General features: G+C 36.8%; 3 protein-coding genes and 1 non-coding gene across 4 annotated transcripts; 1 reads left to right on the top strand and 3 right to left on the bottom strand.

Annotated features, from left to right (window-relative positions):
- Positions 1-4,513: 4,513 nt before the first annotated feature.
- On the bottom strand, positions 4,514-7,032 carry LOC130957345 (uncharacterized). Its single transcript, XM_057884210.1, has 4 exons — positions 6,438-7,032; positions 5,207-6,199; positions 4,758-5,113; positions 4,514-4,687 (listed from the first exon to the last, which is right to left on the bottom strand). Exons 1-4 carry the CDS (start codon positions 7,030-7,032, stop codon positions 4,514-4,516), a joined length of 2,118 nt encoding a protein of 705 aa, XP_057740193.1.
- An 898-nt stretch (positions 7,033-7,930) lies between these two features.
- LOC130956069 (40S ribosomal protein S12-like) lies at positions 7,931-10,132 on the top strand. The gene is made up of 5 exons (XM_057883094.1): positions 7,931-8,118; positions 8,370-8,413; positions 9,434-9,725; positions 9,804-9,869; positions 9,953-10,132. The coding sequence occupies exons 2-5, from the start codon at positions 8,406-8,408 to the stop codon at positions 10,010-10,012; spliced, it is 426 nt and encodes a 141-aa protein (XP_057739077.1). The 5' UTR covers positions 7,931-8,118; positions 8,370-8,405; the 3' UTR covers positions 10,013-10,132.
- A 14,393-nt stretch (positions 10,133-24,525) lies between these two features.
- LOC130958431 (small nucleolar RNA R71) lies at positions 24,526-24,629 on the bottom strand. Its single transcript, XR_009077553.1, has one exon. It is a non-coding gene; the product is annotated as a small nucleolar RNA R71 (small nucleolar RNA).
- Positions 24,630-35,130: 10,501 nt separating this feature from the next.
- LOC130954443 (protein RESPONSE TO LOW SULFUR 2-like) lies at positions 35,131-35,913 on the bottom strand. Its single transcript, XM_057881179.1, has one exon. The coding sequence runs from the start codon at positions 35,749-35,751 to the stop codon at positions 35,371-35,373; it is 381 nt and encodes a 126-aa protein (XP_057737162.1). The 5' UTR covers positions 35,752-35,913; the 3' UTR covers positions 35,131-35,370.
- Between the last annotated feature and the right edge of the window lie 26,246 nt (positions 35,914-62,159).

The following is a 62,159-nucleotide window of genomic DNA, read 5'->3' as shown; positions in this document are numbered from 1 at the left end:
AATGAGTAGTTTCGAAGCGTTGGAGGCTGAGTGTTTGCATCAATTCGGAGTTGCACCGCGTAAGTCGGAGTGTAGAGGCAGCTGCATTAAACTGACTTGGCTGCGGGACCTTAAAGAAAATTTACCCTTGACTGATGAAATTGGTATACAGAGGTATGTCAAATGCCACATTATGTTGCTTATCGGGACGATCTTGTTTGGGGATAAATCAGGCGCAGGTGTGCACTGGAAGTTTCTTCCATTGCTACGTGAATTTGGTAGTATTATACAATACAGTTGGGGATCTGCATGCCTAGCACACCTCTATAGGGCATTATGCCGGGCATCTCGAGTTGACTGTAAAGGCATAGATGGCCCACTAACACTTCTTCTCGGTTGGGCTTGGATCCGGCTGCCATATCTATCGCCGGTTCCTAGGGAGCCCCGCAGTTTTCCGCTTGCAAACAGGTAATATAATGATTAAATGTACCACTTTATTTATATTTATAACTCAATTGTCAACATTAAATGTATCGTATAAGGTGGCGGAACTGGGAGCGCGGTGACCGACGATATAGATATATGAAGCTAGCTTACTTTAGGAAGGCCTTTGATCAACTTCAGGAAGGCGAGGTGAGTTTTCATTAAAGTAGTATTAGTTTCCTGTTTAGGGCCTGTGTAAATCTTATGAACCATTGTTAATGTGACTGTTATGTGGGTTGTAGTCATGAATTTCCTTTATTTTTTTTTTCAGTTTGTCTGGGTTGCGTATGCTGTGGATCGCATGGATCCTAACATAATTCCTGCTGAAATCTATATGCACTCGGTTGTGTGGAGCGCTACAGTGCCTTTGGTGTCATTTGAATGTATTGAGTGGTATGCTACCGATAGGTATAGGCGACAATTCGGACTCGTTCAGGGAGTGCCTCAGGAGGTGCGGAATCTGGAGAAGGCGCATGGAGAAGTCCTCACTGGTCCTAAGAATTTTAACTGGGCCACGGCACCTACTCATTACAGTTGGGTGATGCATTGGACCAACAGGTATCATCACGTTCTTTCCGAGCTTCCCATTCCTTCACAGCCTCAGTTGGAAACTTACATGCATTGGTACCGAGGAGAATATGGGAACCGCTTGTATTTGTCAAATCTTGTGGGTGAAGAGAATGATGAAGGTAATCAGGATTTGGATGGGGGTAATCATGATATGGATGAGGGTAGTCAGCATATGGATGATGACAATGATGAACAGGAGCCACATTCGCCTGAGATACCACCTACGAATCCGCTTCCACAAGAACAACCTCAGTTCTCAGGCCAGTATGTACCGCAGACACATTTCAACCCATCATTTACACATCCTCAACAACATTGGGGTATGTCACAGTTTGATCCAGGCGAAGGCGGTTCTTTTAGCCAGTTGCTTGGGCTTATGGCTGGAGAAGCAGGACAGTCTCAATTTGGCCATCAAAATGAGTTAATGCCAGGGAGGCATTCGTTGGATGCGAGGTATCCAGGCCATTCCTCATCGGTTGCATCTGGAGGATTCGTATCTATTGACTCTAGTAGGAGTGACGGTGGACGCGGAGTTTTTAATAGTCAAAATCCGTACGTTGTTTCCATGGGACTCATTGAAGAAAATGATAACACACTCCAGCAGGAGACCGATGCGTATCTAGTGGACAACCCGGATGACGAGGATGATGATGAGGATGATGAAATAGAGGAGTTCGATGAGGACGAAGAGTCCCGTAATGATGGTATTTATATTGAGTACTTTGCTTTACATGATACATTAGTTATTTATTGTGTGGTCATAAATGGTATATTTGTTTGTCTATTCTTGGATAATATGTGGTATCTTTGTTGACTTGAGAACCTAATGTACTATATTTAATTGTGTATATAAATTTGTGAACAGGTCAGGCCCGCACTCCGGATGACCAAGCCAAAGGTTACAACCTTAGGATTGATCCTCCACGTCGTAGCGCTAATCGCTACACTCCATCTGTTTTCAAAAAGGCGGCCAAGAAATGCAAGAAGTTGGTGAAGGATGTAAAGTGGTCAATTAGAAAGTAGTTGTGGTGTAATGTATTTATTTAAGTTTTAATCATGTCGACTTTGTTTAGAATAATTTGTATGTTTTGGACATTAGGTACTAATGTATTTATTTAAGTTTTAATCATGTCGACTTTGTTTAGAATAATTTGTATGTTTTTGGACATTAGGTACTAATGACTTAGAGGATGCTAAGATATCTATTGTACCTTTAGAGTATTCATGAATTTATTATGAAATATATTTTATGTGGACTGTCTCATGATGTTTCCTATGAATTTATTTATATTTTAACGTATCTACAGGTGTTATATATTTGGTGTTGCTAAAACCGGATCGAACCGACCTGTTGAACCAGAAAACCGGATAACACGACCATATACCGGTCCGGTCCAACATTTGAACCGCATAAGTAGTAGATATTAATAAATAATACATATTAATAAATACTTGTACTAGATATAAATATAATACATATTAATTACTTAACAAAATATTATAAGTTAAAAATAATTACTAATTTAACATAAAAGCAAGATAAAAACGTCATGCAATGTTACATAAATACGAGTTTCCAAGTGATATTATACAATGTTAGATATATCAGGTCAATTTAAATGACATTGACAACTTATGCCATACTATATAATGCTACACATATCATATCATCTGAGACTGTGAACCTATTGAGCATCTCCGCCGGCATTTGCACCAGATGACTGACGGCATCTGCTACGACTATGTCCCTCAGCTCCACATAGCGTATGATGAGCGGATAATTTGTATGCTTTTTGGCATTGTTTTTAGTATGTTTTTAGTAGTTTTAGTTTAGTTTTTATTATATTTTTATTAGTTTTTAATTAAAATTCACTTTTCTGGACTTTACTATGAGTTTGTGTGTTTTTCTGTGATTTCAGGTATTTTCTGGCTGAAATTGAGGGACCTGAGCAAAAATCTGATTCAGAGACTGAAAAGGACTGCAGATGCTGTTGGATTCTGACCTCCCTGCACTCGAAGTGGATTTTCTGGAGCTACAGAAGCCCAATTGGCGCGCTCTCAACGGCGTTGGAAAGTAGACATCCTGGGCTTTCCAGCAATATATAATAGTCCATACTTTGCCCAAGATTTGATGGCTCAAACCGGCGTTCAAAGTCACCTTCAGAATTCCCAGCGTTAAACGCCGGAACTGGCATCTAATTGGGAGTTAAACGCCCAAACTGGCATAAAAGCTGGAGTTAAACGCCAAGAAGAGTCTCTACACGAAAAATGCTTCATTGCTCAGCCCAAGCACACACCAAGTGGACCCGGAAGTGGATTTTTATGTCATTTACTCATCTATGTACTAGTTTTCTATAAGTAGGACCTTTTACTATTGTATTAGGAAGATCTTGGTAGCTATCTGGGGACATCTAGTTCTTAGATCATTTGGGGGCTGGCCATTCGGCCATGCCTAGACCTTATGCTTATGTATTTTCAACGGTGGAGTTTCTACACACCATAGATTAAGGTGTGGAGCTCTGCTGTACCTCGAGTATTAATGCAATTACTATTGTTCTTCCATTCAAATCCGCTTGTTCTTTTACCAAGATATCACTTGTTCTTCAACCTGATGAAGGTGATGATTGACGCCCATCACCATTCTCACCCATGAACAAGGTGACTGACAACCATTCTTGTTCTACAAGCATCTGAGGCTTAGTGAGTATCTCTTGGATTCTTCGGAATCTTCGTGGTATAGGCAGGACCTGATGGCGGCATTCAAGAGAATCCGGAAGGTCTAACCTTGTCTGTGGTATTCTGAGTAGGATTCAATGATTGAATGACTGTGACGTGCTTCAAACCTGTAACCTACTGGGCGTTAGTGACAGACGCAAAAGAGTTATTCTATTCCGGTAGGGGAGGGAACCAAACCGGTGATTGGCAGCACTGTGACAGAGTGTGTGCATTAGCTTTCACTGCGCGGATGGGAGGTAGCTGCTGACAACAGTGAAACCCTACACGAGCTTGCCATGGAAAGGAGTAAGAAAGGATTGGATGAAGACATTAGGAAAGCAGAGAGACGGAAGGGAAGGCATCTTCATACACTTGTCTGAAGCTCTTACACCAATGATATACATAAGTATCCCTATCTTTATTTTTTATGTTATTTTCGTTCATCACCATTATACATTTGAGTCTGCCTGACTGAGATTTACAAGATGACCATAGCTTGCTTCATACCACCAATCTCCGTGGGATCGACCCTTACTCGCGTAAGGTTTATTACTTGGACGACCCAGTGCACTTGCTGGTTAGTTGTGCGAAGTTGTAGTGATCACAATTTCGTGCACCAGCGTACATCGCCTAGGACGACGTAACATTCGCGTGTCCATCTCATTTAAGAAGCGAGTCATCTTGGGACGACCTTTCGTGACGCGTCTAAGGTACGGATTCGGTACGAACCGGGGTCCATTGTAAGCTGGCCATGTTGTAGGATTACCTAGTGGCCTAAACCTTGCTCGGTACACCCGCCGAATTTGGTCCATCTTATACACATCATGGACATATAGTTTCCAATCCAGTCGTTGGTTGGCACAATATGCGAACACATGTCTGCAAGGGATCCGATCCACCTGGAACTCACCGCAGTCACATCGAAGTCCTCGTAGATCGACTGCAAACTCCAGTCCACTTGGCATCTCACGCACCTCAAAGACCTCATTCAGGCGGTCAAAGCAACTGACCTGAATGTTTCCCGATACAAGCTGGTTTGCGTGCAACTTCGAGGTCACGACATCAGAGAACACATGGCCAGCACTAATCCGCGCTTCTGCCTCTGCTCTTTTTCGGGTGAACAACTCGTTTAGCCTGTAGAATGTTGCCTTCACAAGAGCAGTTATAGGCAGATTGCGTGCACCCTTCAACACTGAATTGATGCATTCCACAAGATTCGTCGTCATGTGACCCCATCGGTATCCACCATCAAATGCCAATGCATACTGTTCGCGAGGAATTCGGTTTAACCAGTCTGTATACGCTTCGCCCCGTTCCCGTAATCGCTGGTAACGCAGTTCGTACTCCCGCACCGTCCTTGAATATCCTGGAGGAAAGAAAAAAAAATAAAGAGATGTCGAAAGAAATCGCGTGATGGTTAAATCTATTAATAACATAACTAAATTTAGTAAATGGTTACCAATGTTGACGACCAATTTTTGGAGGAACGGTGCCTTGAATTTCCGCAGAAAGTTTGACTCAATATGCCTGATGCAAAACATATGAAAAGCTCTAGGAGGTGACCAAGCTCCGTTACTGCGCTCCACTGCTGCATTGATGGATTCATGTCGGTCGGATATTAGACCGATACCATCCCGAGTGACAACATGTTGACGAAGGTTACTTAGGAAAAAGTGCCATGCATCAGAAGTCTCTCCCTCCACAATAGCAAACGCAATTGGGACAATATTGTTGTTGCCATCTTGTGAAACTGCCACTAGCAGACACCCCTTATACTTTCCATACAAGTGAGTCCCATCCACCTGGACAACTGGTTTACAATGTCTGAATGCCCTAATACAGGGGTAATAACTCCAAAATACTCGATGCAGTACTCGAATATCACCCACCAAGTCATCGCCTTGATAAGCAGGCATAGTCTCAAAATGGACAACAGCTGACGGCTCCTTATGACACATGGCCTCAAACCATATAGGCAACGCTTCATACGATGCTTCCCAACCTCCAAATATTTTTTCTACTGCCCTTTGCTTAGCCAGCCATGCTTTCCGATAACTAATGGTGTAGTTAAACTTCGATTGCACTTCTGCTATAACCGACTTTACCTTTAAGGAGGGGTCCGCCTCAACCAATGGCTTTATCGCTTCTGCAATTGTGAGAGAATCCAGTTTCGAATGATCTTGTGAAATGGTGGCTCGGGTACATGTGTGACTACCATTATACCTCCTTATAACCCAACAGTACTTCCTGTTGATCATGCTAACCCTGATAAGCCAATCACACCCTGATCCGTATTGCGTACACTTGGCATAAAATGTCAACGGCTCAGACTCATACACCCGGTAGTCTACACTTCGTCGTATGGTATACTCTTTTATCGCCTTAATAACAGCTTCCCTCGAACTGAACTCCATACCAACGGCAAACTCACCATCTGCGACAATAGGAATCTCTGCATTTGACAACCACCATAGGAAAAATCAAATAAAGAGACATATATTACAAATCTGACAATACCTTATTATGTCACTCTAATTAAAACAAGAACAACAGCAATTCATGTAAAAAATAGACCAGACAGGCCGGTTCGACCGTCACACGACATGAACCGGAACCTAACCGGTCCGGTTCACTGGATTTGAACCGTTAACTGCGAATGATATTTACAAACTCATGTAAATTTTACGTACCTGCAGTCATATATCCCGGAAACTCCGGAACATGCATGGCTTCCAAATCCAAAACTCGCATGAATGATGGCTCCTCAAACGGCTCATCGTTTGCGAGTGCATTTGCCACCTCTGTTACATCTGGCGCCGTAGCTCCGTCACCTTGATCTTCAACTCCATCTCCATCTGAACCAACAAACTGGTAGTTACTTTCGAACTCTTCTTCACTGTCACTATTATAATCTTCTCGTAGAATATTTCGGTTGGCCTCAGATTGTTCAAACTCAACATACAACTCTATGAACGAGATCTGAGCCCGGTTTTCAATATACATCGAAAACATCTCTTGCATGCTCGCTTCGTCCGTCACATATCTGGTTTGAAACTGGACGAATCCACCAAATACCTGTATGGGATATCTGTATAGAATACATAATATCTTTTTTGCTCTCTCAGAATCAATCTTTTCACAAATCACCCCTTTCAGCTCTTCAAATGAGATGATAAAAGGAATAACAACATCTAAGGGTTTTTCACATATAAATTTTACTCCTTTCGAAGTTTGTAGTAAAATCTGACCAAAATAATACACCTTTAGTAACACTCTATCACTCATTTCTCTCAAACATATAAAAAGAAAAGAACATAGATTTGGCTACTAGATTTCAAGTTCGAATCAGCAGATACTAAAGAAACGAGAAGGAAGAAACAGAAGAAGAATATGCAGCCGTTCAAGTTGGGGAAGAAGACGCGAGTGAGCTACCTCCTTACTTCGCGCTTTTATATGGACAGCTTTATCGAACTCGCACCCATCGACTAGGTTAACATACATGACTCAAAAAAAGAATAACAACTCAAATCGCACCGTGCGATTTCGTCTTGAAGTTCCTCGAATAAATTTCATCCGCACTCAAAACGGAGGGTCCGAGTTCTTACCAATATCCAAGCCATGGAACTCGGACCATGCGACTTGTTGTGCCGTTCCGTATTGAGAAACAAACCAAACTTTAAACGGATGGTGCGATTACAGTAGCATAAAATTTCATTTCTCCTAATCATACAAATCGCACGGTGCGATTTCATGTGCTGATTAGTTTTCAAAGAAATCGCACTCTCCGATTTCTCCACGCTCATACTGTCAGAAAACTATCCCACATATGCGTGTATTCCCCCATGCTTCCATATCTAAGAAAAGCTCCCATGTAGGTTCCATTTCGATAAAATTTAGCCCTCTTTTGACGCGAAATTCTCTTGACGGATGGATAGATCATGAATGTAACCAATGAAAATTTATTTTTCATGTGTATATTTGGATCGTTAAATCTTTTGTGGATAATTTTATCTCTCATGTGATTTTCACGAGAACTTTTATCTATTCTTCCTATATTTATTTCTTACCGTTACATTATCGTCATCGTTTTTAAGTTGACTATTTTTCTTTTTTAATTTATATATAAAAATATTATAATAGTACGCTTTTTTCTCAAATTCCACAATTTTTTTTTTTTTAAACAGAAAACTCAATTCCTCAACTATTCTAGCCGCCTTTAAACATTAAAAATTAAGGAAAAAAATATTTGGGTGTGGCCCGTTTGTCCAAAAAGAAATTGCTCCCCCTCAAAGAATAACAACGTTTAGGGTTTTTGCGTTTTTCTCTGTGGCTCACTGGAAACTCGTTCAGCACCTATTCATCGTCCTCCAGGTATTCCTTCCCTCTCCCTGTTGCCAATTCGTTCGTGTTCTGTTATTTCATCGTTTATTTCTTCAAATATATTGTCTCATTGTAACGTAGCTTTTTCTCATTTGTCAAGTCCTAAATGAGTAGCTGGTACTATCGTATGTTTGTACTGTCAATGTTTATTCTGCGGAAATTACGAAAATATTTGCTGTAAAGCTTCGAAGCACAAGATCTGATTTTTCGGTATATTATTGTTGTTTTGTTTCCCTGTACAGTGAAGAAGAGATTGCTCTTTTTTCCTATCAACAAGGATGGCTGGGTATGTTCCATTTTATTTATCTCATGTCTTATTTATTCAGTTTTCTTTCCCGTATGGTTCTTAATGCGGTGCTGTTGTTCATATTATGCTTTGCATACTGCTTGCAATCTAATTGACTTGAAAACTCAACACGATAAACTAATTTTTAGTATTGGATCAGAATTTTTTTTTGGGGTCAATATATGGAAAATTTGGGACATAATGGAGTAGCATTTTTTTCTTCAAATTGACACTCTTGACGGGGAATATAGGTTTTTTTTTTCCCTCTGTTCATAATCATGAATAAATAGTTCTGTCAATTTAACTTCATCCCTTGTGGAATTGGCTTTAAAAGTAAAGTCCCACATGATTTGATTAGTCTTTTGCATTGTATTTTTTTAATTCTCTATGTGCTAAGTTAGCTATTTTAGGTTGTTGTAGTTATCATGATTCTTCTATTTGTATGTTGAGTAGCTTAAAGGCCACCGCTGACAAACCATTTCTTTTATTTGATTAAGCTACTATTTTGGTCTCCAAAAGATTCAATTTTTGACAAAATGGTCTTTAAAAGAAAAATAACATTTTGATTCTCCAAAAATATCCCAATTTGCCAAAATACACCAAATATAGGGAGGGACACAGTATTTTGCAAGGCCTACTTAGAAAAATGAGATTTCTCCTTAGTTCAAATTTATTGGTTTTATGCTAAGTGAATTTATTTTGGGCCATTATTCTTTTGTGAATGGTAAAAATTAAAAAAAAATGGGAAAAGGATTCTAGAGATTGAATTTTTCTTCGATTATTTGTATGTACTTTCTAAAATAATTTTTCAAATGTTCCAATAAAAAGTTGAATAAAATGCACGGGCTATTTGCCACTTATGGAGAAAATAGCTTATTTTGTCAAACTGAAATCATCTTTGGGGAGCCAAAATGTCATTTTTTTTCTCTTTCAGAAGGGTCATTTTGTCAAAACTTGAATTTTTTGAAAGCCAAAATGATAGTTATTTGATACCCTTTTTATCATACTCTTAATCTGCAGTGAAGAAGGTCCTGTTGTGGCAGCTGAGCCAGCAGCTCCTGCCATCGGCGAGCCAATGGATATCATGACTGCCTTACAGCTAACACTTAGGAAGTCACTTGCTTATGGTGGTCTTGCACGAGGCCTTCATGAGGGTGCCAAGGTGATCGAGAAGCGCACTGCTCAGCTCGTTGTTCTTGCTGAGGATTGTGACCAACCTGACTATGTTAAACTCGTCAAGGCCCTTTGTGCTGAGCACAATGTTAGTTTGTTGACAGTTCCAAGTGCAAAGACCCTTGGAGAATGGGCTGGGGTAAGTCTTTGAAACTTTGTTCTGCCTCAAACTTCTGTTTCCTTAAATTTAAATAAATCTTTTCTGCCCTCCTTGCAGTTGTGCAAGATTGATTCGGAAGGAAAAGCTAGGAAGGTAACTGGTTGCTCCTGCGTAGTTGTGAAGGTATCATGTTTTTCTTTGCTTTTGTGCAATTCATATTATTATTATTATTATATTATTATTATTAAACTATTCGTTCCCTGTAGGATTTTGGAGAAGAACATGAAGCCTATAATGTTGTCCTTCAGCACGTTAAAGCTCAATGAGTAGCAAGTTACGTAGTTTGTGTTGGGCTTCAGTTTGGGATTTTTTCATTAGGGTGAATTTTGCGTTGTATTAGGGATTTGAAGTGTGGAAAATGCACGTGCCCATTTAATTCTGGTTTATCGACTAATTCCATAAGTTATTTTTAGAGTTAACGACTGTTTTGGTAATGAAAGTTTTTGTTTAAAATCAAAATCGTTCTTTTTTTTATCAAAATCATTCCCAACTTCATAATTATTTTTAAAATGATATTTTTTACTCAAATCTTGATTTTTTTTTTTGGAAACATTAATAAAAATAATTATAAAACTAAAAAAATGAAAAGAGAAAACAGAAAGAAAATGAAAGCAGAGAGAAGAACGGAGAGAGAGATGGCAAGAGAGGGAAGCAAAAAGGAGATAGAATCCATCAAAATAGAAGAATTTATAATCCATTTGATGGGCACGGTAGTGACAATTGAAAAACCCATTTGGGTGTTCGTCTTTGCCAGAAAATGACAAGAATGAACTCAGGGGAGCTCTTTGCGCTTTGAAAGGCGGGACAATAGAAAACGGAGTAGGTTTTTCTAGTTATGAAAACCAAGGTGGAGGAGGTGTTGAATTGGTTAAGAACAATGTTTCCGTTTGGTGTGACTGTGTTGGGAGAGAATTGGAAGATTGATGTCGTCAAGGTGTGGCTGATTCCCAGATGAATGGGGTCTCCTCTTTGTTGAAAATGAAAGAAAGTGGGGTGTTTTTGGTGTTGGAATGGAAAGAGGAAAGTAAATATTGGAAGAGAAGTGAAGATAAAGGTGGTCAATTTGGAAAAAATTGTGGCTAAAGATGTTCCAAACTTCCAATTACTGAGGCAAGTAATATAAGAACAGGGATTTTTTTTTTTTTTTTGGTTCAGAGAACAGGGAATTGGATGCAGAAGATTTGGTGAAGAATGATGAGAGAGACAAAGGGTGGATACAATGCTTGGTTGGGAATGGATTAGAGAGGGATGAGATTTTTCTTTTAAAGAGTTGCAATTTTCCAATTTTATTAGGGATAAATTTGTCCAAACATTATAATTAAGGACGATTTTGAGAATAAAAAAAAAAAAAAGAAGCTAAAGATAGATGTCACTTGAAAGTTGAAATGATCATCCATGCACTCATTAGGTGCTGTAAATCACAAGAAGCCTGAAAAAGGAGCTCTATGGCAACCTACCTCTTGTACCCGCAGCACGAATCGTTCCATCAATGGTGGCTAAGTTAAATAGCAAGCCTTGATTAGAATCTGAAAATGACAAAGACGGAGCTGATAGTTTTTATCTGTGCTGGGAAATCTGGAAGTCTTGAGCACAATTAAAACTTCATACTATCAAATAGTAAAATTCAAATTCACATAACTTTTTATAATTTTAATTCTCAAGTTTCTTATACTAATCAATTTTCTATTTTTTAACCATGTAACTAAAATTTACAATAGAGATTAAAATTAGTCTTTTTTATTAGAGAAAAAAAAGAACATCCTTAATTTCTACTACTATTTATGACATAAAAATTGATATAGAATTATTTTTTGTGTCAAGTAAATCATAAACAGGAATAAAGAGAATTTCTCATTAGAATTGTTGTTAGAATTAATATTTTCTACTAATAAAGGTAGCACACCTTTTTTAAATTGCAATGATATTGGATTTTCTTTCTGTCAAATCGCAATAATTTCTGAAGTATTTTATTCTCTTTTAAATTGAATTGACACGTGTAGATTTATGTTTCTTTCTTAACCTACATGTGATTTTTGTTTTGAAGGTAAATATGGTAGCTATCATCCATGAATAGGACACATAACATAAAAAAGAACTATTTTGAGAAAATAAAAATAGCAATTTGATGATGACAAAAAAATAAAATATTCAAAATAAGTTCCATTGCAACATCGTCCATATCTAATGTGTCCAACATTTCAACTAAATACTCTTTTTTTTCTTCTGATTATAACCCAGGATAAAAATGTATTTCAAAACCAATTAGTAAGATCAGATTAAGATTCCAAGTAAGTAAAACAAGAGATCACCAAACTTATTCATTAAAGAGGAAAAAGAAGAAAAAGTTAAGAGTTAGAGCCAAAAAATAAAATCAAATCTGATTTGATTTAGAGACAAATCAAAGGAAAAAGTTACTATTTTGTGTAACTTTTTTAATTTGTTGAAACTACCATCTTCTTTCATGCATTATTCGAGTAAGAAGAAGAAAATGGAGGTTACTTTTTTTTGCTGTAAATTAAAGGTCGCAATTGAAAATTGGGACCAAAGAATGGATCAATGATTTAGATTTTTGAAATAATAAAAAAAAATAGAAGCAACTGGATAAGGATTCAAACTAACTCTAATGATTGCTACTGTGCCTTCTCTTCTTTGCATTTTTCTCTGAATTTTGAGAAAAAGAATAAAGTCAAAGATTTTCAACCAAGTTCAAATTTTGGAAACTTTACTTTTATTTAAAAAGGTAAACAGCCAGAAATTGAATTAAGAAGAATGAGCATAAGTCTTTATAACTTTCAAACTTAACCTTATTCTCTTTCATGGTTTTACATTGAATTTTTTGTTTTTCAGACTTATCCTTCTTTATTTTTTAATCAATGAAAAAAAAAACAAATATGTGAGATATCAATAAAAGTCATTGTGAGAAAAGACAAAGATAGTAATCTTGGTGAAAAGTCAGAAATTATTTCAAACTATTTTATATGTATGTCTGTTTTGTATTCATGATCTTGAGAGGACTTTCTTGTTATTTGGGTAAACACTTAGTGGTTGAAAGTCTAGAGAGTGAACATAGCCAAATTAAGTTTGGGTAGAAGTTTAGTTTGTCCCGGATAGAATTTGGTTGAATACTTGGGAATTGATATTTGTAATCTTTGATAAAGATAGTGAAAATCCCACCACAATTGTGGTGGAGATTGGATATAGACCATATTGCACAAGGTCATTGAACTAAGATATGTGAATATGTTATTTTCTCTTCTTTGTTCTATTTCTGATTTCATTCGATGTGAGACAAAATGAAATTGTCTCCTATTTAATCTATTTCAAATAAGTCACAGCAATTCGGTACCTCAAAAATAACATGTTTGTTCTGTTTCTGATTAATCGTTAAGAGACACAATAAAATTATCTCCTACACAATTAACTTTGTAGACTCAACAGCAACACTGAGTTAAATCTAGTTTAAAGTTAAAGTAAACAAGTTTTAAAAGAGTCCATATATTCAACCCCCCTTTTCTAGGTCACTAAGAACCTTCAATTGGTATCAAGAGCCCAATCTTAAGGAATCAAGGTTCACAGCTTGGTGCAAAGATTTAATGGTCAACAACATGGGTACAAACATTGTGGCTTACACACTCACTAAAGGTCAATCCAACAACAGACCTCCTTTTTTTAATGACAAGAACTACACTTATTGGAAGGAAAGAATACAGATATTTGTGTAGTTTATTAATTACAGTATCTGAAAGATCATTATGAACGGTTCGCAAGTCCCAACAAAGACGAGTTTTGAAGGAGTGGTGACCTCCAAAGAAGAAGGCGAATGGGACGATGAAGATAAGAAAAAAATAGAACTGAACGCAAAGGCAATCAACATGTTTATATTTATGAGTATCAAAAAAAAAAAAAAAAACTCTAAAAATTACATATGTAAAAAGAGAAATCCTGTATGTAATAGGCTAGAGTTAAAGTCATTGAATTGATGAATCTGATCCTCTTCTTTTGGCTGGCTTCAGAAGACTGCGGTGAGTATCAGGATCACTTCAGAACTCTAGGAAAATGGACATTTTAGGGCAGGATCTAAAAGTTCTCCAACGTATTGCAGAGTCTTCGGCTATGAAAGGGTCTTTTGGCTTCCTCAGGGCATGACACGAAAAGCTACTCCGAACCTAAAGACATCTGAGTCGATAGATTTGGAAAACCATAAAAAATACTAAACATTGGAACTATTCGAGAATTTAAATTAAAAATAAAATTTAAAAAAATTTGAAATTTTTACCAGATTGAGTAAAATTATGGTAAATTAGTAACACTATTAGTTCATATATGTTATTATTATCTTATTTTTAGAATTATAGAATTGCTGAATATCAACCGATAATGAGGTTAGAGTTATTAACGTTCTCAGTTTATTAGTACTATGTTGTGAGACTTTATATCAACCATTATTATCATGTATATATATGTCATGCTTTATTTATTATAGTAATTCTTAAACTATTTGTCCCTCCAGGATTTTGGAGAAGAACATGAAGCCTATAATGTTGTCCTTCAACATGTTAAAGTTTAATGAGTTGCAACTTGCAAGATACATATATAGTTTTGTGTTGGGGCTTTAGTTTAGAATTTTTCACTAGGGTAAATTTTGCCTTGTATTAGGGATTTGAAGCGTGGACAATGCATGTGCTCATTTAATTTCGCTTTATTGACTAATCCCATAAGATATTTTTATAGGTAAATTATCATATTTTTAACAAAAATAATTTCAAATGATGCGAATTTCATATAAATTCTCAAAGAATTTTAAAATATAACAAAAATAACAAAAAATATTATTTTTTCTTGTAACTAACAAATGAATTTCGTATTCAGTAATAATTTGTGTATTTGATTCAAAATTTTGTGAAAGTATTTGAATAAATATTTATAAGATATATACAAATTAAAAAACAAAGTAAAATTATATTATTGTACTTTTGTTTATTTGTTTTAAAAGATTGGCATTTGCCAAAAAAAAAAAAAAACAACATTTATAAAATTATTTCTGATTCAACTCCAATAAAATTTCGAACTTTTTAATTTTTTATTAACTCTGCCAATTTAATGATTAGTTCGATTTTTAGAATATTAGTACTTACAAATACGACAAACAAACATATATATATATATATATATATATATATATATATATATATAATTAATTATTTTATTAGTTTTTATAGTTTTATTAAAGTTATAATTAAGTCTCTATAATTTTTTTTTAATTAAATCACTATATTGCTTTTAATTTTATAATTAGATCATTTTTGTATAAAAAAAAAATTAAAAATTAACTCAAAATATTTGAAAGATCTGTTGCCCCTTTAAAGATCATTTTTGAAAGATCATTTTTATAAACTCCACGATACAGAATTAATGATAAGAAATGTAGTTTATAATCTCAAATCCCAAATTTTACATCCAAGCATCAATACCCTTCTGCCATGCATCATTGTCTAACAATAGTTCATGAAATTCTTACTTGTTTCTGATAGGGTAAAAAGAAGAGAGAGGAAAAAGTGAAAGGAATATAATCTGTCGTACATGTATATTTGTCTATATGAATATGATTAATTCTACTAAAAAAAGAAATGAATATGATTACAAAGTTTGGTTTTGGCATTTTGAGACGTCATGACAATAAATCCTGAATTTATAGCCGTATGTCACTCCTTATTTTGCTTTGCTTGACGTAACTATAATATTAAACAAAATATTAATTATAAGTACCTAACATAATAAAGATCATTAAAGACGCAACTATCAACTAAGCTGAAGATGATACCGTGAGAATTGCATGATAGACAAAACAAACCAATGGACGGCTAGTAGACCGTAAAATCCTACACAACTTTCAATGATGAACAGGGTAGTTGAAGTGGATCTCTATGCCATATTGCTACATGCTTTATCTCCATTATAAGTCATGGGCATGGAGCCTATGGATAATAATATACATAAAATGTAGGATTGCTTATTTAAAATTTTTGGAGAAAAATTTAATTAAATTACAATTTTTTAAAGTATTAGACGCAAATGTAATTTTTTTAATTATATGTAAACCGCAATATCTCGTTACAGATTAGCCTGTATATAAATCACTACACCTTGTCGTAGTTTATGTTAAAATAGTGTAAGTGCATAAACTACACCCTATAGTGGTTTAGGAGTTAATTGATTCTTGAAGAAACTGCGATACCCTGTAACGGTTTCTTCGAAGTTGGCACCTATAAAATCCGCTTGAAGTTGTAGCGAATTATTCATTTGAAGATTTTGAAAGTGAGATAGAGAGAGAAAGTAGTGAGAAGGTAGAGAGAAAAAGTTGGGTTTAGTTTGAATTTTTTGGAGCAATCTCTTCAAGTGGAACCATGGCGGATGAAGGGCGTTTGTACCAACTCAACGGCGTTGTTCACGTTGCCGGCGGCATCAATGAAGAGGTAAATTTCTTTTCTTTTGTTTGGATATTTACGTATATTCATGTAGTATTTAGGGTGTATTAATTAGAAAACAGAAGCTTAGTTTAGTTTAGAGTTTGAAAATTAAAATTTAAAATTTAAAAATTAAAAATAAATGTAGAGAATTTGAAGTTAGGTATTTAAAAATTAAGATCAGAATTTGAAATGTAGGATTTATGTTTTGTTGTTAGTTTTTAAAATTATTATTTAAATTTTGAAATTTTAAACTTAAAATTTTAAAGGTTTAGAGCTTACTATTTGAAATTTAAGATTTAAACTTTAAGTAAATAATGTAAGGTTTGTTGACCTGTAGTTAAAATTTAAGATGTAGATCTTAAACTTTAAATTTTAGAACCTCGGACTTATGGAGATGTAGATCTTAAACTTTAAATTTTAGAACCTCGGACTTATGGATGCTAAAGTTAGACATTCGTTAGTTGTTGTAATGTTCATATGTTCATTGTATAGTTTCATATAAATGATGATACATGTCTCTCTTTTTGAACAGAATTTATAGTAATAGTAGTTATAAGATAACTATATTTAAAATTTTAGTTAACTAATTCGATACATTAGGCAACCGTAGTTTTTGTTTTGAAATATAAATTATGGTTTAGATCTGTAAGTTTTGAAGTATTACACAGTCCACTTCACATGGTTCTATGAGAGGTTCAGGGTGTTATCAGCTGATGCGAGTGAGGAGACCATGTGCATATATGCATGTGCATATATTATGATGCTGCTATTGACCCAGCTATTTGGTGACAAGAGTGGCATTTGATGGTTGCCATTTGTGGCGAGACTTGACCACATGGGCAGTTATAGCTGGAGTTCAGCTGCATTGGCATGGCTATACCGATGCATGTGTCGAGTGACCAACAGAAACGTGATCAATTTGTCTGGTCTTCTACATTTGCTATAGTCATGGATCTTTTGGCGGTTCCCCACACTAAGGCCTTATGGGTTTGACGATTTATTTTTTCCGTTGGCATCAAGGTATCCATTAATACACTTAGTCTTTCATTCTTCGTTACAAGTTATTAACATTCTATAACCCAAATTAGATATTGATGTGATATTATTATCCTCCAGGTGGGCCACTTATTTACCGATGTCTGATGGAAGGAACAAAGAATGATCCAATATCGCCTTGCATTAAACCGACTGGGTGGTCATGATGTAAGTTATTTGTTTGTGTTTTCGATGCTTTATTAGTTCTTCGCCCACATATTTGTATACAGTGTTACAATACTGCGTGCTTTTCTCACTTTTAGATTGTGTAGGAGCCTTATGCTTCGCTGGACGTACTTGCCGTCGTTCATCCGGAGATACTGACTAAGGAGAACAGTCAGTTATGGTGGGCGGTCACTAGCCTGATATATTTTTCCGTCATTGAGTGGCATCAAGTAGACATGATGTTCCCACAGCTCGATAGCGTACAACATGTACCTGACGCAGTCCTGAACATATACTATCTTCATAGTAAGGACGGTAGGGGTGGAGATAGATGGTTCCCCTCTTACTATCAGACACGACATGAGCATTGGGACCAGCGAGTTAGTTCTATGTTGAGTATCCAGAGAGTGGCTGATCTAGGTCCATCAGCTGAGTACCTGGACTGGTGGTACCGTGTAGCACATAGGATTCTTTCACTGGAGAAAGCATTCGCGGATCCTAGACCGGTTGAGATTCCGAAGGATGCTGTACACAGAGGGTCGTCGCAGGTGCCTATGAGAGTACCAATGTCGGATATGCCTAATAACAGGTGCCTCGAGCGGCGACGACGCATTGGTACATGGGCCAATGATTGAGAGTAGCGTTGGCTAGACGATATGATGCAGGAGGAGCATGGTGGTGGTGACGATGGAGGACAAGCAGATCATCGTCTGCGTTGGTCTAGTGCTAGATGTCGGGGTGCTCGATCTGTGCATGCACCCACTGTTCACGATGATGACCAGGCAGGATCGTTGCATGGTCACCATTCTGACACTCAAGCTAGTGGAGTTGCAGAGGCTACAATGACATTATCTAACCAAAGAAAAGATTATCGCACAAATGACATGATAATCAAGCTGTTGGTGGTCACTTGATATCAATGTAGCCAAGCAAGTGTGTGATCCATTGTATCATCGAACCTACCAGGTACTCTTTTGCTTCCGAAGTGTGATGCGAATCATCCACGTGCAACCTTTACGGAACTCCTTGCACCTCCCATCATACTTAAGATGATCCAACTCTATCACCCTATACCAACACCACGGCGAATGTCGTAATCCTTTACACTCAAAACAGCTTCCTCCTTACTTTGGAAAAATTGGCCAATTTGAAATTCAACTCTAGCATTTCCCTTGCGTAATACTTGACCCCCAAAGGTAGGATCTATGTCCGGCGGTTGGCCTATAACTTCCAAGTCCAAGGTAGAGAGGTGTGGAGGATGTTGCCGAAACTTGACGATACCTGATGTGTAGTTGGCATTGTCGGAATATCATTATCACTATCCCCACCAATGTCAGTAGGCTCTTCATCTAAATCATCTTCTCGCATCGCATTTTCAATCCGATCCGGTTCACCCTCACGTCCAATGTATGGAATCGGACGGGCTGACGTAACTACCCCAACTGCATCAGATGGACGATTAGCCAACAAACAATCAGGTGCAACAACAGGCATTGAGGTAGAAGCACCCCATTGTAGTTGACTAAGGATTCAACACCGATGCCCCAGAACTATCGATGCCATGTTTCAACTTCGCAAACAACTCGTGTATCCTTAGTTCCGGAAAATTCCACCAACAACAATGAAACAACACCTGCATATCTTTGTCAGACCTTATCATGAATATTTCATATTTCATGCCAGATGACACAACCACAATAGGAATGTTGTAGAATAGTTTCTTCACCCACTTTGTCCCGCACACGTCCAACTTTTTCAATATACTAGTTTTCAAATCTAAAAGCGTATTCAATGACTGGATAAAAATACTCAGTGATTTTCTATCGGTAAAATTTACACCGTGACTTTTACTCTTTTTAATTTTTCCAAAGCAATGCAGTAGGACTAAAAAGCTCTCCTCACTCTCTATTCTAAAAGTTTTGAATTAAACTGGCACTCTACACAACATGCTGGGTATATATAGGCATTTTTCAAGTAACTACATTGTGAAGAAACTGCTACAAAGTATCGCAGTTTCTTCATCGACGCTATTCCTTCAAAAACCTCTACAAAGTGTATCGAATTTCGTGTTTGAGCAATTCAACGCAAACCGCTACAGGGTGTGGCGGTTTACGTTCAAACCCTAATTCGCGGTACCCTATCGCGGTTTACAAATAGTTGCAAAAGTTGCATTTGCGTTTGGATCTTTGAAAAGTTGTAATCTCGTAACGTTTTTCTCCGAAAGTTTTAAATGAGTAAATTGCTCTAAAATGTATGCAACTTTTTTTAGGGTTTAATTATCTTATTCCCTTAAGATTATCTTTAAAAGAGAGACTAAAATTAAAAAATAAAAATTAAAAGATTGAGATTAAATTAAATTTTTATATATTATATTTAATATAAAGTGTATAAGATTGAGTTATGTTTTAATTAATATCTTATTTAGTTCAAGATAAATATAAAGATGAAATAAGAATATTTACTAAAATATCTTTAATTATTAAATAAAATATTATTAAAATTTCAGGTTTCGTTTTTAAAAATTTCAGTCTCTTGTGTTTTAATTTTTTAAAGATATTGAAAGAACTGAAATTTTGTATTCTGAAACTGAAATTTTAATTTTAATCTCTACCCACCAAATACAATACTAAATCTTAGCCTTTCAATCCCATTTTCAGTCTTTTAGAAACAAACACTACCTAAAGACACATGATAAGATTACTAGTTGAAAGAATTTTATTGAAAATACAAAATATTTAAAATTTTAATACATTTATTTTAGCAAACTAAAGTCATAATATCTTCCAATCATATTGAAATACTTGCAATGCATGAGACAAGTTGTGAATGGTTTTGGCTTAGAAGTTTGATTGGATATATTCAATTATCATGTGGGTTACCTAATAACCCAAATTCTTCTTCACACACGTTTTTCAAAATCAAGAAAATAATTTGGCAGACTTATTTACTAAGTCACTTCTTACATCTTCTTTTGAAAGAGTTAACTACTAATTTGGTATCCAGAAGATTCAGTCGCTGATAAAAAAAATTTCAAAAGATGTTATCGACAAAACAATCCCTAAATGATTCAAAAATGCGACAAAATAACTAATAAATATTATATTTTTTGTAAATGACAAAAATATTTTGTATTTAGCAAACAACTTATCCATTTAATTTAAAATTTTATGGCAACAACATTTGAATAAATATTTAGAAGGTCCACAAAAAATTCGAAACAAAATTTTATCTCTATTTTTTTTATTTTAAAAAAAATGTGGTCATTCACAATAAAAATTTTGAAAAAATAATTTACTTAACATAAAATTACCATATTTTAAATATGAAAAGATCTTTTTTCTCTAATAATTACAAAAATTTACATCAAAATGTGACTGATGAGCGGATAATTTATACGCTTTTTGGCATTGTTTTTAGGTATTTTTAGTATGATATAGTTACTTTTAGGGATGTTTTCATTAGTTTTTATGCTAAATTCACATTTCTGGACTTTACTATAAGTTTGTGTATTTTTCTGTGATTTCAGGTATTTTCTGCCTGAAATTAAGGGACTTGAGCAAAACTCTGATAGGAGGCTGACAAAGGACTGCTGATGCTGTTGGAATCTGACCTCCCTGCACTCGAAATGGATTTTATGGAGCTACAGAACTCCAAATGGCACGCTTCAACGGCGTTGGAAAGTAGACATCCAGAGCTTTCTCTCAATATATAATAGTCCATACTTTATTCGTGATTAGATGACGTAAACTGGCGCTCAACGCCAGTTTCATGTTGCTGTCTGGAGTCAAACGCTAGAAACACGTCACGAACCGGAGTTGAATGCCCAAAACACGTTACAACTTGGCGTTCAACTCCAAAAGAAGCCTTAGCTCGTGGATAGATCAAGCTTAGCCCAAACATACATCAAGTGGGCCCTGGAAGTGGATTTATGCATCAATTACTTACTCTTGTAAACCCTAGTAGCTAGTTTAGTATAAATAAGACTTTTTACTAGTGTATTAGTCGTCCTTTTGACCACGTTGAATCTTGGGACGTTTAGTTCTCAGATCATGGGGGCTGGCCATTCGGCCATGCCTGAACCTTTCACTTATGTATTTTCAACGGTGGAGTTTCTACACACCATAGATTAAGGGTGTGGAGCTCTGCTGTACCTCAAGTTTCAATGCAATTACTATTATTTTCTATCCAATTCGATTTATTCCTGTTCTAAGATATTTGTTGCACTTCAACTTGATGAATGTGATGATCCGTGACACTCATCATCATTCTCACCTATGAACGCGCGTGATTGACAACCACTTTCGTTCTACCTTAGACCGGGCGCATATCTCTCGGATTCCTTTATCAGAATCTTCGTGGTATAAGCAAGAATTGATGGCAGCATTCATGGGAATCTGGAAAGTCTAACCTTGTCTGTGGTATTCCGAGTAGGATTCCAGGACTGAATGACTGTGACGAACTTCAAACTTTTGAAGGCTGGGCGTTAGTGACAGATGCAAAAGAATCACTGGTTTCTACTCCAACCTGATTGAGAACCGACAGATGATTAGCCGTGCTGTGACAGAGCATTTGGACCTTTTTCACTGAGAGGATGGAATGTAGCCATTAACAACGGTGATGCCTTACATACAGCTTGCCATGGAAGGGAGTAAGAAGGATTGGATGAATGTAATAAGAAAGTAGAGATTCGGAAGGAACACAGCACCTCCATGCACCTATCTGAAATTCTCACCATTGGATTACATGAGTAACTTTATCTTTATTTCCTGTTCATTTTATTTATCTTTTAAATTTCTAATCCAATCATATTTGAAGTAGCCTGACTGAGATTTACAAGATGACCATAGATTGCTTCATACCAACAATCTCCGTGGGATCGACCCTTACTCACGTAAGGTATTACTTGGACGACCCAGTGCACTTGCTGGTTAGTTGTGCGAAGTTGTGAATTAAATTTTAGACACCATGATATTGAGCACCAAGTTTTTGGAGCCATTATCAGGAAATTAATTCCATACAACAATAAAGAGTACGAATCACAATTTCGTCCACCAAGTTTTTGGCGCCGTTACCGGGGATTGTTCGAGTATGGACAACTGACAGTTAATCTTGTTGCTCAGATTAGGTAATTTTCTTTTTATTTTCTTTTCAAAAATCTTTCAAATTTTTTTTCGTTTTTTTAAATATAATTTTCAAAAAAAATAATAAAAATAAAAAAAATCATAAAATCATCAAAATCAAAAATATTTTGTATTTCTTGTTTGAGTCTTGAGTCAACTTTTAAGTTTGGTGTCAATTGCATGCTTTAAAAATTTTTCTTGCATTTTTCAAAAATCCATGCATTCATAGTGTTCTTCATGATCTTCAAGTTGTTCTTGGTAAGTCTTCTTGTTTGATCTTGATGATTTCTTGTTGTGTGTCTTTTATTGTTTTTCATATGCATTTTTGCATTCATAGTATCCATGCATTAAAGATTTCTAAGTTTGGTGTCTTGCATATTTTCTTTGCATCAAAAATTTTTCAAAAATATGTTCTTGATGTTCATCATGATCTTCAAAGTGTTCTTGGTATTCATCTTGACATTCATAGTGTTCTTGCATGCATCTTATGTTTCGATCTAAAATTTTCATGTTTTGGGTCACTTTTGTGTTTTTCTCTCTTATCATTAAAAATTCAAAAATAAAAAAAATATCTTTTCCTTATTTCTCTCCAAAATTTCGAAAATTTGAGTTGACTTAATCAAAAATTTTTAAAATTAGTTATTTCTTGTAAGTCAAGTCAAATTTTCAATTTTAAAAATCTTATCTTTTCAAAATCTTTTTCAAAAATCATATCTTTTTCATTTTTTTATTTTTTTGAAAATTTTGAAAATTATTTTCCAAAAATCTTTTCCTTAATTTTATTTCAAATTTTCAAAAATTATGCTAACAATTAATATGATTGATTAAAAAATTTGAAGTTGTTACTTTCTTGTTAAGAATGGTTCAATCTTTAAATTCTAGAATCTTATCTTTTAATTTCTTGTTAATTAAGTAATTAATTTTAAAAATTAAATCTATCTTATCTTATCTTTTATATCATATCTTTTTCAAAATTTTATCTTTTTCAAAAATTTAATTTCAAAATATCTTATTTAACTTCTTATCTTCTTATCTTTTCAAATTTGATTTTAATATCTTTTTCAACTAACTATTTGACTTTTTGTTTGTTTCTTATCTTTTTCAAAACCACCTAACTACTTTTCCCTCTCTAATTTTTGAAAATATCTCATCCCTTTTTCAAAAATTCTTTTTAATTAATTAATTATTTTAATTTTAATTCTATCTTATCTTTTATTTTCGAAAATCATTTAACTTCTTTTCAAATTTATTTTCGAAATTTCTTCCCTCTCCCCTTCTTCTATTTATTTATTTATTTATTAACACTTCTCTTCACCTCTCTTCATCTCAAATCACTGTCCCTATCTATTCATTCTTCTTCACTCCTATTCCCTTTCTTCTTCTACTAACATAAAGGAATCTCTATACTATGACATAGAGGATTCCTCTTTCTTTTCTTGTTCTCTTCTTCCCTATATGAGCAGGAACAAGGAAAAAGGCATTCTTGTTGAAACTGATCCTGAACCTGAAAGGACTCTAAAGAGGAAATTAAGAGAAGCTAAATTACAACAATCCAGAGACAACCTTTCTGAAATTTTCGAACAAGAAAAGGAGATGGCAGCCGAACCCAACAACAATAATGCAAGGAGGATGCTTGGTGATTTCACTAAACCAACTTCCAAATTTGATGGAAGAAACATCTCCATTCCGGCCATTGGAGCAAACAATTTTGAGCTGAAACCTCAATTAGTTGCTTTAATGCAACAGAACTGCAAGTTTCATGGACTTCCATCTGAAGATCCTTACCAGTTTTTAACTGAGTTCTTGCAGATTTGTGAGACTGTTAAGACGAATGGAGTAGATCCTGAAGTCTACAGGCTCATGCTTTTCCCTTTTGCTGTAAGAGACAGAGCTAGAACATGGTTGGACTCACAACCTAAAGATAGCCTGGACTCCTGGGATAAGCTGGTCACGGCCTTCTTGGATAAATTCTTTCCTCCTCAAAAGCTAAGCAAGCTTAGAATGGATGTTCAGACCTTCAAGCAAAAAGATGGTGAATCCCTCTATGAAGCTTGGGAAAGATACAAGCAGATGACCAAAAAGTGTCCTTCTGACATGTTTTCAGAATGGACCATATTAGATATATTCTATTATGGTCTATCTGAGTTTTCCAAAATGTCATTGGACCATTCTGCAGGTGGATCCATTCACTTAAAGAAAACGCCTGCAGAAGCTCAAGAACTTACTGACATGGTTGCAAATAACCAATTCATGTACACTTTTGAGAGGAATTCCGTGAATAATGGGACACCTCAGAGGAAGGGAGTTCTTGAAATTGATGCTCTGAACGCCATATTGGCTCAGAACAAAGTGTTGACTCAGCAAGTCAACATGATTTCTCAAAGTCTGAATGGATGGCAAAATGCATCTAACAGTACTAAAGAGGCAGCTTCTGAAGAAGCTTATGATCCTGAAAACCCTGCAATAGCAGAGGTAAATTACATGGGTGAACCTTATGGAAACACCTATAATTCATCATGGAGAAATCATCCAAATTTCTCATGGAAGGATCAACAAAAGCCTCAACAAGGCTTTAATATTGGTGGAAGAAACAGGCTCAGTAATAACAAGCCTTTTCTATCATCTTCTCAGCAACAGACAGAGAATTCTGAACAGAGCCCCTCTAATTTAGCAAATTTAGTCTCTGATCTGTCTAAGGCCACTCTAAGTTTCATGAGTGAAATAAGGTCCTCCATCAGAAATTTGGAGGCACAAGTGGGCCAGCTGAGTAAGAAAGTCACTGAAACTCCTCCCAGTATTCTCCCAAGCAATACAAAAGAAAATCCAAGAGGAGAGTGCAAGGCCATTGATGTAATCAATATGGCCGAATGCACAAGGGAGGAGAAGGACGAAAATCCTAGTGAGGAAGACCTCCTGGGATGTCTCTCAAGTAAGAAGGAGTTCCCTATTGAGAACCTAAAGGAATCTGAAGCTCATATAGAGACCATAGAGATTCCACTAAATCTTCTTCTGCCATTCATGAGCTCTGAAGACTATTATTCCTCAGAAGAGAATGAAGATATGACTGGAGAGCAAGTTGCTCAATATCTAGGAGCTATCATGAAGCTGAATGCCAAGTTGTTTGGTAATGAGACTTGGAAAGGTGAACCTTCCTTGCTCATTAGTGAACTAGATACATAGGTTCAACAAACTCTACCTCAAAAGAAACAAGATCCTGGGAAATTCTTAATACCCTGTACCATAGGCACCATGACCTTTGAAAAAGCTCTGTTGACCTGGGGTCAGGCATAAATCTTATGCCACTCTCTGTAATGGAGAAACTAGGGATCATTGAGGTACAGCCTGCCTTATTCTCATTACAATTGGCAGACAAGTCAGTAAGACAAGCTTATGGATTAGTAGAGGACATATTAGTAAAGGTTGAAGGCCTTTACATCCCTGTTGATTTCATAATCCTAGACACTAGGAAGGAAGATGATAAATACATCATCCTTGGAAGACCTTTCCTAGCCATAGCAGGTGCTGTAATAGATGTTAACAGAGGAGAATTAGTCCTTCAATTGAATAGGGACTACCTTGTGTTTAAAGCACACGGCCATCCCTCTGTAATAAAAGAGAGTAAGCATGCAGAGCTTCTCTCAGTACAGAGTCAATAAGAGCCCCCACAATCAAACTCTAAGTTTGGTGTTGGGAGGCCACAACCAAACTCTAAGTTTGGTATTGAGAAGACCCCACATTCAAACTCTAAGTTTGGTGTTGGGAAACCTTCATCATGCTCTGAACTTCTCTAAGGCTCCATGAGAGCCCACTGTCAAGCTATTGACATTAAAAGAGCACTTGTTGGGAGGCAACCCAATTTTTATTTACCTAATTTTATTTTTATTTTATTGTTATTTTGTGTTTTATTAGGTCCATGATCATGTGGAGTCACGAAAAAAATACAAAAATTAAAAAATAGAATCAAAAATAGCAGAAGAAAAATCACACCCTGGAGGAAGAACTCACTGGCGTTTAAATGCCAGTAAGGTGCATCTGGTTGGCGTTCAACGCCAGAATAGAGCATGGATCTGGCGCTGAACGCCAGAAACAAGCAACATCCTGGCGTTTGGACGCCAGGAATGTGCCCTGAGGAAAGATGGCGCTGAACGCTAGTAACAAGCATGGAACTGGTGTTCAACGCCAGAAACATGCTGCCCATGGGCGTTGAACACCCAGAACGTGCATCACTTCGGTGTTTAAACGCCAGAATGGTATGCTAAAGCATTTTACATGCCTAATTGGTGCAGGGATGTAAATCCTTGACACCTCAGGATCTGTGGACCCCACAGGATCATCTCAGGATCTGTGGACCCCACAAGATCATCTCAGGATCTGTGGACCCCACAGGATCCCCACCTAACATATTCTCCCCTCTTCTCAACATTCATTCTCTCTTTCCAATAAACACTCTTCCCCAAAACTCTTCACCAATTACCTCAATCTCTCTTCCCAATTACCCCCTCACCACTCACATCCATCCACTCTTCCCCATAAACCCCACCTACCTTCAAAATTCAAAAATCTTTCCCACCCAAACCCACCCTAAATGGTCGAACCTACCCTCTCCCCCCTCCCTATATATACCCCTCCATTCTACTTCATTTTCACACAACACAACCCCCTATTCTCCTCCATATTTTCTTCTTCTTCTTCCTCTCTTCTTTCTTATCTTGCTCGAGGGCGAGCAATATTTTAAGTTTGGTGTGGTAAAAGCATAAGCTTTTTGTTTTTTCATTACCATTGATGGCACCTAAGGCCGGAGAATCCTCTAGAAAAGGAAAAGGGAAGACAAAAGTTTCCACCTCCGAGTCATGGGAGATGGAAAGATTCATATCCAAAACCCATCAAGACCACTTCTATGATGTTGTGGCCAAGAAGAAGGTGATCCTTGAGATCCCTTTCAAGCTCAAGAAAAATGAGTATCCGGAGATCCGACATGAGATCCAAAGAAGAGGTTGGGAAGTTCTAACCAACCCCATTCAACAAGTCGGAATCTTAATGGTTCAGGAGTTCTATGCCAATGCATGGATCACTAGGAACCATGATCAAAGTGTGAACCCGAGTCCAAAGAATTATCTTACAATGGTTCGGGGGAAATACTTAGATTTTAGTCCGAAAAATGTGAGGTTGGCATTCAACTTACCCATGATGCAAGAAGATGCACGCCCCTACACTAGAAGGGTCAACTTTAATCAAAGGTTGGACCAAGTCCTTATGGACATATGTGTGGAACGAGCTCAATGGAAAAGAGACTCCAAAGGCAAGCCAGTTCAACTAAGAAGACTGGACCTCAAGCCTGTAGCTAGAGGATGGTTGGAGTTCATTCAACGCTCCATCATCCCCACTAGCAACTGATCTGAAGTTACTGTGGATCGGGCCATCATGATTCATAGCATCATGATTGGAGAGGAAGTAGAAGTTCATGAAGTCATCTCCCATGAATTCTACAAAATAGCCGATAAGTCCTCTACTTTGGCAAGGCTAGCTTTTCCTCATCTTATTTGCCATCTATGTTACTCAGCTGGAGTTATCATAGAAGGAGACATCCTCATTGAGGAGGACAAGCCCATCACTAAGAAAAGGATGGAGCAAACAAGAGAGCCCACTCATGGAGCCCAAGGGACGCATGAGGAAGCTCATCACCAAGAAATCCCAGAGATGCCTCAAGGGATGCACTTTCCTCCCAACAACTATTGGGAACAACTCAACACTTCCTTAGAAGATTTGAGTTACAATGTGGAACAATTAAGGGTGGAACATCAAGAGCACTCTATCATTCTCCATGAAATAAGAGAAGATCAAAGAGCAATGAGGGAGGAGCAACAAAGGCAAAGAAGGGACATAGAAGAGCTTAAGGACATCATTAGTCCTTCAAGAAGAAGACGCCACTAAGGTGGACTCATTCCTTGTTCTTATTTCTCTGTTTTTTCGATTTTTATGCTTCATGTCTATTTATGTTTTGTGTCTCTACTTCGTGATCATTAGTATGTAGTAACTATGTCTTAAGGCTATAAATAATTCCATGAATCCTTCACCTCTCTTAAATAAAAAATGTTTCTAATTCAAAAGAATAAGAAGTACATGAATTTTAAATTTATCCTTGAATTTAATTTAATTATATTGATGTGGTGACAATACTTTTTGTTTTCTAAATGAATGCTTGAACAGTGCATATTTTTTATCTTGTTGTTTATGAATGTTAAAATTGTTGGCTCTTGAAAGAATGATGAACAAAGAGAAATGTTATTGATGATCTGAAAAATCATAAAATTGATTCCTGAAGCAAGAAAAAGCAGTGAAAAAGCAAAAGCTTGCGGAAAAAAATTGCGAAAAAAAAGAAAAAAAAGCAAGCAAAAAAGCCAATAGCCCTTAAAACCAAAAGGCAAGGGTAAAAAGGATCCAAGGCTTTGAGCATCAATGGATAGGAGGGCCCAAGGAAATAAAATCTAGGCCTAAGCGGCTAAATCAAGTTGTCCCTAACCATGTGCTTGTGGCATGCAGGTCCAAGTGAAAAGCTTGAGACTGAGTGGTTAAAGTCGTGATCCAAAGCAAAAGAGTGTGCTTAAGAGCTTTGGACACCTATAAATGAGGACTCTAGCAAAGCTGAGTCATAATCTGAAAAGGTTCACCCAGTCATGTGTCTGTGGCATTTATGTATCCGGTGGTAATACTGGAAAATAAAATGTTTAGGGCCACGGCCAAGACTCATAAAAGTAGCTGTGTTCAAGAATCAACAAACTTAACTAGGAGAATCAATAACACTATCTAAAATTCTAAGTTCCTATAGAAGCCAATCATTCTAAACTTCAAGGGAAAAAGTGAGATGCCAAAACTGTTCAGAAGCAAAAAGCTACAAGTCCCGCTCATCTAATTAAAATTAATACTCATTGATATTTTAGAATTTATAGTATATTCTCTTCTTTTTTTCCTAATTGATTTTCAGTTGCTTGGGGACAAGCAACAATTTAAGTTTGGTGTTGTGATGAGCGAATAATTTATACGCTTTTTGGCATTGTTTTTAGGTAGTTTTTAGTATGATCTAGTTACTTTTAGGGATGTTTTCATTAGTTTTTATGCTAAATTCACATTTCTGTACTTTAGTATGAGTTTGTATATTTTTCTGTGATTTCAGGTATTTTCTGGCTGAAATTGAGGGACTTGAGCAAAACTCTGATAGGAGGCTGACAAAGAACTGCTGATGCTGTTGGAACCTGACCTCCCTGCACTCGAAATGGATTTTCTGGAGCTACAGAACTCCAAATGGCGCGCTCTCAACGGCGTTGGAAAGTAGATATCCAGAGCTTTTCAGCAATATATAATAGTCCATACTTTATTCGTGATTAGACAATGTAAACTGGCGCTCAACGCCAGTTCTATGTTGCTATCTGGAGTCAAACGCCAGAAACACGTCACGAACCGGAGTTGATCGCCCAAAACACGTTACAACTTGGCGTTCAACTCCAAAAGAAGCCTCAGCTCGTGGATAGATCAAGATCAGCCCAAACATACACCAAGTGGGCCCTGGAAGTGGATTTATGCATCAATTACTTACTCCTATAAACCCTAGTAGCTAGTTTAGTATAAATAAGACTTTTTACTAGTGTATTAGTCGTCCTTTTGACCACATTGAATCTTGGGATGTTTAGTTTTCAGATCATGGGGGCTGGCCATTCGGCCATGCCTGAACCTTTCACTTATGTATTTTCAACGGTGGAGTTTCTACACACTATAGATTAAGGGTGTGGAGCTCTGCTGTACCTCAAGTTTCAATGCAATTACTATTATTTTCTATCCAATTCGATTTATTCCTATTCTAAGATATTCGTTGCACTTCAACTTGATGAATATGATGATCCGTGACACTCATCATCATTCTCACCTATGAACACGCGTGATTGACAACCACTTTCGTTCTACCTTAGACCGGGCGCATATCTCTTAGATTCCTTTATCAGAATCTTCGTGGTATAAGCTAGAATTGATGGCAGAATTCATGGAAATCCGGAAAGTCTAACATTGTCTGTGGTATTCCGAGTAGGATTCCGGGACTGAATGACTGTGACGAGCTTCAAACTCCTGAAGGCTGGGTGTTAGTGACAGATGCAAAAGAATCACTGGATTCTACTCCAACCTGATTGAGAACCGACAGATGATTAGCCATGCTGTGACAGAGCATTTGGACCTTTTTCACTGAGAGGATAGGATGTAGCCATTGACAACAGTGATGCCCTACATACAGCTTGCCATGGAAGGGAATAAGAAGGATTGGATGAATGTAATAAGAAAGTAGAGATTCGGAAGGAACACAGCACCTCCATGCACCTATCTGAAATTTCCACCATTGGATTATATGAGTAACTTTATTTTTATTTCCTGTTCATTTTATTTATCTTTTAAATATCTAATCCAATCATATTTGAAGTAGCCTGACTGAGATTTACAAGATGACCATAGATTGCTTCATACCAACAATCTCCGTGGGATCGACCCTTACTCACGTAAGGTATTACTTGGACGACCCAATGCACTTGCTGGTTAGTTGTGCGAAGTTGTGAATTAAATTTTAGACACTATGATATTGAGCACCAAATTTTTGGAGCCATTATCGGAGAATTAATTCCATACAACAATAAAGAGTACGAATCACAATTTCGTCCACCAATGACCTATAAATTTTTTTAAAATATATATTTAATATCTAATTTTTTTTGTCACATTTCTTTTAAGTGTTTATTTATCATTAGCATCTTATGAGATTTTTTTTGTTAATGATATATACTTTCGAATATTATTTTACTACTTTAATCTCTCATTTAATAATATAGTGCATAAAATCAAAATGGATCGATTTTAAGATTTTGATAATGTTATCAAGAGGAAGAGAAACTGTACTTTTTTTATTTAAGTTTTTATCTCATTAAATTTTTTTTATGATTAAATTTTTTTTTACCAAACAGCTTTCGTTATAAAAGGATATTATATATTTTTTTTCTAGTCAAATTTTTATCCTACATCATTTTTCTTAACAAAATTTTTAATAAAGCATATCTTTAAAGACATACAAAGAAAAATATTATAGAACAATGACTAAAGTATAAATGTCCTACTAATTAATGCAGCATAAATTTTCATAATATACTTCCACTAAAAGCTAATAAGTGGGTTAAATAATTAATAATTTATTAATTATTTAAATTCAATTTCCATATATAAATAGCTGCTAATTTCAATTTTCAACACAACAACAACAAACATACTACATAATTTTAATAGTTTTTGTATTTAGTTCTTGTGGCTAACTTTTATATAATACAAAATTTATTCTCCTAAATTATTAACTATTATATTATAAAGATATTAGTAATATATAATTCTTTTATTCCCATATACAAATTTTTAGTTTTATTTGTCAATTTTTATCATATTTTTCTAACACTTTTTCTCTATTCTAACTTTTAAAATAGACATTTGCCAAATTCCCTAATTTGTTGGCATCTAGGATGAAATATGTAGACATAATTACATAAAGGAGTGGCGTTGAAATGATAGCCCAGCCTTACTGACTCACTCTCACAGTGACACTAACTCGAGAGGCGGGGCATATACAAGTTGCAACTTGCAACGTGCAACTTTACCCAATGATATGTTAGGCTTGCATCGTTAGTTGGTACCATATGTTTGGAGGCAGTTAAAATGTTGGCTTCGTATCCACTTTATTCAATTTTTAGTTGATGGACTTACCTGCCTTATTCACGAGTCACGTGCAACAGTCCCGACTCTACCCTTCCTCCAAAGGCCAAAGACACCAAAAATATTAGATAACATTTTATACCATACTATTTCATAATGAATACTTGGACCACATCCAAGAGTTATTGTTATTTAATTGAAAACACAAATAAAAGATGATGTCAACGTTATTTATTTCAATCTTTTATATAAGAGTGGAGAAAATTAAATAAATAAAATTAAAATGTGTAAAAATTATCATAATCTAATAATTAATAGTTAATAATATTACTATCTCTAATCTCCAGTATGTATAATGTCATGTGATCTTTACCTTTTGACAGTAATTTACATGAAGTGCAGTCCGAAATTTATGAAGGTAGCTGAAATGTCAATTTTAGATTTGAAATCTTGATTCTTCTTGCTGACATTACAATTAATTTTTTTTTCGAGTTATATTCATTTCTATTTCAACAAATAATTTTCAATAAGTTTGAAAATAGTGACATTGCTTGCTTGAAGATTATACACACATAAAATCTTCAAATGAGAACACACTCATTGCCATATTCGGCAAAGATAACACAAAGTCTCAATCTTTCTGGATCATCATTGACTCTGAAATTTTATAATAAGCATACATAAAAGGGTGTCTCCTTTTGTTGATTTTGCCCTAGGACGAGAGGGGTATAGCTTCATCACCTTCTATATATACTTTTCTTTCTTCTTGATTGGTAAACGAATAGAACAGAAGAATACGTGAATAACACGTTTAATCTACTTCATTGTTATTATAATTTGATTCATATTAAGTCAAAAGTAGATCTAGTTTACACGCGCTTAGAAATTTAAAACACACACGTAATTACATATCCGAAGGTAGTGGATTTAAGGATACATATTATTAATTTAATTTTCTAAAAAAAATAAATAAAACGTTTTGAAGGTTTTATTTGTTAAACGAATAAGCAGCTTTTAAAATATAAATATGGTTTTTGACTGAATATCATGATGATATTTTATTTTTATATATAATTGATTCTCACCTAGCTAATGGAACAAAAAGTAGTGTTAGTATTGATTGTGAAATTAATCTACTTTTAGATTAATTACTTATTTATTTATTTTTAAATATAATTACTTTCGTATAGTCTTATTTAGTTGCATGTTCCATTATTAAACATACATAACGCATGACAACCAAACCTCCATTGTTGTCAAGATATCAAAAACTTATTTGTTGTTATTGGTATTGTTTTGGAGTTTGTTATTTGTAGATCGATAATGATGTATAAAATATAAACAATTGGAAAGAGACATATATAATGTGTGTTGAAAATAAAACAAAGAATAAGATTTTTTGACAGGAAAGAAAGAAAGAAAGAAAGGCCAGTTGGTTAACTAGCCCTTGGATATGAGTGAGGAAGGAATATGCCTATATATGCATTATTGATGACTTATTGCCTTGTCATGTAAGTATGTAACTTGCATCGCATTATTATTATGTGAGTAATGGAATGCGATATACCATACTCAAAATGAGGTCACCACAATTAATAGAGATAATGTAGACGGATGGCAATTGGCAATCATGTGGAAAATAATAACATGACCTTTCTTCATCATCATTTATTGCTATGCCATGAAATGGGATTTCTCATGCATGCTTTTTTTCCCTCTCTTGGCTAAAAGCTTTCCGGTGCCTTTCATTTGATGTTGGACCACCTCCACCATTCCACTTTCAAATTATGTTGGAATTATTATATTCTTAGTCATCTAATTACTTATATATGTTTCACTTTTTTTTTTCTATTATTGTTCATCCCTTCATATTTTCCCCTTTTAATTTGTTGAGTAGAGGACAAGATCCACCACGATAGGAAATTAGGAATCACCTTCCACGTGCTGACTCCTGATTCGCAACACTCCTGCAAAGTTGGGAACTTTCTCTTTATATATTACTTCAATCATCACATATTGCATGGGGCCACTTAATTTTTTAGGCCAATAATTTAGCAATAATAATTTTCGTAATTTTATTTAAGTTATAAAAAAATTATTAATAAGTTTCAAAGACACATTTTAAGTGTGCTTTTAAAATAAATTATTTTACTAAAAATTATTAAAAAGTATTTTTTATATTATTAAAACGAATATTTAAGAACAAAACGGCTAAATTCCATAAAAAGAAGTTAATTTTTAAAGCTTTATTTCTTTCAGGAAAACTTATGATTATTATTAAGAACTTTAACGAATGTACTTCTTGGAAAAACACTTGTTAAGTAACAATTTTTTTTTTTTGGATAAATAAATTTACTTTATACAGGCACACATAAAAGTTGATGAATACATTAACTTTAAGCTTGTGTCATACATACGAATGTGAGCAAATAAATTCAGCATACTTATTTTCCATTGATTTTGTCGTCCTCTTTTCTTGAATTAGAGTTAGTGACCTGATCAAACGGTAAAATGGTTTTTTTACTTTTCACAGGAGCCAAAAACGAGGTAATTTGACTGATGATTGATCTCTGTTTAAAAAGTTGAAAAAAAAAAAACGGAAAGAAAGAAGAATCTTATTTGAGTTATTTCGTCTACCGCATTTGATGGATGGACGTGGACGATGAGATCCGAACAAATCCGTCACCTCACCATCATAGCATCTCTCTTGCACCACTTTCATGGAACCCACCCTCTTCTCCTCTGTTCCATTCATCGCTTTATGCAATGTTTACACTATTCAATTCTCATTGGTTGATCGGTTTTTGTAGATTATTGACTTTCGATTTTGCAAAACAAAATGAGGAACTAACAGCCAAGAAAACTAGCTATTCACAAGATTTCTTTATTTATGAGTATCAAGGAAACGTTTATACTTTATACAGTCTCAAAATTAATCACCCCCATTCCATTAATCCAAACCAGAAGTAACTAATATACATCAAAATCTTACATTAAACAGAGATTAGATCCATGCTAATTTGGATCTTAATCATCATATCATATATATCTAAATAACATTTCTTTTGCTGTTGCAACATGAGAAATTTTATTAGTGACGATGTTTTTTCAGGAAGACGAATGAATGGAGATGGAGGAGGAGGAGGGAGAAGCACCGGCCTTGTGAAGGAGCATGTTGGCGCGTGAGAGCTGCTCCATTAAAGAAACGATTCGCGCGTGGTATTCACGCGCCTGGTGAACAGCCTCCGCCTCAAGCTCACCGAGCTGCGAGCAGAGCCTCTCCTCTGCCTCCTCTGCCACGCGCAGCCTCTCGAACGCGCTTTGCAGCTGCCTTCTCATCTCCTCTTCCCTCTCCTTGCTCTCCCTCAGCTGCTTCTCCAGCTCATCGTTCCTCCTCTTCAGCTCCGCCGCCGGAGGTGCATCCTTCTCCGGCTTCATGGCTTTCTTGTTGCCAGCACCAATTCCGATCGCAGCCATCATCATCGCCATAGGTATAAGAGGTTATAAAAATAATTGAAAGGAAAGAAACTCTATATTTGGAGAAGAGCGTAACGAACTAAGTGCTCTGTGTTCTTTTTAATGGTTCGGATTTTGTGGTGTGGCGGCATGGATTTCGAATGGGGTATAAATAGAGCGTTAGCAGGTATGTCTAGGTTCAATGAACCTGAATTTCACCCGCGACGGTTTAACCCGTTCTGACCTTGCTGACGCATTCGCTTCGCTTGCTTCCCCGTTTTTTTCTGTTTTCACTCTTCTTCTATGAATCTATCCCTCTTTTTTGTCCGCACCACCATACTAGTTCCATAAATTATTATTATCTCTACTTTGTCGGCTTAAGATAAATTTTGTTAATTAAATTAAAAATTCAAAAGAGAAAAAATATCTTCACATTGTATTTACCTGAATGAATATGTGATCGAGAAAAAACATGCGCTATCATCACCGAAGAAACTATAACGTAAATTATTAAAACTTTAAAGATTAATCTTGAGTATGTACGTTAATAGTAACTTGTGGATGTCTAAGAATATAGTAATATGAAATAAAACAAGGATTTAGCTAACGAAGATCTTAAAAGTATATGATAAATTTATCATTAATTAAAAATTTTAAATATTTTTATTTAAGAAATATAAAATAAATATATTAAAAATTTAAATTTTTTATTTTTAATAATTTTTTTAATTTATAAATAAAAAAAAATCTAGAAGGCCAGCAATTTTATTAAAATTTAGTCAGCACATAACTAGCAAAAAAAATGAATAATCTTATACTATTAGATGTAATTTTACGTTACTAAAAATACTAATAATAATTAATTAATGTCTACAAATCATAAAATTTACTGACTCCGTAACACTCTTATTTATAAATTTAATATGTGTCTCTAAGGGACAAGCTAAATACACCTATCAAACAAAGATTAGTTATTAATTAAATTGTGGCACTTAAATTTTTAAGTGAAAAGATAGTTAATTATAAAGGTTAATTAATTACTGTATGAAATATTTTCATAATCCATAAACAATTCTATTAATTAATTAATAGAAGGTTTAGACAATACTAGTTAATGCTTTATTAAGCTGTATTGAATTCAAGAGTAATGAAACAATTGAAATGAATTCAAAATTGCATATATATATATATATATATATATATATATATATATATATATATATATATATATATATATATATATATATATATATATGTGAGGTGTAGTTGCTGGGTATGTTTGTTAGTTTAGGTAACATTATAATGTATGAGATTTTATTCACTTGTGAACTATAACTAACTATCTATAATTCGAACTAAAACTGATAAATAACAACCTAATACAAACATCTCCCTTTAAGTTGGAGCATACAAATTATATATTCCTAACTTGGACATAAGAAAGTAAAATTGAGATGGAGGGAACGCTTTAATTAGAATATCAGCTAGTTAATATTTAGTAGGTACATAAATCAATATGATGGTGCTATCTTCAATTTTCTCACAGATGAAGTGGCAATCAATTTCAACATGCATGGATCTCTCATGAAAGGTGGGATTTGATGCCAATTGAAGAGAAGAGATGTTTTCACAAAATAATATGGCCGAATTGACTTGGACTCGAAAAAACTGAAATAAGCCAATTAATCAAATAACCTCACAGCTAGCATGAGCCATGAACCTATATTTGGCTTCGTTGGAGCTCCTAGAAACTGATGTCTGCTTCTTGCTCTTCTAAGTAATGAGAGAGTCACCTAGGAAAGCACAGTAGCCTGTAGTTGATCACCTTGTGTCGAGACAGCTACCCCAATCGGCATCAGAATATATGGACAGGGTGAGTTGGAAAGCAGCTAAAAACAGAATCCCTTGGCCTGGTGCATTCTTAAGGTACCTTAATACTTGGTGAGCAGCTTGTAAATGAGGCATCCGCAGGTCAGACATGAATTGAGCCAGTTTAGTGACAGCAACGGTGATGTTTGGCCGAGAGATAGTGAGGTACATGAGGCTATCAATAAGCCTCCTATACGTAGAAGCATCAGGGATCGAATCACCTTCTTTAGCTCTTAATTTGAGATTGGCATCCATAGGAACTGTTGCCGGCTTGCAGTCCAAGAGTTTGGTATCTTCGAGCAAAGATAGTGTATACTTGCGTTGTGTGAGTGAAATCCCTTGAGAAGATTTGGCGAGTTCCAGGCCTAAAAAGGATTTCAAGTCTCCCAATATTTTGAGTTTAAAAATGGATTGCAGCTTTAATTGAACTCTGGTCACCATATCAAGGTTAGCTCCTGCAATTATGATGTCATCTACGTATACTAATAGGAATGTTTCAGAATCACCAAAACTTGTTAAGAACAAGGAGTAGTCACTCTTGCATTGAGTGAAACCATTTTGCTTAAGAGTTGAGCAGAATTTGTGAAACTACTGTCTCGAAGTCTGTCGGAACCCATAAAGTGACTTTGTAAGCCTACATACAAGGTCTTTCTTGCGTTCGGGATGTCCCATTGGAACTTTCATATATACCTCTTCATCCAAATCCCCGTTAAGAAATGTATTGTTGATGTCTAATTGGATGAAATGCCACTTACGCACTGCTGCAATGCCTAACAAAACTCGTACAATGGTGACTATAGCTACAGGGCTAAAGGTAACTTTAAAATCAATTCCTGCTTACTGTGTGTATCTCTTGGCTACTAACCTTGTTTTGTATCTTTCTAAACTGTCATCAGCTTTTAGTTTGGCTTTGTAAACCCATCTGTATCCTATGGCAACTTTGGTGGGTGGTAAAGGAACTAATTTTCAAGTGTTGTTGGCTTCTAAAGTTTCAAGTTATTTTTTCATTGCAGTCCTCCATTCTTCATGTTTAACTGCTTGATGGTAAAATTGTGGTTCGAGAATAAGATTGGCTTGGTAAACAGAATTATGATAAGTGTGGTTCAATCTATGGTTGCTGATGAAGTTTGAAATCGGGTAAGGAGATTTAGTATAACAAATATAGTCATGAAGGTAGGAAGGAGTATGTTTAGTCTGGGCAGATCTTCTAGGATGGATGGAAGTAGAAGGTGAGATTTGGTTTTCTATGAGAGGAAGAATTTGGGATTGAGTATTGGTTGTGGTTGATGGTTGAAGTATTTCAGGTACAGTTGGAACTGTTGGAGCATTAGGCAGCAGTTTAGAATCTAATATTGGATTGGGGAGGACAAAGTCAAAGAAAATGTCATTATTGAGTTGAGTATGAGGGTTTTGAGCAAAAGGCATGGTGTTCTCATAAAATATCGCATCCCTTGATACGATGAATTGTTTGGTTCGTAGATTGTAAAGCTTATAACCTTTATAGCCAAGTGGATAACCCAGGAACACGGCTGGATCTGCTCTAGGGCCAAACTTTGATCTAGAACTTGTATTGGTGGCAGCATAAGCAAGGCATCCAAAAATCTTCATTGTCTTGTAGTTTAGGACTTTTCAAATAACAACTCAAATGGAGATTTCATCTTGAGTAGGGGACTTGGTGTTCTTTAATTAGAAAGGCTGCAATGGAAACACATTCCCCTCAAAAGGTAATTGGAACTTGTGATTGGAAATATAAAGCGTGGGCAACGTTGAGGAAGTGTTGGTGTTTTCTTTCTACCACCGCATTTTATTGTGGTCGATATAGACAGGAGAATTGATGTAGCACACACCTTTTTCCTGCAAAAAATCAGTTACTGCCAACTCCTTTGCATTATCAGACCTAAAGCACTTGATCTTCTTACTAAATTGAGTTTCTATCATTGCATAAAATACTTTTATACAACATGCAGCTTCAGATTTATGTTGTAACAAGTATAACCAGCAAAATCTTGTAGCATCATCAACTAAGCTTAAGAAATATCTCTTTTCATTATATGTAGAAACACTATATAGTCTCCAAATATCACAATGTACAAGATCAAAAGAATTTGGTGATAGATTATTATTTGATTCAAAAGAAAGCTTTCTAAACTTTGCAAGAGGACATATGTGACAACCTGTAGAGTTAGACTCTTCTAGAAAATTTATTTGTGATAAATTGAAAGAAGAAGTTACATGTTTGATGATTTTATTTGAAGCGTGGCCCAGTCATTCATGCCAAAGCTTGGAATTGCACAGATTGATAGAGTGAGATGTGAATCTCAATTGATTGGAGGGAGTTGTTGCTTTGAGGATGTAGAGTCCCTCATGCAGCTCACCCTTCCCATTCTTCTTCAACATCTTGGTATCTTGGATTGTAAAATTAGATGAGCTAATAGTGATGTCAAGAGTAGTGTTTGAAAGGAAGGCCGAGACAGACAAAAGATTGACACAAAAATCAAGTACATATAACACATTTTTGAATGTGATATTTGAACTAACAACTACTGTTCCTATGAAATTGGCTTGAAACTGTTCATTATTTGGAAGAGAAACTAAATAATTTTGGGAGGTGTGAATAGTTTGAAAGAGAGACAAATCACCTGCAATATGGATTGTGGCACAACTATCTAGAATCCAATCTTGTTTTGATAATGTTGACCTTGTAAGTGAGGTATTGAGAACGATACCTGCTGGTGTGACTACCTATGTAGTTGCATTTGAAGCAATTTCTTGAAGCTTTTGACTATTAAGTAACTGCATCAGTTGCTACACCTGAGATGCATTCAAGGTCAAATTTGAGGATGGATCTTGAGGTAATTGAGACTCTCCTCCAATGACATTGTGAGCTGCTTGCTTTAGACAATGCATGGATGAACCTCTGCCTCTATTATAGTTGGGTAGAAAGCCATGAAGCTTGAAGCACTTGTCAATTGTGTGACCGAGAATACCACAATGAGAACAGAGAGCCTGTCCTTTTTCATATTTCCTCTTCCTCTTCCTCTTCCAGACTATGGAGGCACATGCTGATTTCTTGCAACGAAAGCAAGTTGAGTTGGGGGTGAGGGAGCGCCAATTGCCATATGCTTCTCTTCTTGAACTACTAGGGATAAGACCTTGTTAATTAATGGTAGAGGCTCCATCAATAGAATCTGTCCTCAAATCTGAGCATAGAAATTATCTAAACCCATTAGGAAACAATGTACATACTCATCTTGGAGAAAAGCTTGCATCGGCCGCGAATAAGCACAATTGCAAGAAATTGGACGATATGAGTTGAGTTCTTCCCAAAGAACTTTTATTTTTGTGAAGTATTGTGAAACCGTCATCGAACCTTAACTTAAGTTCACTAACTCTCGCTTGAGTTCAAAAATTCTTAGACCATTGCCATGTTGAAACCTTTCTATGAGATCATTCCACAGCTCTTCCGCTGAATTAGTATAAACCAGGAATGTTGCAATTTATTTGGACACCGAATTGAGAATCCAGGTGCTAACTATGTCATTTACACATTGCCAAGTCTCGAATTGCTCGGCTTCAAGTTCAGGATCTGGACGCGATACCGAACTATTGATGAATCTAAGCTTGCACTTAGCGTTGAGGGACTTTTTCATGGCTTTGCTTCGGTGAGCTGTTGAGTAACTAGAGTGAGTCTTGGTTGGTCTGCAGATGACAAGAAAAATGGATCTACCATGGATGAACTTGTTCTTAAGTAAAGAACGGACTCTTACACTCGATCTCATGATCGGAATCCTAACTTTTTTAAATAATGAAGTTTGATATAGAGAAATTAGGCTCTCATCAACTCTATTGGGAGAGTTCGAGTGTGAGAAAGAAAAGAAATGGAGAAAAAAGAGAAAGAATCAGAAAAAATGAAAGAAAATTGGAAGAGGAGGAAAGCGGAAGGTGAGAGAAAAATGATAGCGTCTGATACCATATTGAATCCAAGAGTAATGAAATAGTTGGAATGAATTCAAAATTGCATTATTATACTATATATGTGATGTATATATACAAGAGGTGTAGTTGCTGGGTGTGTTTGCTGGTCTAGGTAACACTACAATGCAGGAGATTTTATTCACTTGTGAACTATAACTAACTACCTATAACTTGAACTAAACTAACTAATAAATAACAACCTAACACTAACAAGCTACACTCTAAGACCTATTAAACATGAAAAAAATATTTTAATTCATTTACATCCTGTTATCCTAATTTACCTTTTATCTTTCACTGTTTACCATATAAACTAATACGTTTAGAAGTTATTAGTTTATATTTTTAAAATGTTCAATTAAATTTGTTGCATTTTAATTTTATTTATTTAAGGATTAAGTACTGTTTTCATCCCTAAGGTCTGGGGTGAAAATCAAATTCGTCCTCAACATTTTTTTGTTATTAAAATCATCCTTAACGTTACAAAACATTATAAAATCATTCTTTTGTTCATAAACAATTTTTTTGACAATTTTACCCTTTAAATAAAAATAAAAAATATTAAAAAATCACCCCACCCCACCCCACCCCTTAACCATCAGTTCATCAAAACTTTTCTATTCAGGCTTAACCATCACACCCGCCGATCACCGCTTCTGCGTCCCAACTGCCACAAATCTGGTCTCTCTAAATCGAGTCACCTTCTTCTTCAAGAAGCCCAGGGCCACCCTCAACGGCGTTGCTGCCACCAAGGATAAGCCAGCGACGGCAGTTGCGGACTTGATCTTCTACGAGCTTCTAGGGATTTCAGAATCGGGGTTGTTGATGGAGATAAAGCAAGCGTACAAGCAACTTGCAAGAAAGTACCACCCGGATGTGTCTCTACTGGGTCGGCTCAAAGAGTATTCATTCGGGTCCAAGAGGCTTACGAAACCCTCTCGGATCTCACTAGGAGAGCTATGTATGATAGCGACATGGCTAGGGAGTTCAATTCGCCTTCAATGCTCATAGAAGTTACTACCACCGTGATAAGGTTTTTCCCCTTTCTTCCTGCTGAAATTTGATATTCATTGTGGATTTTGATTTTTTTTGTTATTGTTTGTTTATAATTAGAAGCAAGTTTAGTTATCTGAAATGCTTGGATTGGTTTATTCTGTTTTCAGGATAGGATTTTTAGCGAATAGTTCATGTAAAGCTTAGTGGGAATAACATTTCAGTTCTTGTACAAGTTATGTTCTTTCTGGATTAACATGTTTTACGTGAGATATGTTCTTTCTGGGTTAGAATTGAATGAACATGGGCTTCTTATTGAGTGAAAAAACTGTGCCTTGTAGTGGAGATTCCTTGTGAGTTACTTTGGCTCAAAGGTTGATTAAGGAATTGCATGAATCTGTAAGGATCTTAGGTTGGTGTTTGTAATTGAATTCATTAGTTGTTGCGCACTTTGGAAAAAAAAGGGTTGTGTTATTTCTGGGGTGGAGCTGAATGAACTTGGCTTGTTTGGAGTGTAGAAGTTGTGCGCAATGGAGAATACTTGTGAGGTGCTTGGACATCTTGGCTCTGAAGGGTTGGTTAAGAAGCACGAGTTTGGTGGTGGTAGTAGTGATGACCGATGATGCAGGGGATAATGGTGATAATGGGGGAGGATTTTTTTTATTTTTGTTTAAGGGCAAAATTGTCCGAAAAATTTTATTTATGGACAAAAGGACGATTTTATAATGTTTTGTAACGTTGGGGATGATTTTAATAACAAAAAAAGGTCGGGGACGAATTTGATTTTCACCCTAGACCTTAGGGACGAAAACAGTACTTAACCCTTTATTTAATTAATAGATTGGACTGTGTGTTGTGAGTTTAGAATTTTTTTGTTTAAATCTAATAAGAGGTTATAAATACCTCATAAACTATTGTAGTCGTAGTAGTGAGTGATTAGAGGTGCCAAAACACTTTTTTTTTGGTTTTGTGATGAAACTATGGTGTTGACAAGTGAGCTTAAAATGATACGTGTTTCAAATGTTTGTGATATGAAGAGTTCAAATATTATTAAGTTATTGGTTTATATTTTGAAATATTTAATTTAATTTGATGTATTTTAATTTTGTTTATTTAGTTACTAGATTGGACTTTTTGTTTGTAGACTTAGGATTTTTTTTTGTTTTAACCTAATAAGATGTTATAAATACCTCAAAAACTATTGTAGTCATAGTATTGATTGATTATAGGTGCCAAAGCACTTTTTTTTATTTCGTGATAAAACCATGGTGTGGACAAGTAAGGTTGAATAAGTCCCTCTCTTGTTGCACGGAGAATTGGGTAGAAGATTGAGAAGTCCCTTCGATTCAATTCCTAAACTATGATGTGGACAAGTTAGGTTGAAGAGTCCCTTTCTTGTTACATCAAGAAATTGGATAGAAAGTAGAGTGATTCTCTTTGTATTCAATTTCAACCTATCATTTTTGTTTGGGTTAAGTACGATTTTGGTCCCTAAGGTATAGGCCAAAAATTATTTTCGTCCCCAACCTTTTTTTGCATACAAAATTTTCCCCAAGTTTTAACTTAGTTTAAAATCATTTTTTGGACCAAAATACCCTTCTCTTTCTTCTCCAAAATACCCAGTTTCTATTCTTCTTTTTCTTCTTTTCCATCACAGCAGCATCTTTTCTTCTTCATCACAGTATCAGCAACAACAACAATGAAATCAGAAATAGAACCAATGTAATAAATATAAAAAACAGAATCAGAAATAGAAGAAGAAACAAAAGTAAAAAAATAAATCTGTAGATCAAATACCAAAGAATAAAAAAACAAGAAATTAGAAGAACAATAAAATCAAAGAAACAGAATCAAAATCAGAAGCACAACAACAATAAAATCAGAATCAGACTCAAAAGAAATAGAAGCAGAAGAACAATAAAATAAAAATAGAATCAAAGTCAACCACGTCACTGGAAATCAGAATCAGAAACAATGCGATTAACAAAATTAACAAATCAAGAAATTAACAATGTATTTAACAAAAGAAGCAGAAACAAAAGAATCAACAATGTAATTAACAAAATCAACAAATAAGAAGCAGAATTGGAATCCTAGGAAGGACCAGCGACGAGGACCAGTGGCGACAGTGGTGGAGCGCGACGGCGATGAGGATTGGAATGGTGGTGGTTTCAAAGTGTGGTTGTTCATAAGACTCATATGGGTAGTTGTAAGGTGGATAGGAATTTGGATCCCATGAGGTTTGTTGGTGGTGGAATGAGGCTTGGGAGTATTGTGGTTGAAGGTAATATTGAGGATGATGGTCATAGGAGTATGGTGGTTGAGGTTCATAATCATAGCTAGGATCACCAAATCTATTGGATTGGTATGCACCTGACGATCGGATTTCTATCGGTAAAGAAATTCACAAATATAATCGCGTTGTAAGTATAGTTTCTAAACCAACGGAGAATCCTTTCATGCAAAAGTTTTGGTTGTCACAAGTAAAAAATCCCAATAAAATTTATAACCGAAGTATTTAAACCTCGGGTCGTCTTCTCAAGGAATTGCAGGGAGGTGTGTTTTATTATTGGTTATGGAAAACAGTATTTTTGGGTTTTTGAAAGGTTTGAACAAGAGAAATAAATTGCAGGAATTAATAAATCAATAGCTAAGAAAACTCTTGGTAAGGTATGAAAATTAGAAGTCCTATCTTAGTTATCCTTATCAATTGTGATGAGAATTGCTCGTTGCTCCCACTTAGTCAACCTCTAACTATGAAGGTAAGTCAAGTGAATAAATCAATATAAATCCTCAAGTCCTAGTCAATTCCCAAAGAAAGACTAGAGTTAGTAAAATTCAAGTCAATTAGCAACTTCCAATTATCAATCAACAAAAGAGTTTGATAACTCAAGAGTCTCTAATTACTCAACCAAAGCCAAGAATATAGAAAGCTAAATAAAAATCATATATCTGAAATACCTCAAATTGCATAAAATATTCAAATCTAACATGAGAAGGTTCGTAAACCAAATTGAAAAGATAAATAACAATTAAAGTAATAGAGTAAATAAAAATAAAAAATAAAATAAATGAACATTGAATCTGGAATGAAGAAGAAATCCTAAATCCTAAATCCTAAGAGAGAGGAGAGATCCTCTCTCTCTAAAAACTACATCTAAATCTAAAATTATGAATTATTGAATGTTGTGTCATGTATGTTAAATGAATGGATGGATTCTCCCACTTTATAGCCTCTAATCTGTATTTTCTGGGCTAAAAACTGGGTTAAAAACAGCCCAGAAATCGCTGATTGCGAAAATCTGCCACGCTGGTTTTTGTCACTGCGACGCGTCCGTGTGAAGCACACGTTCGCGTTGCCTAGATGTATGGCCACTATGACAAATTATATATCATTTCAAAGCCCTGGATGTTAGCTTTCCAACACAACTAGAACCGCTTCATTTGGACCTCTGTAGCTCATGTTATGACCATTTGAGTGTGAAGAGATCAGGTTGACAGCTTTGGCAATTCCTTCAGTTTCTTGTTTTTCTTCCACTTTTGCATGCTTCCTTTCCATCCTCTGAGCCATTCCTACCATGTAATCCCTGAAATCACTTAACACACATATCACGACATCGAATAGTAATAATAGAGGATTAAGATTAGCTAAATTAAGACCAAAGAAACATGTTTTCAATCATAGCACAAAATCAAGAAGGAAAAATGTAAACTCACGCAAATCATATGAATAAGTGAGTAAAGAATTGATATAAACCATTCAATTGAGTATAAGATAAACCATAAAATAGTGGTTTATCAACCTCCCCACACTTAAATATTAGCATGTACTCATGCTAAGCTCAAAGGAAGCTATAAAGGAGTGAAGAGGAATGATATAACTTATAAAATGCAACCTATCTATATGAATGCAACTATATGCAACAATGTTTCTGCCTACTTGGTTAAAAGTAAATAAATCTTCCAAGAACAGACATGAACTGTATTTCACTAATTCAAATCATAAAATAAAGTACAAGTGAACTTGCAGAAGAAAATAGCTCGTGAAAGCTAGGAACAAAGAATCGAGCATCGAACCCTTACCGGAAATGTATACACTCTAATCACTCAAGTGTTTAAGGTTTGACTCTGTCAATTCTCTACTAATCTTGCTTTCTAAGGCTTGCTCTTCATCTAACAATCAACAAAAATTTAATACACATATACACATATCAAGAGGTCTTTTAAAGGTTGTAATGGGGTTAGTGTCAAGGTAGGATTGTATTTGGCCAAGTGGACTAAAATTTGAATCCTTAATTAACTTAAACTTTCCGCCTAACTTTAGACAATCCATGTAATTACAATGCAAGATCTAACTGCCCATTAACTATGTTTACCACATATTCATGCATCCCAAATTTAAGTACAACTTATATGCATTTATATTATTACTTTAACTTGGGGCATTTTGTCCCCTTTTTATTTATTTGCTCTTTTTCTTTGATTTTCTTGTATTATTATTTTTTTCTTTTCTTTTATTTTTCTCAATGCATATGATTAAGGTATTGAATGCATAAACATGTTCTCAATATTTTTCACATTTTTAGAAAATTCTAACATACTCAATTCTCAAACCAAATGTTTCCAAACCCACTTTTCCCACACTTAATTCATGAGCACTCTCACTAGTCTAAGCTAACCAAGAATTCAAATTAAGGACATTATTGTTTTCCGCTTAGAGTTAATGATGTGCTAAAGTAAAGAATAAAGGGGTATAATAGGCTCAAATTGGTTTGCAAGAGATAATGAAGGGTAAGGCCATATGGGTATGTAAGCTTAGTGAAACAAGGCCTCAATCACATAAGTGCATGCATACATCAAACAATGAAAATATAGAATTAAGCAAGGCAAAGATCACAATTTTAAAGAGAATAACACACACCAAAAATAAAATATTGGTTGATAAAATGCAACCAATCAAATAGGCTCAAAAATCTCATAGGTTTTGTGTGTTCGAGCTCTAAACCATGTTCCAGTATAATATTCCTTCGAACAAGTTTAATAAAAAGTTTTAATTTAAATTAGTGAAATACTCTAAAAAGTTTCTTGAAAAAAAGAAAATATTACTTTAATCGAGTGGTAAAATATGCAATCAAACATGCAAATGCAACAACTAACAAGGAAAATAAACCATTGGTGTTGAGATAGAAGAGTAACTAACCCATGGAGATCGGTATCGACCTCCCCACACTTAAAGATTGCACCGTCCTCGGTGCATGCTAAGATGTGCAAGTGGATGGGTTGCTTCAACTGATGCTTTTCTCCAAGGATTGTGCATATGGACTTGTTTGTCTCCCCATTTAAAGCTTTCCCTTTCCCTTCTTTGGTGGCCATCCTGAAAGAAGAGAAAAAGAAGAAAAGTAACCCAGAAATAAAGATAAGAAAATAAATAAATTATAGGTGGGTTAATGCCAAATAATAAGGGTCTCGTTTACATGGTAGCTACAACATGTTCATGAGAAAGCAATAGAAGCACATGGCATACCAATGGTGCAAATTTGCAACAATGAGAGGGAGTGTGTGGGTAATGCAAGGTAGTATCAGTGCATATCAATGCAAAAGAAATACTAGTATTATAAAAGTTAGCATTGACTTATGAATAATAATACCCAGTCAGAATAAAATAAGTCATGAAGCACCGGAATAATTCAAGAAAATATGCAACAGTTGAATAAGAAAATTTAACACCAATGGAAAAATAATAAATTTAGAAAAGAAAATAAAAATATGCACAAAATTAAAATGTAATGAACGAAAGTATGCAAATAAATTAAGTAAAATAAAATGAGAGTGAAGAATGAGAAGTGAAAGAAAGGAAGAAGAAGTAAGTAAGAAAGGAGGAAGGAAAAATTAGGATTGGGGAAGAAAAGATAGAAATTCTTGTGCTGATCTAGATAAACTGAGCGGCGCAGGTGACGCGGACGCGTGGGTCACGCGATTGTGTGAGTTGCGATATTTTCAAGTGACGTGGACGCGTCGGTCACGCGGACGCGTGACTTGATTTGTGCTAGTGGCGCAAGATCAGCCTCGCGTTCGCGCAACTCTCTGTCTCAAACGCATATTGCCGAAATTCAAGGTGACGCGTGCGCGTCACCCACGCGCACGCGTGGATGGCCTTTCTTTCAAAAATGACGTGGACGCGTGGGGCACGCGTTTGTGTGGTAGGGCTTGTGCTTCTAGCATGGTTCCAGCCCCACTCCATCATAACTTGCTGCCATATACCTCTTTACGTCGATTTTGCAGGGTCACGCGTGCGCGTGGATGACGCAATCGCATGAATGGCCATATTTTGCAAACGACACGAACGCGTCAGCGATGCGGTCGCGTGGGCATATTTGTGCCTAAGGCACGCCTCCAGCCACACTTTTGCGTGACTTTCTGTTCAATTCTCTTTTCTTCAAAACGCACCTATGACGCGGACACATCAGCGACGCTGGTTTTTTATGCAGAATGCAAATGCAAATGCAGGTGATTATGCAGAAATTATGGATGAACACATAAGAAAAAAATAGAATAAAATGATAATAAGAATAAAACAAAACAAAATAAAACTAAGACTGAAAAAGAATAAGTATACCATGGTGGGTTGTCTCCCACCTAGCACTTTTAGTTAAAGTCCTTAAGTTGGACATTTGGTGAGCTCCCTTTTATGGTGGCTTATGCTTGAACTCATCCAGGAATCTCCACCAATGTTTGTAATTTCAATGGCCTCCGAGATCCCAAACTAGGTGCAAAGAGCCTTCAAGCATGTTAAAGCAAGTGACAAGTGATGCAAATGCATATTTGCTTTATTAGTTAGTTAGTTTAGTTAGTTTTAGCTTAATTTCACTTATTTTCTCTAAATAAACAAGTCCTTTTATGAGTTTTGTTTCCATGCATGAGAATACCAAGGAATATGTTGATTCTAGCCAAATTCAGGCAAATGATTTAAGGAATGCATATATGAATGAGTATGAATGAATCTCATGAAATTTATTGCATGAATTGGTAAGACTTTGAAGCTATTTCCCTTGTTGATGATAGGTGATGAAACAAGGAAGCATGGAAGCAAGAATGATGCAAGCTGGGCAAGAAGTTGGCGTTGCCAACTTGGATATAATGGGCGTTGTTCTTGCCAACGCCAGGAAGAGGAGTTGGCGTTGCCAACTTGGAAATAGGGGGCGTTTTTATGGACAACGCCAGGCAACCAAGAAGCAAAGTTGGCGTTGCCAACTTGAGGAATGTGGTGCGTTGTTGAGCATAACGCCAGGCAGCCTTGGAAGAGAAGTTGGCGTTGCCAACTTGAAGAATAGGCTGAGTTGTTGAAGGCAACGCCCACACACAAGGAACTTGGCCCTGGAGGAAGAGCTGGCGTTGCCAACTCTAGAACCACGTTGCCAACGCCCACACACACAAGGAACTTGGCCCTGGAGGAAGAGCTGGCGTTGCCAACTCTAGATGGGCGTTGCCAACGCCCACCCAAGCAATCTTGGGGAGCTAATTTGGAGCCTCGAGCACGTTGCCAGCCTAGAGATGAGGGGCGTGTTTGAGGACAACGCAGGCTAACAACGCCACACAATCAAGCTTGGCCCTGGAAGAAAAGTAGCTGGCGTTGCCAACTCAAGATGGGCGTTGCCAACGCCACACAACCAAGCAACTTTGGCACCATAGGAAGCAAGCTCGAGCACGTTGCCAACGTGCTACTTCACTGGCGTTATTCAAGGCAACGCCAGAAATGGGTGCTTGGCTAGGCACCAAGTCTTGGTGCCAACCAGGTTGCCAACGCCCAATGGCCGCACCAACCAGGTTGCCAACGCCCAATGGCCGCACCAACCAGGTTGCCAACGCCCAATGGCCGCACCATGCACGTTGCCAACGCCAAAATCAAGTTGCCAACGCCAAGCCTTGCCAACCAAGTTGCTAACGCCAGGGAGAGGCACCATTCACGTTGCCAACGCCAAAATCAAGTTGCCAACGCCAAGCCTTGCCAACCAAGTTGCTAACGCTAGGGAGAGGCACCATTCACGTTGCTAACGCCCACAAGCCTCACCATTCACGTTGCCAACGCCCACAAGCCTTGCCATGCACGTTGCCAACGCCAGGAAGCAAACTTGGAGCCTTGAGAAAGGCTCGAGCACGTTGCCAACGTGCTGAAGAGAAGGAGTGTTCATCAACAACGCCAGGAAATTGTGATGCACGTTGCTAACTTGGAATATATGGGGCGTTATCCACAACAACTCCAACAAGGCAGCCTGAACATGTCCACTTCAATGGAAGATATCTTGAGCTACAAAGATCCAAATTGAGTGCTTCCAGTTGCGTTGGAAAGCTAACATTCAGAGCTTTCCAACCATATATAATAGTCTATGGTGGAGCACAAGATTGGAGCCAAACCAGAGTCATCTTTAGGCCCTAAAAACAAGAACATGAAGTGAAATTCAAGAAGGCTAGAGATTAGCCTTGGAGTGTGGCACGAGCACGTTGCCAACGTGCTAGATAGGGGGCGTGTTTTGCAACAACGCCAGCCCCAAGTCCCTGCCTTGGGAGGCTAGGCACGAGCACGTTGCCAACTTGGAGAAGAAGGTGCGTTTTTGGCAACAACTTGGCAGCTTGACCTTACCTTCTTTGAGGAAGCATAACTTGAGCTAGGAAAGTCCAAATGAGGTGATTCCAGTGGCATTGAAAAATAGACATCAAGAGCTTTCCAATGATGTATAATAGTCCATATTGAGGCAGAAGGTTGACACTCAAATTCTGGGCTACATTTAGCATGAAGAAGAGCCAAGAAGAGGAAAAGCAAGTTGTTAGCAACAACTTGGGCTAGCAACGCCCAAATCTCACACTTCACTTCCAGGAAAATGGCATGCACGTTGCCAACGTGCCTTAAGCCTGGAGTTATTGCCAATAACGCCCCTCAATGGGCCAGAAAGGTTGCTAACTTGCTTTGCTTCCTCTATTCCTCACAAAGGCCAAAAACTTCATCAATTGAGCCAAGAATTGAACAATGAGAAAGCCCACATTGCTAGTCCCAAATTGAAGATCTCTGAAGGAGTTTTAGAGTAGTATAAATAGAAGAGATTGATGTACTTGTAGAGGACTTTTACACTTTTACTTTTACTCTTTGACACTTAGACATTTTACACTTTTTAGCACTTGTATTGGAGAACTCTTTGGTACTTCCGGGAGGAGAACCAGAGAGCTATTTTGGGTTCTTCTTGGGAACTTTTCTTCTTCATTTTTTCTTAAGATATAAGCATTTTCCTTATTCTTCATCATCTTTCTTTATACTTAGCTTAATTTTCATTCATGGCAATTGTTGTTAATATTGGAGCTATGATTCACTAAACCCCATTCATTAGGGGGATGAGCTCTGCTTGTTGAAATGAGTTGGTGAATTCATCTTTTCCTCCTCAATTTTAGTGGTTGATCTAAAGAGGGAACTCTTGTTCTTCAAAGATTCAACCACCATCGAGAGAGGGGTTAATCTATATGAATTATGTGGTGAATTTGAGGAAGGAGCCACATAATTCAGTTTAGAGTTCATCCTTTCATGATTTCCTTAATCAATACACCTTGGTTAGTATGTGAGATGTAACTCTCCTTGGTTGAGATTATGGGAATTGTGTGGCTGGATTAGAAAGGAGCTTCATCTCTTCTCATGAACAAATAGATCACGAGAGTGGCATTTGGTTATGTTGAGAGAAATTGAATCACCAAGAGATTGGGATTCAATTACCCACTTGCCATGGATCTACACCATGATTGAGAAGGATTTGACTAACATCAATTCATGAACACTTGCATCTCTGATCCCTAATGATCCTCTCTACCATCAATTCTTATTTCTTTTGCTTCTAAGTTGTTTGATTACCCATAACCCAATTCCCTTTTACATTCGGTCAATTTATTATTCTTGTCATCTACATTTTGCTCTTTCAATTCTTGCTATTTACTCTTATGTTCTTTAAATTTCTGCACCCTTTAATTCCTTGCCCTTTATCTTTGATGTCATTTAAGTTTCTTGCAATTTAAGTTTCCGTTATTTACTTTCATTTAATTTTTCTTTTCTAGTTCTTTACATTCTTTGCCATTTAAATTCTTGCAATTATATACAAAAAATCAAAATGCTCATGAAATCAAAATTATGTTCGCTTAACTAGATCTATCATTTAACTAAAGTTGCTTAATCTACCAATCCTCGTGGGATTGACCTCACTCTTAGTGAGTCTTACTACTTGATACGATCCGGTATACTTGCCGGTTACACGTAAATCTCAATTTTACGTATCAAGTTTTTGGCGCCGTTGCCGGGGATTGGAAAGATTGACAATGATCAAGTGAAAGGTGGTTTAGATTAAGCATTTTTTCTTATATTTTTGTTAAGCCCACTAACTGTTTGATACTTTGTTTCACTAACTCCAATTCCACTCTAGTTCTAGAGTATTTCACTTGTGATTCTGGTTTTGTTTGTGTATGTCAGGAGCTAATAGACTTAATACTGAGGACGAGAGAACCCTCCGAAGGAGAAGAAGAGCAGAAAGAGGAAAGGGAATAGTTGGTGAAGAGGAGTCAGAGGGAGAAGATCAAGTCATGGAGGATGAGATGCACAATCCTGGAGGGGTCAACAACGATGATAGACCACCTAGAAGGGTGCTATCTTCTTATACCATTCCTGACCCAAGACATTGTGGGAGTAGCATTGCCAGTCCTCCAGTTCAGGCCAATAACTTTGAGTTAAAACCCCAACTCATCACTTTGGTGCAAAACAACTGCTCCTATGGAGGGGGACCTCTTGAAGACCCAAATCAACATCTATCTGTTTTTCTGAGGATATGCAATACTGTGAAGACAAATGGAGTGCATCCAGATGTCTACAAGTTGTTACTATTTCCATTCTCTTTGAGGGACAAAGCCACTCAATGGCTAGAGTCATTCCCCAAGGAAAGCCTCAATGATTGGAATGAAGTGATGAGAAGATTTCTAGCAAAGTTCTACCCACCTCAAAAGATCATCAAGTTGAAGACAGAGGTTCAGACTTTTAGGCAAATGGATGGGGAGTCATTATATGAAGCCTGGGAAAGGTACAAGGCACTAATGAGAAGGTGCCCACCTGACATGTTTAGTGATTGGGTCAAACTCCAAAACTTCTATGAAGGCCTAAGTCCAGAAGCAAGGAAGGGACTAGACTACTCATCCGGGGGATCACTCAACATGATGAAAACTGCTGAGGAGGCCCAAGACCTCATTGAGATTGTGGCAAACAATCAATATTATTACTCATCAGAGAGGCAACACAATCCGCCCCCAAAGAAAGGTGTAATGGAACTTGAAGGTGTTGATGCTATCTTGGCACAAAACAAGTTAATGCACCAACAAATCCAACAACAAATGGAGACAATAACAAAGAGAATGGATGGTTTGCAACTTGCAGCAGTGAACACAACAAATCAACCATCACTTGAATGGGGCCAAGGTGAAGGGATCACGGTTGAACAACCACAAGAACAAGTTCAATACATGCAGAATACCTCAAATTCTCAGGATGAATTCCATGGTGATACATACAACTCATCTTGGAAGAATCATCCCAATTTAAAGTGGGGAGAAAACCATTGGCAAAAGAACAACAACCACAATCACACCCGTAACACAAACAACCAAATCACCATACCAACAACACTAACCAATATAGAAAAACACAAAACACATATCAACACCCCCATCATAACTCACAAACTCACCAAAATAACTTCTCTGCGCCATCATCCAACTCACAAAATTTCCACACTAATCCGCCCAACAACTTCCAACAACAATCAACCCCCATCATACCTCCAATTGACCATCATGAGGCCAGAATCTCAAGTCTGGAAGCAACCTTGCAAGCACTTGCTCAAACCACTCAAGCTTTAGCTAAGGGACAACAGGAACAAGCGGTCACTATGAAGAACATTGAGAGACAAGTGGAACAATTAGCCAAACAAGCCGAGAAACCAACCAATGTTCTCCCAAGTGACACAATACCCAACCCAAGAGAAGAATGTAAGGCTTTGCAGTTAAGGAGTGGCAAAGTAGTTGGTGAAAGTTCAAATAAAGAAGCGATAAAACCCAAAGAGCAAGACATAGTGGAAGTACATGTGGAAAAGAAAGGTGAAGAAAAGGGTTCAACATCTAACAAAGGCAAAGAAGTTGTCAAGCCACAAGGCAATCCATCAAGTCAAGGAGGCAACCATGATGGCAAGGAGAGTGTGAATCCACAAAAAGAAAACAAAAATGAAGGAGTAAAAGCTTATGTACCCAAGCTTCCATACCCAACCAGGATACATAAAGGAGCAAAGGACCAACAATTCCCAAGGTTCTTAGAAATCTTCAAGAAACTTGAAATCAACATCCCATTGGCAGAAGCTCTGGAACAGATGCCATTATATGCAAAGTTTCTTAAGGAATTGATCACCAAGAAGAGAAGTTGGCAAGAAAAAGAAACGGTGATTCTCAATCAAGAGTGCAGTGCCATCATTCAAAAAGGGTTACCTCCAAAACTCAAAGACCCTGGCAGCTTTCTCATACCTTGCACGATTGGGAGCATGGCTGTTGACAAGTCACTTTGTGATCTGGGAGCAAGCATTAACTTAATGCCCCTTACCATGATGAAGAAAATGATGATTGAAGAGCTTAAACCCACAAGGATGTCACTCCAACTTGCTGACAGATCCATCAAAATACCAAATGGAGTAGTTGAGAACCTCTTGGTGAAGGTGGGAAACTTCATTTTCCCAGCTGATTTTGTGGTCCTAGACATGGATAAAGAGGGAAACAATTCAGTCATTCTTGGTAGACCCTTTTTGGCTACAGCTAGAACAATCATTGATGTGGAAAAGGGAGAAATGATTTTTAGAGTGCATGATGAGCAAATGACCATAAATGTGTTCAAAGCAATGCAACACCCCGTTGAGAAAGAAAGTTGCATGAGGATTGATGTAGTGGACTCTTTGGTTGAAGAAGTACTTGACACAAACCATCAAATGAAACAAGAAGAAGTCCATAACATCAAGGGACAAGAAGAGAACAAGTTGGAAGCATCAGAGGAACCAAGTGAAGCTACAAAAGAAGAGGCACCACAACAAGAGTTGAAACCACTACCCCCTCATCTTAAATATGCATTCCTTGGTGAGAAGGACAGCTTCCCAGTGATCATCAATTCCACATTGAGTGCAGAGGAAGAAGAAAAACTCATTGTAGTATTGAAAGCTCACAAAGAGGCGTTGGGATGGACCATTGATGACTTGAAGGGCATAAGCCCTGCTGTGTGCATGCACAAGATACTCTTGGAGGAGAATTCCAAACCAGTGGTACAACCTCAAAGAAGATTGAACCCCACAATGAAGGAGGTTGTTCAAAAGGAAGTTCTGAAGTTGTGTAAAGCGGGGATCATCTACCCTATATCTGACAGCCCATGGGTCAGTCCAGTGCAAGTAGTACCCAAGAAAGGGGGGATGACTGTCATTGTTAATGAAAAGAATGAGCTTATTCCAACACGAACAGTGACAGGGTGGAGGATGTGCATAGACTATAGGAGGCTGAATGATGCCACACGAAAAGACCACTTTCCTCTCCCTTTCATTGACCAGATGCTTGAAAGGTTGGCTGGCCATGCCTATTATTGTTTTCTTGATGGATATTCTGGGTATAATCAGATAGTGGTTGACCCCATGGATCAAGAGAAGACTTCCTTTACTTGCCCCTTTGGAGTCTTTGCATATAGGAGAATGCCATTTGGACTTTGTAATGCCCCAGCTACCTTTCAAAGAAGCATGCTATCAATATTCTCAGACATGGTAGAAAAATTTATTGAAGTATTCATGGATGATTTCTCTGTTTTTGGTGATTCCTTCAATACTTGCTTGCACCATCTTACCTTAGTCTTGAAAAGGTGCCAAGAAACCAATTTGGTTTTGAATTGGGAGAAATGCCATTTCATGGTACCCGAAGGGATTGTTCTTGGTCACAAAATTTCAAGAAAGGGTATAGAGGTTGACAAGGCAAAAGTAGAAATTATAGAAAAACTTCCTTTGCCAACTAGTGTGAAAGCTGTTAGAAGTTTCTTAGGACATGCTGGATTTTATAGGAGATTCATCAAAGATTTTTCCAAAATAGCAAAGCCACTAAGCAATCTGCTGGTGGTAGAAAATCCTTTTATCTTTGATGATGAATGCAAACATGCTTTTGAAACTCTAAAAGCTAAGCTCACCACAGCACCAATCATCACACCCCCAACTTGGGGACTACCTTTTGAACTCATGTGTGATGCAAGCAATCTTGCAATTGGTGCTGTGTTGGGGCAAAGGAAGGAAAAGAAGCTTCATGTTATCTACTATGCAAGTAAGGTATTGAATGAAGCTCAAAGAAACTACACCACAACAGAGAAAGAGCTACTAGCTGTGGTATATGCTTTTGATAAATTTAGACAATATTTGATTGGATCTAAAGTCTTAGTGTATACTGACCATGGTGCTCTTAAGTATCTTATGTCAAAACAGGATGCCAAACCAAGGCTAATCAGATGGGTGCTACTCTTACAAGAGTTTGACATTGAGATCAAAGATAGAAAGGGCAATGAAAATCAAGTGGCTGATCACTTATCAAGGGTACCACAAGATGCATGCCAAGACAACTTTCCATCAATAAATGAAGAATTTCCAGATGAGCATCTTTTGCAAATTCAACATGTCCCTTGGTTTGCAGATATGGCCAACTACAAGGCAGGGAGAATCATTCCACAAGAGTACACAAAACAACAAGTCAAGAAGCTGCTACATGAGGCTAAGTTCTTCTTCTGGGATGAACCTTTCTTGTTCAAAAGATGCCCGGATGGAATGATAAGAAGATGTGTGACAGAAGGTGAGATGAAGGACATACTATGGCATTGTCACAACTCTAGTTATGGTGGTCATTTTGGGGCTGAAAGAACGGCTGCAAAGGTCCTTCAAAGTGGTTTCTATTGGCCTTCAATCTTCAAGGATGCTAGAGAGTTTGTGAACCAATGCAATGAGTGTCAAAGAACAGGGGGTTTGTCAAAGAAAAATGAGATGCCTCAAAAGTTCATTTTGGAAGTGGAACTCTTTGATCTTTGGGGAATAGACTTCATGGGACCCTTTCCTCCATCTTACACATTCAAATACATTTTGGTAGCAGTAGAGTATGTCTCCAAATGGGTAGAAGCAATAGCAACCACCACATGTGATACCAACGTGGTCTTGCAATTCCTCAAGAAGAACATCTTCACTAGATTTGGAGTGCCCAAAGGACTCATAAGTGATGGGGGAAGCCACTTCTGCAACAAGCAACTAAACTCCTTACTCCACAAGTATGGTGTTACACACAAAGTAGCTACCCCATATCATCCACAAACCAATGGACAAGCTGAACTTGCCAACAGAGAGCTAAAAAGGATCTTGGAGAAAACTATGGGAACCACAAGAAAGGATTGGGTTAGGAAGCTGGATGATGCACTTTGGGCATATAGGACAGCCTTCAAAACACCCACAGGAAAATCTCCATTTCAGTTGGTGTATGGAAAGGCATGCCACCTCCCTGTGGAGCTTGAACATAAGGCCTTTTGGGCCACCAAACTTCTGAATTTAGATGCTCAAGCAGCAGGAGAGAAGAGGTTGCTACAACTCAATGAACTTGAGGAGTTCAGATTGGAGGCATATGACAATGCCAAAATATACAAAGAGAGAGCAAAGAGATGGCATGATAAGAGGATCTCTCAAAGAACATTCGAACCGGGCCAAAAGGTGTTGTTATTCAACTCAAGATTGAAGATCTTCCCTGGGAAGCTGAGGTCTAGATGGACTGGTCCATACACCATCACCAAAGTATCACCTCATGGCTATGTCGAATTACTTGATGAAACCTCAAAGCAAACCTTCACAGCTAATGGACATAGGGTGAAGCACTATTTTGGTGGCCCTTGGAGCAAAGAAGAGAGTGTGCAACTCTTAACATGAGCAAAGAAGTTGCAATGTCGAGCTAAGGACAATAAACAAAGCGCTTCATGGGAGGCAACCCATGCACAGGGAGTCTTTTATTTTCATACTTTAGTAATCAATAATGATTAAGTAGACTAGTACATGGTGTATGCAAGGCACTAAGTTTGGTGTGGCCAATCTTGAAGTAATGGCAAAAGTGTGTTCTACAACACTTAGCTACAAACTAAGTTTGGTGTCCATACATACACGAAAATGCTAGCCTATGAAAGGGTAGTTATCTATTTTAGTTAAAAAAAAAAAAAAACGTGAAATAGCATCTAATGTAGGTAAATTACTAAGTTTGATGTGGCTATCTTTGGAATTAATTCCATAGAACACTTAGTCACAAACTAAGTTTGGTGTCTTTACTTACATTATTAATGCTAGAAAAAATTAGATTAGGGAATCAATTTACAAATCTTAATGTTAGTTTAGTCAATTTTGCATAGGAATATCATCATAAGTTTTTAGCTATTAATGTCACTTTAAGAATCTCAAACTTTTGGAATTTTGTTGCAGGAAAGAAAGAAAGAAGTGATGGGGAATCTTGGAAGCATATAATGAAAGAAAGAAAGAAATTATGGGGAATCTTGGTGAGTGAGGTCACAGATACACAAGGAAGGGAAGTCACATGAGTTTTAAACTTGGTGCATGGGGAAAAACAACTCAACATGCATTGGGCACAAGGAAGCATGCTCCCCATGCCATGACCGAGCCTTAAATGCCACTAGAACCATGCCTCCCCACCAACTTTCACTTTAAATACTTCAACCACATTCATCAAACCTCATTCTTCATCATTCATTCTTCTACCCCCATGACCTCATTTCATTGCCCGAACTCACACTCAACCTCCAACCTATTTCATGTTTCACAAATTCTAGCCTTGAACCTCATTTTTACCCAACAAAACTCTTGAAGCATCACATCTCCTCACATAACCGAAACACTCCACCCCCCCTTCACCACCATTTTCTAGCTTGCCCAAGTCACGTTGTGTCATATATTCCCCCATTCACAACTATTTCCCTTGTGCTTGAGGACAAGCATTCATCTAAGTTTGGTGTTGGGGAGATTCAACCTTGCAAGTGAATCTCAATGGCCTCATCATCAAGGGATAGGAGAGAAGATGAATTTGATGAAAGAAGATTCAAATCCAAACACAATGAGCGCATCTTTAGTTGGATGTCAAGCAAAGATGTGGTTCCGGAGTTACCTTTCAAGCTAAAGAAAGATGAATACCCTGAGATACACAAAATAATCAGAAAAAGGGGATGGGAGCTTCTCTGTGACCAACCTCAAGAAGTGAGCATGCTTCTCATCCATGAGTTCTACACTAATGTGATAAGAGAATATGATGATGAAGAACCATACATGAGCTATGTAAGAGGTGTGGATGTTGATTTTAGCCCGGACACCATCAATAGGGTGCTAAAGGTCAAGCAAAAATAGTTCAAACGAGCTAGCTATGAAGAAAGGGTTGAAAATAACCCAAAGTACATGGATGTGGTGAGCGACTTATGCAGAGTAGGCACAGATTGGGTGTTGGATTCACATGGACAACCACTCAAACTTCGGAGAGGTGACCTCATACCTCAAGCAAAAGGATGGCATGACATAGTGAGGAGATCATTGATGTCCACTTCAAATAATTCTGAGGTAACGGTGAATAGAGCAATAATGATCCATTGTATAATGAAAGGAGGGGAAATCAATGTTGGAGACATTATAGCCAAGAACATCATTGACATAGCTCAAAAGGTCAAACAGGACAGTTGGCTAGGATATCCTAGCACTATTCTGCGCCTATGTGAAGAAGCTGGAGTGCCTCTAGAAGAATTTGAAGAAACTGATGTGGTCTCCATTGGAAAGCCTCTCACCAAAGAAAGGTTGGAGTTTATCACCACAACCCAATTGGAAAGGCAACCTTTAGCAAGAAGGAAGAAAAGGAAAGAAGTAAGACAAGAGGAGGAGCCTCAAGAAATGGATGAATCCCACACCTTGAACATGAATCAACTCCAAGCCGCCTTGGACGGAATTTCTGGGCAATATTCACACATTCAAAGAAGCCAAGAGGAACAAGCTCAACAACAAAGGGACCTTTGGCAATTGATGGATCAACAAAGAGGTATTCAAGTTCAATGGATGAACCAACAAAATGAATACCAAACACACATGATGGAATTACAACAAGAACAATATGCCAAGATGCAAGAAGCCATCAACAATTCAACTGTGGAATACGGAAAAGCCATGGAGAAAGTAATAGAAGAACAAGCTCAACTAAGGAAAGAGCAAGCTCAGCAAAGGGAGCTTCTCCATAGGTTAGATGCTAGACATGATACATTTCACAAAGATTTCAATGAAAGCAGAATGTTCAGGGAAGCCAGACACAAGGACAGACTTGACTATGATATTTGCACTCAAGAAAAGCTCAGTTACCTCTGTTCCACACCCCCATTACTCAACCCACAAATTAAAACATTCAATGAAGCTCGCAAGATATTTGAAGAGCAAGAACTTGCAAGGGTAAGATTCAATCAACAGAGGCTACAGGAGACAATGATAAGCTCAGGAATTTGGCAAAGAGAAGATCCAAAGGGGGATGCAACAACAAAGCAACAAGGAGAACGGAGAAGTAAAAAGAAAGAAGATCCAAAGGGAGATTCAACAACAAAACAACAAGGAGAGCTGAGAAAGAAAAAGAAAGAAGATCCAAAAGGCAAAGGAAAGCAAGGAGAATCAAGCAAAGGAAAAGGGACATGAAGACTAAAGGTGGTGAAGTTCCTATGTTTTTCTTTATGTTTTATTAAATAAAGAAGATGTATGTCTGAAATATGGTATACCTTCTAGGATGCATTTTCTTTTTGAAGCATTGTCTTTTATGTTGCCCATTCCATGCATCATCACTCACAGATTTGGAATGGTTGCTTGTCTTTAGTACTTTTACTTGTCATTGGAATAAAAGATGTAGTTTGATGCAAGAACAGAGAGAATTCTAGCTTAAAAAGAATCATGTTGTCCCATAAGCAAAGTGCTAGTATTTTTATTGTGAAAGAAGCAATATTCAAGAAACTCAAAAGAATGCTTGCTTATACAGGACTAGTTTGGTTAAGGATCACAAAGACTTTATAAGTAAAAGCACAAATAACCTTGACAATAAAGAAAATAGAATACAAAGACTGAAAGGCTAGGCATCAATGACATAATTTGGATATGTGTCTGTGGTGATTGATGTTAAGAGACATACTTGGGCTAGTAAATCCGAGGGGTGCTTCATCACCCGGTAACTTGAGTTAACTAACTCGGGATTATCGATTGAAAACCCACAATCAAGAGTAGCTCTATAACAGAACATTTAGCAACCCAAAGAGGTGCTGGACACCACTATCCAAACAAAATTTCAATGTTATATGCCTGTGACTGAATGTGTTAAGGAAAGAGGCTTGAGTTAGTAAATCTTTAAGAGTGTCTCAACACTTAACAACTTGAACCAACTGGTTTGGGATTGTTGATTGAAAGCTTATGCTAAAGAGCCGCCTTAAGACAAGATTT

Source organism: Arachis stenosperma, chromosome 10 (assembly GCF_014773155.1).
Source record: "Arachis stenosperma cultivar V10309 chromosome 10, arast.V10309.gnm1.PFL2, whole genome shotgun sequence".
NCBI lineage: Eukaryota > Viridiplantae > Streptophyta > Magnoliopsida > Fabales > Fabaceae > Arachis > Arachis stenosperma.
The sequence above is the reverse complement of the archived record's forward strand: the minus strand, read 5'-3'. Positions and strand labels throughout refer to the sequence as shown.

Excerpts from the sequence above, each read along its gene's own strand:
- LOC130956069 (XM_057883094.1), top strand. Across the intron at positions 9,726-9,803 it reads CCCTTGGAGAATGGGCTGGG|TTGTGCAAGATTGATTCGGA; the intron begins GTAAGTCTTTGA and ends CCCTCCTTGCAG. Across the intron at positions 9,870-9,952 it reads GCTCCTGCGTAGTTGTGAAG|GATTTTGGAGAAGAACATGA; the intron begins GTATCATGTTTT and ends CGTTCCCTGTAG.
- LOC130954443 (XM_057881179.1), bottom strand. The coding sequence starts at position 35,751 with ATGGCGATGATGATGGCTGCGATCGGAATTGGTGCTGGCAACAAGAAA.
- LOC130957345 (XM_057884210.1), bottom strand. The coding sequence starts at position 7,032 with ATGAGTGATAGAGTGTTACTAAAGGTGTATTATTTTGGTCAGATTTTA. Across the intron at positions 6,200-6,437 it reads TCCGGGATATATGACTGCAG|AGATTCCTATTGTCGCAGAT; the intron begins GTACGTAAAATT and ends TGTCAAATGCAG. Across the intron at positions 4,688-4,757 it reads TTGTATCGGGAAACATTCAG|TCGATCTACGAGGACTTCGA; the intron begins GTCAGTTGCTTT and ends TGGAGTTTGCAG.